The sequence below is a fragment of the Mangifera indica genome, chromosome 13 (assembly GCF_011075055.1).
Source record: "Mangifera indica cultivar Alphonso chromosome 13, CATAS_Mindica_2.1, whole genome shotgun sequence".
NCBI classification, from domain to species: domain Eukaryota; kingdom Viridiplantae; phylum Streptophyta; class Magnoliopsida; order Sapindales; family Anacardiaceae; genus Mangifera; species Mangifera indica.
The window spans coordinates 10,112,333-10,174,802 of NC_058149.1; the positions used below are offsets into that span (position 1 = coordinate 10,112,333).

Sequence of the window (62,470 nt, forward strand, 5' to 3'; positions counted from 1 at the left end):
ACAGATCTTGCATAGGTTTTAAAAAAACCAAAAATTGTCGAAAGCTTCAAAGAAAACTAGGGTATAGAAACATGTATGTGGTTCTTTTGAATTTTTATAGGCAAACTGACATAGGACGGGAAGCAATCTTGATCGTTTGAGTTAAAACTACAAACATGTCATCAATCTAACAATACACATGAAACATGCTCATCCAGACATCTTGGTGATGTGAATCAATGTGATAGACATTAGTTGTGAGCATACTACATATTAAATGCAAGGCACAAACATTATCATCACAATGCGTTGTATGCCTACCTTAAGTCTACACTTGTTGTCCATTTATGCAGATTGGTGAAAAGTTTTTGAAGTATTACTTACATTCTAGAAACCATGGATAATTTTTGTATGGTAAAACTCATTATTGACTAAATTCACAAACAAGACACTCAAGAAATAATTAGCCAACAACAAGTTATGTGGTCAGTGTCTAGACATGTCACTTGTTTGTATATTAGCTTTGAATACATGTAAAAATCCCATTAACTATGGACAACATAAGAACTCCACTTGGCAATTAAACTCCTTAACGTGTACGATATTATCTTCTAATTCCACCTTGTATCTATAAAGGAAAACTATCTTCTTCCACCAAATCCAAATTATGTAATTTTCCTATTTTCATACAATTATAATAAAAATAAATCTTTAAATTCACACTTATATTAGGAATATTATAATACTGTATCTACTTCTAACACTGCCTTTTTGTCCTATAAATATAAAGGATGAAAAAGAGACAGGGGAGAACTTGAAAACCTTATCAAAGATTTTAGAGACATACAAATTTCTTTTGATGACACTTGTTTTTATAATAGCTATCAATATTTAGTTGGAAATTCTTTTAAAGAGATATAAATAATATATCTATGGATGTAATCTCTTGAACAATGAGTCAAATCACATTAAAAAAACTCATTATGTGTACTACTTACATAGAATTCATACACTTTAATTATTTCCAGAAATTATCATATATAATGAATTTCAATTATTATTATTATTATTTTCTTGTACTTACCCTATTTTCACGTATTTTTTATTGTTGTAAGTACTCATACAAATGAGTATACACTTTATCTGTATTAATTGTATAATTTTAAATTCAAAATAAAATAATATTTAATTATATAATAATATATTATATGTATGTTAAAAAGTGCATACAGATAATATTGCAACAACCCATCATCTAGAGTTGTCAAATTAAGAAGATTAATGAGTAAACATTTTAATTATTGCAAGACTACCCAAATGAGTGTTTCTTTTCAGCTCATTATTTATCGCCACATGAATTACATATGTCAAATTTTAATTCCAAGTAGTGTAATCTATCGTGAGCCATCTATACATATCTTTAGTGGATAAGCCTTTTCATGCCGGAATTGCCCACACGCTTATTTAGTAAGCTTTGTCCACTCTAGAGGCACTTCGTCATCCATGGCACTATCCATTTCTTCCACTGCTCTGTCAGCCCTCCCAATAAGGTCATTCACAACTGTTTCTTAAACATTTTCTTTTCTCTGCAAAGCATCAATGTTCATTGTTTGTTGTGCTTGCTTCTACAGATGTTCTTCTTTGTTGATTTCTTAATTTCAGTGTGTTTTTTTATGAACAGGGAATTGTCTCAAAAGTTTTCGCCACTGAAACTTTCAACATGCTCAGCAGCAAGAACTCGTGTAAATGCAACAAAAGGAGTTTCAAGTGTATGTGAGCCACTCCCTCCGGATAGACCTCTGTGGTTCCCTGGTAGTACGGCACCCGAGTGGCTTGATGGCAGGTAGCTTTTGTTTTCATCTAATCCACTTGGAAAAATAGGTACCCCACGAGTCTGAAAGAAGGGAAAGCTAGCAATGATTTTAACAAATTTATTTTAATGGATAGTATGAAGCAGAAAGGTTATCCAATGTTGTCGCAGAAGCCGTTTCTAGGAGTAGATTTTGCTTGAATTGTTGGTGTTTATTAGTATGAGTCTATGAGACTAGAATAGGCTGGTTTTTGTTGGATCATGGAATATGACTTTTCTCTTTACCGTTGACAGCATTCCTGGAGATTACGGCTTCGATCCCCTTGGATTAGGTAACATGTTTGCAAGCACCTTCCTAGAGGAATATCCTGAAACTTAACGAAAAAACTGTGATTTTCAGAACTTGTTCATTGTTATGAAATGAGACAGCCGTGAGCTTAATTTTCATGGTCTAGGATTTTGACGGCCAAAATTAACTTTTAATTATCCTTCACAAGTAGCTCTTTCTTCAAAGTTGTGGTAATCACTGGTATCATTCATTCATAACGTTTCTGTGGGCCATCTTCCAGGCTCTGATCCAGAGTCGCTTAAATGGTTTGCACAAGCTGAGCTGATGCATGCCAGGTGGGCAATGCTGGCTGTGGCAGGAATTCTCATACCGGAATGGCTTGAAAGCCTAGAGTTAATTGAGAATTACTCGTGGTATGATGCTGGAGCCCGTGAATATTTTGCAGATCCCACAACTTTGTTTGTAGTGCAGTTGGCATTGATGGGTTGGGTTGAAGGCAGAAGATGGGCTGATATGCTCAAACCAGGGTGCGTCGACATTGAGCCAAATTTACCACACAAGAAGAAGCCAAAGCCAGATGTTGGTTACCCAGGAGGGTTGTGGTTTGATCCCTTGATGTGGGGAAGAGGGTCCCCGGAGCCTGTGATGGTTTTGAGAACCAAGGAAATTAAGCACGGGCGTCTTGCTATGCTAGCTTTTGTTGGCTTCTGCTTCCAAGCCATATATACAGGGGAAGGTCCCCTAGAAAACTTGGCAGCCCATATTGCAGATCCTGGTCACCGCAACATATTTTCGGTAATGCTTCCAAGACTCACTAAAACTAATGAATCACATATTCATGTGGTAGAAGATGCATTAAGCATTAGTTTCTGAACTCACAAGAATTAATGTGTAATTACACAAATTTGTTTGCAGGCTTTCACAGCACGTTGATGCCAGAGTACCAATCAAAGAAGAATTCCACATAGCTATTGAGCCAACAGCCAGGATCCCTGTAAGTTACATTGTATAACAAGAGCACAAAAATCCCAAGAGAGCTCTAGAGTTACAATTTTTTCAGTTTGGCTATTTTCTCTGGTGACTAAACATGTTGATGATAAGCTAATTATGTCTAATTAATGATTTTTTGGGACAACTGATGGCAAAATTTGCAAGTGCACGAAATTGCTCAAGTAATATAGTAGTGATTTAAAAATCGTTCTACGATGATTGTTCACTAAATACTAAAATTATTTTATTTTTATTATTATTTAAACTAATAAGAATCTGAATTTTTTATTCTATTAAATCTAAATAGATTGAAACTAAAATTAAATATGTGTTAATGAACAATAATTTAAAAAATTAACACAGAAGATTGTATAACTACAAATAAACCAACATTAATATATTTTAGGGTATTTTGATTTCACTTGCACCAATTCTATACACATTATTTCATTGATAATCCCACTTCTCTCTTTTAGGTCATATCAAATATATTAATCAAAATATATTATTTTATTTTCTAATAATAATATTAAACTTTGATTAATTCATTAACTTTTATGGTTATTCAATTTGATCCACACAAGTCAAGTTATTTGACTTCTCCCAAACTATTTTCTTATAAAGTTTAATGCTTAGGTCTAATTATAAAATTTTCCTTTCGGTTCTTTTTTAACGATCACAAATAAATTGAATAGTGATCAAATATTCAAAAACATTAACATCAATATCAAACTCTTGATATACATAAAAAAATTAATTAAAATAATCTCAAATATTTAAAGTAATAGACTATATCAAAATACCCTAAAAAAATAAATTTAGTTCATATTGAATTTTAAAATAATTAAATGATAAATAAAATTGTTCATAAGTGAAAAGAGAAAAGAATAAAAACTCTTGATTAAATCTTCGTTCCAACCTTGATCCCTTCTCCCAAAAGTTACACTGAAATTTTCATTGCTCTCTCTCGCTTTAATATTCCTCTATGTATACTTGACAAGAATTGGACTTCAAATTGGAGACAATTATGATATTTATTTGAAATAATGAATTTTTTCCTATTTAAATGCATAACACAATGCTTAAATGTAATAATTCAATCTTAATTTTCCTCCTCTTCACATATTAATCTCTTAAGTTACACATTATTTAATTTCGTTGATTCACCTAACACAATTACGGTAAAACTAAATTAAACAAAATAATTTTTGAAAATAAAGCTATAATTTAAATAAAATCGCATTAAAATTATATATAAAAATTCACTACATCAACCATCAAAGGTAATTTAAAGGGCAAAGACTTCATTCCCAAATGACTATCTTGATCACCAATCTGAAATTTGAAGGTTGTTGCACTTGATCTTTTTCTTAGACTTCTCGACAGATACTACTCTCAATGAAACCTGGATGGATCCTTAAAATTTTGTAGTGATAAAAATCCTGAAATTGTGGGTGACAAGGTCAACGCAGTTATGGAGCACTAGCCTCCTCTCTTTCTCAATCCAATTCTATTTCTGGTAAAGCGTGTAGACCTGCCAGTTCCTTCTCCAATTGTTTCCGATGCAAACAATGAAACATCCTGAGCAAAAGAAAAAGGAACCTAAGCAAAAATTCAATCCAACTTCTCCGAGCAGTCCCATTTCTGGCTAAAGAATGATCGCGGTTCGCCTCCTCCTCATCGTTCTTTTTGTTGACACCCTTACCTTCTCCATAACCGACAACGAGGCTCTGCTAAAACTCAAAGATTCTTTTGAATTAAATGGTGTCTTAAATTCCTGGGTTCCAGGCACCAATGCTTGTAAGAATAAGTGGGTTGGTGTCATTTGTTCCAATGGAGCAATTTCAGGCCTTAATCTTCCAAATATGGCTCTCGCTGGAACTATTGATATTGATGCCTTGAAAGAGATTTCCGGCCTTAGAACCATTGGTTTTCAGAACAATTCTTTTTCTGGTAGCATCCCGGAATTCAATAAACTTGGTGCGTTGGAGGCTCTTTACCTGTCCGGGAATCAGTTTTCGGGTGAAATTTCCAATGAATATTTTTCCCGGATGACATCTTTGAAAAAACTTTGGCTTGATAATAACAAATTTTCTGGAAAAATACCCACTTCCGTGATGAATCTACCTAATCTCCGAGAACTCCATCTTGAAGGCAACAAATTCTCAGGTCCAATTCCAGCACCCAAAAAAACCACAGCAATAACTTCTCTGGACCTCTCATACAACAAACTGGAAGGAGAAATTCCGGAAAGCTTTTCAAAATTCACCGCTGCTTCATTTCGAGTAAATGCTAAACTTTGTGGAAAACCGCTAAATGATAACTGCATTTCGACTCACGGGCATGGACCGCCACCCGGCCACTTGGTGGTGGCCGCCGTAATGCTAGCGTTTCTGATATTTTTCATAGTGATGTTTGTGTTCTATTCCAAATATAATAAACACGATGATTTTCACATGTTGGGAAAGGAAGACCTGAACGATGCAATGGAACCTAGTAGCAAAAGCAGCATGGGAAAGCTTAAGGGGAAATCAATGGATACTGAGATGGTAATGGTAAATGATGAGAAAGGTGTTTTCAGGTCATCGGATTTGATGAGGGCGGCTGCTGAGGTGCTGGGGAATAGTAATTTGGGATCTTCTTATAAGGCTGAAGTGATTAATGGATTGACTGTTGTGGTGAAGAGGATAGGATGTATGAATAGAATTGAATCAAGGGATGATTTTCATGCTGAAATGGAAAGAATGGCGACATTAAAACACCCTAATATATTGACTCCTTTGGCCTACCAATACAGCGGTAAAGACAAGCTCATTATATCTGAATACATTCCTGAAGGAAGCTTGTTAAGCAGCCTCCATGGTGATCGTGGGAGTAGCCATGCCAAGCTAAATTGGCCTACCCGTCTGAAGATAATCAAAGGAATTGCAAATGGAATGGGTTTCGTTCATTCAGAGTTTTCATCATATCAACTCCCCCATGGAAATCTCAAGTCCAGTAATGTTCTTTTAAAAGAAAATTATCAGCCATTACTGACAGACTATGCCTTTCATCCGCTAATCAATCCAGATATTTCAACACGATCATTGTTTGCTTACAAAACCCCGGAGTATATCGAAAAGCAGCAAGTTTGCCCCAAGTCTGACGTTTTCTGTTTGGGAATTGTCATTCTTGAAATTCTGACAGGAAAATACCCAAGTCTATATCAGAACAATGGGGAAACAGATGTCTTGGAATGGGTCCGTTCGGCTATATCTCAGGGGAGAGAACAAGACTTCCTCGATCCAGATTTAGCAACCGATGCAAGTGCATCATCGCTTGGTATGATGGTGCGGCTCCTCCAGATTGGAGCTGCTTGCACTGATGGTAAACCTGAGCATCGACCGGAGATGGGTGAAGTCATAAGGAAGATAGAAGAAATACAAGTTTGAAGAATGTATCAGGGATTAGGACAAGTTTAGAAAGTAAAGCTTCAGAGGAAGATTAGTTTGGGCTATAGAATTAATGACGCCCAAATATAGTAAGGGGTTGTAATTGTTCATGGCATTGGTTTGTATGAGGAATTTTATAGTTTCATTTCTTCATATTAGGGAAAGAAAATGGTAAGGTAATGTATTCATTTTGTAAAACCTTCTTGCTTGATCGAAAGAGTTTATTTTGAAAAATTTTTATTTTGATATTTCAACTTAAAAATATATTTTTTAAATTCTTTATTTGAAACCCTAAAGTATAGTGACTGAACTTATAACTATTATATCGAATAAAGTGTATTTTGTTGTGGTATATTGTTAATCAACTTCAAACTATTGGTACTCTAACCTTTCACATATGGGAGCTTATGTTTGTTCTTTTATCTTCAATAATATTTACTTAAATCTTCCATGCAATGATAAAAATAAGAGTGATTAAATTTATCCACCCATGCTTAATTCTGAAAACATTTTCTATCCATTGAATGTGCAAATTACATTTAACTAAATCTAACTCCATTGACATATAAAGATCTATTTAAAAAGTTAAATTATTACATTATCTCTAACTATTTCTATATATAAAATTATCATCACCCCAAATTAACAAAACTTTAAAATAAACCTTCTGCATATCAGATTTGTCCTCAACATTGTCTTCTTCCCTTCTCACTTTTACCCTTTTCTTTTTTGTATATTTTGCAATTCCATTAAGTTTGTGATGGGTTTAAGTTTTACTAGGTATGAGTGGCAATTATAGCAACTAAAATTTCCAAACTTGACTTATTGGCTTCCAAATCTATAAAATGGTCAAATTGTCAAGATTGGGGTTCTTGTGTGTTTGGGTTGGGTGGTGGTGATTTATATAATGAGTTTGCATTTAGATGAGTGACAATTGTGGTGACTAAGGCTTTTAACTTGAATTGTAAAAACTAAATTACAAGTTTTTAAACAAGTAATTTTACATACGAAAATATTTTTTACTAGCTTATCTATACTAATTTATGGGATAGCATTTGATTGTAATTTTGAAATGAGAAAATATATATATATATATATATATATATATATATATATACAATCACATCATCTAATTATATATTGCTTTATTAGTTAGTATGTATAAGTTTGTAATACATGTAAATTTATTTATTTTTAAACGTATAAAAAGGCCAATTTGTTATGTATAGGGTTGTAATGAGTTTGGGTTTGGGTTGGTGATTCTTCTGGTAAATTTGAGTTTGGATAGATGACGATTCTGATGAGTTTTGGTTCAGATGGATGATGGCTATGGTAATTAGGGTTCATTAAATAATAGAGATTGAATTGTAAGTTTTTAAATTTACGAAAAACCAAATTGTTATGCTTTAAGCGCTAAGGTGAGATATGAAAAAATTGTATAAGAATCATTCTTTGTATTTTTGTTTTTATAAAATTAGAGTTCATTTCTTCATAATGAAGTCAAATTTTGAATGTGAAAATGTGATGTGTATATATATTTTTTAGTTGTAAATGATCATGTGTTACATACTAACTAAATCCAAAATTTGATTAAATATAAGGCAAAAGGACTTATTTCCACAAAAAAATTACTCTTTTTTCAAAATTTCACTATTTATCTTTAAAAAACTCAAATACCCACTATTCGTTAAAATTTATTATTAGAATTAAAGGTAAAAATATCATTTAACTAAAAATATTTAAAAAAATTGATCACATTCCCTCCCTCTTATTTAGTTTAAAAATCTAACAATTTTCTCTACTTAAAGTTTGAAAAGTGACAAATCTCCTCTAGAGTTTTGAAATTGTCACCAGAGACAACAAAATTTGTCATCTCTGACCACATTCTCTTTCTTTCCATCATTGATCATCTTCATCAGAAATAAAAAACGTTTTGTCTTTGTCTTCGATGAAAGTGATTTAAAAGGAAGGAAGAGAGATTAGTAAGTTCGTAAAAAGAGAGGAAAAGAGACCAAAGACAAAGACAACCATAGATAGAGAAGTTTGTTGTCTCCAATGATAGTTTCAAAATTCTAAGGGAAAATTTGTCACTTTTCAAATTTTGAATGAAAATAAATTATTAAATTTTTAAACTAAAGAGGATAAATAGAATAAATTTTTGTTTTTTAATATTTTTAACTAAATAATATTTTTTATCCATAATCCTAATAATAAATTTTAACAGAATAATAATTATTTAAATTTTTCAAAAACAAATGATAGATACTTAGAAATAAGGTTTCATCCTAAATATAATTTAGATTTCATAAATAATGATTAAACACTAAAAATTATTTTATTATTAAAAGTTAAAATAAGTAAAACTAGGTGCACAGGGGACGTTAACTTTTAGTGTAACAGGCAATGACAACATAACAGATCATACTGGGTATATAACCATCCACGTTCCCAGAAACTGTTTAGATTTTCCTGGCCGGTCCCAACCAAGAACTCTGCTCCTCACTTTCACTATCGGCAAACTAGCGGGAAAAAAATGTACAGAACGGCGGCGAAGCGCTTCCTCTATGGTGCGACCTCTGGTAATATTAGCGCCGCCCGTATCGGATCACTCCCTAATCTTCAGAATATCATTAGCTTTTACCCATTCTCAACTTCTTCACCTGATCCTCATTCAGTCTCTAATCAACCTCCAAACCTCGAAATTCCTCATGTTTCAAATTCTTCATCTTCGTCTTCGTCTACGGCTGGGGAGTCTCGGCGCTTTAAGAGACAGAGGCCGGGTGTCGACTACCAAGACGAGCAGGCCCGAGTACTTAAGGCCTCCCTCCGACACGTCGTCTGTGTTTCGAATGTTTCAAATTTAATTTTCTAAATAGTAATTTGAAATTCGTTTTAATTTTCTGATTCTGTGTAACGTACAGGCAAGGCTGGGATGGACTGAAGGGGCTATGATTGCAGGTGCAAGAGAGATCGGTGTGTCTCCTGCCATCGTTGGATCTTTCCCTAGAAAAGAAGCCTCTCTCGTTGAGGTTTGTTTTCATCTATTCTGCCACCATTTATGAAAATTTACAAAATTAGCTGAGTAATTACAGATAGTGATTGTCAATATAATAGAATTTGGTGATCAACTGATTATCATCCATTTAGTGGGCATAAAAGTGGGAAGGGGATGGCGCTTTGGGTTGGAATTATAATTCTTAAGCGTTGGCCTTAATTGGAATTTAGTGGTTTCACATCTGTGGGCTACTTTCGACCATGTTCTTAGCTGTCTCGTTGACACGTTATGAAACTCTAGTTTCTAATGCATTCAGGTTGTTTTGATCTTGAAGTCACTTAGTTTCATTGTTCAGTCAGTTTGTTAATTATATGTTCTAATGTTCTGTGAACATTGACCTATTATTAGTTCGATGCAAAACAAGCTCTTCAGACTGTGCCTTGATTGTGATTTTAATTTCCTTCCTCCTGTGTACTTGTGTTACATACTGTTTTTGTGTTTTAATTTTCTTTCATCTTGGAAGAAAAGTAAAATACCTTTGACTTTATGCCTTTTTCTTTAATTTTCCTTCATTTAGGATTTGGAATGCTGCATGTGCAATTATTTCTCTGAAACATTCTTAGTTGCACTGCTGGTTTCAGCTCAAAAAGCCATTTTATTTATGGTGACTTCTTTTGATTTGTCTTGATCTGTTCAGTTTTTCATGGATGATTGCCTACAAAGGCTTATTGATATAATTGATTCGGGGGAGGATTTACAGAATTTGATACCAAGTGAGCGCATCTCCAAGCTCGTCAAAGTTCGTCTAGAAATGCAAGCACCCTACATATCCAAGTGGCCACAAGCTCTTAGCATCCAGGTACCATTTATTTTGCCCTTCCTTATTGTAAAAGTGGTATCTTTTAGGCAGAGTTTTGACTAAAAAATCTGCTGTTTATACCCCTTCCCCAGGCACAACCATCAAATGTTCCCACAAGTTTTAAGCAGCGAGCAATGCTGGTTGATGAGATTTGGCATGCTGCTGGTGATGAGGCCTCTGACATAGATTGGTATGTGAAGCGCACAATCCTTGGAGGAATATACTCAACAACTGAGATTTACATGCTGACTGATAGTTCCCCAGGTTTGTTCCTTTTTTTGGTCGTAAATGTGCTTGAAACTTTGATGAAATCACATATTTCCTTGATTTTTGTTTCTGAGATGGACTTGGATATTTTACATGAATTGATCTTTGCTAGGTTTTTGTTCTTCGCGCTAAACATGGATCTGAGTCATAATTATTTATTTTCAATTAATGAACATCTAGAGGATGATTGCTTAAACCACCCCCCAAAAAAAAAAAAAAAAAAAGACACATCTAGAGGATGATTTTGATATAATTGTAGTATCCATTTTCTCAGGTTTTACTTGGTGGGGTAGTTTAAGTCATTTTTAATTGATTTCCAACACTGCCTCTTTTCCATTGCTGTCCATTGAAGAGAGACTTCAACTGTGGCATCCATAAATTAAAAATTGTTGCCTAATTAAAACCCTGATGGTTTCTCATTTTGCAATTTGTCATTTCCTGCCAGATTTTCGTGACACATGGACATTTTTGGATGGTAGAGTGAGAGATGCGTTTGATCTAAAGAAGACCATTCAGGAGGTAATGTTCCAAGTCTTCCTTTCTGTTCCAGGTTCCATATATTTCCCCCATTAATGGGTTTTTAATTGATTAGTAAGTTTCAATAATTTGGGTTAAATATTTTGCAGGCAAAGTATTTGGCAGAAGCCGTTGGTGCTGGAATGGGGGGTTCTATCCAAGGATTTGTGAACAAAATTTTTCAGAGATGAACAACGTTGATGATTTATATGATTAAAATTATTTCACATGCATCAGACTGCTCAATTCTGGTGAAACTATCGTGCCTTCTAGATATAGTTTCTTCTGACGGGGAGTTCAAACTGGGAGATGCTTTGTTTCTGTTGTTAGTATTTTGATTATCACCAAACTGCCTTGAATATTTCCTTTGTCCATGTTCAGTCATTTGCCGCTTGAAGTTCAGGCTGTGGTCGAAGCCCGAGAAGCTCTGTAGATGTTGCATGGTTGAACCTATTGCTTTCTGGCCGATCTACTCCTTGGAGTAATGTTCATATTCTTTATAGACCATATCACTGGTTAAATGATAATAATTGAGCCTCGAGGAAGGTAAAAGTTGGATTCATGTTCGCATCATTGTCGCATTATTTATTTATCTCGCTAAATCCGAATCTGCAATGCTTTTGATTGATAATTGCAAAAATGCAGCCAAGTTTATTTTTGACGTGCTGGGAAAATCCATTATTCTTAGCTATTGTCGTTAGTATTCTATAATATATTATACGTATTTTATAATACAATATAAATAAAAGATAATTTATATTATGAGATGTTTTAAATTAATTCGATATAATAGATATCTCATTCAATATGATATAGATTAATACATTTTTTAAAAATAATAATAATATAATAAAAATATATAAAAAAAATATGAAAATTTTAAATGTGTTTTTAATATTTTTTTTAAATGGATATATGTTAATTAGATTATTTTATTTTTTAAAAATTGTGTTATATAATATGATATGATATTTAATATAAAAATTTAGATTTTTAATATATGATATAATATATAATTTGTTCTGCGTAAATTTCTTTTAAACATTAGAAAGTTAAATCATCCCAAACTTGGTAATTCTAAAATTTCAGTTGAAAGTTAAATCTTGCCGCTCTTGCTTGTGTGTTTTCTCCTTTTTTCCTCCATTTTCCACCGTCCAACTGCTCTTCCTTCTCGATCAACTCCACCAAGTTTTCCCGAGCATGACCATGGATTTTTTTTGACTGCCCCATTGTTTGCAACAAAGGTTCACGCTCCCCAAAGGTAAAATGGTTTTTTTTTTTAATGTGAAAATCAAATTTTATTATTTTTTATTAAATGAATCAACTTTTTTATTTTTCTATTAAATCCATCCAACCTTTGATTTTAAAATTGAAGAGACCAAAGTTGCACTATTTTCTAATTGAAAAATATCAAACTATCATCCAACTTAGAAATGATTGTGGTCCTTTTTTTACTGTTAAAAATATTGACAGGAGCATTTTATGCAATGATAAAAATAATGTATGTGTTAAGGTAGACATTTATAACTCGCAAAAACCTCAAATTTACTTTTACAAAAATCACAAAGAACATCTAAAATAAACAAAACATACAAATAAGCAAAACCCAATAAAAATTAATTTGTCATTTTTTTTTTAAAAGTAGGGATTTTTTTAGTTGAAGTTTAGAGTTTCTTTATTATTTGGCTTTGTAAAGAACTAATGAACAATGACAAAAATAATTGATTCATTTAACATGAAAACCAAAAAAGAGAAAAAAAAATCCATTCAATAAAAAACAAAAAACAAAATTCAATCAATTAATTTAAAAAACATGATAGTTTGTCACCTCCAACTTTTATTCTCTCTTAGATAAATCACAAGACAGCCAAATCCTCGTCTATTCAACTTTCATGCACCATCTTGTTCAAAACATTTTGCAAGACTCTAAAAAGAAGTAAACGGATTTTTTTCAAAAAGTGTGCATGAACATCCATAGTTGAGATACCAAGGCTGTAAGCACTGGGAAACAGTATCTTAAAATGAGCTTAACAATTACCAAAAGAAATCTTGAATGTAATTTTAAATTAACGTAAACACATTACAAATGAATAGAAAGAGACCTTGCCATTACAAAATGCGGCATCGAAGCAGCGACCCAAAGCAATTTCAATAAATTTGTTCAACTACGATGCACAAACTGGAAGAATAGAACGAGAATAACTTAGGAAATCAAACAGCATTCTTAAAAAACTGGGAAAAGAATCCAAAAGCGTAGCTAAAACTAAGAACCAGTTCTGTGTACTGCACACTTCAATTTAGCCCCCATGATACAGTGGTCTAAGGAAAATGCCATCATGGCTCTAAGGGTCCAGATGCGGAAACCCAACATCCTCCCCCGGAACTTTGGCAAATTAGGTCTTCAGATTTGTTACTGGCTTTTTTCTACAAACCTCCAGCACGACAAGAAGCAAGTTCTGTTTTTTCCCACCATCTCTTTTTTTCTTTTTTGGGGGTTACCACCGCACTAATATTTGCAAACAAGATATGAACTTGTAATAAAAACGACAGGATCTATCAATCAAAATCAAGGAACTCCATTCTTTTTCTCATGGAGCCCTTTAACACAGTAGCATCCTTTTCTGCTTTCTGCGCCTGAAGAGAGGAGAAAATGGATTTCAGTAACCCACAACATGCAAAACAAAATATATTATGCATTCACTTGATTGTATTAATGCAGCGAGCATATTTCCTTCTTTAAGACAACCCCAAGGGAAAATATATCACAACAGTAAATTAGAGTATCTAATATGAGCATAATAACAGAAATCTTTCATGAGGTTTCTAACAATATCAGTCTGATAAAAAGAGAAACTTTGGGACATGATTTAATTCTCCAGATATCTAACTCAATAGAATATCTCTGAACGCCAACCAATATATAATGGACAGTGTTTAGAAATCCATTTCAGAAGATCAGAACAATAAATCTGTTTACAAAAAAGAGAGGCAGTTCTCAAATATAATCTCTAGCAGTATGTTGATTCTTTTATAAATATTGCTGCTGCTCCAAGGTAACCAAACTAATTTCATTTCAGACACCATTGCCTGTTTTGCTTTTCTGGAATAAATCATATACACAGATATATATAGCCTATGTTTCAGCCCATACCTAACATATTACTCGATGTCATTAAGAAGCTTCTTGCCACTAACCCACCCTGAGGTGGGATCCTAGAAAACAACCCATAGTTGTCAAAGATGCACCTGAGGCATGCCTATGCGAGGTTTTACTAAAGGCGTTGTTGCCATCGCCTTTCAATGTTCAAGGGGACCAGTGGTTCAAATTTGGAAAAGCTTTAGGTGTTGGAAAAGTGTACTTTATTATCATCCTAGGCTATCTCAAACTAGATATGAGGGTTACCAACAATTTTTGGGTCGTTTTCGACTCATTCTACTTCTCAAGCTTTTTGGCAACTTCCAGGCTATTTCCGACATGATCTTAGTCTTTTTTGACAACTTCTGGGCTATTTCCTACCAAATCTAACGGTTATCAACAACTTTTGGGTTGTAACTAGCACGGTCTCAGGCTTTCAGGTAGCTTTTAGCCACTGTCTTTGCAAGTTTGAACTTTTTGACTTCTTGTATTTTATTACTAGAGAAAATAATGTTGAAACACAAAAATGGTAAGACCGTGATAATGGTGGAGACAATGACAGAGGTGCAACAATGACTAGTATAAGGAAGATTCGTACATGTCAATCTTTTGGTGGAAACAATAGAGAAACACTTATTTAGTTTGATACTTAATTTCACACCTTATTTGTATTTGGTCCTTCCTTTTATTATTTAATTTTAATAAAATATTACATGTAAACTTAATACTAGATTTTGATACCACCTCAAAATCATGTGGTGGTATGTTAGTAGTATTCTAGATTTCTAATATTATATTAACTAATTAATTAATCAAATTATTATTGACTTTATCTCTACTAAAGTTCCTCTAGCCTAGGGCATTGCCACAATTAAAAGAGACAACAACATTAAAAGGCCCAGCATTGGGGTTGATTATATGTAATTCCCAATAAATATAACTTGCTTTAGTCCAAATATTAATTTTGGTCTTCCTATATTTAATTATAGCTTAAATTACCTGCTTTGCTTAACTAAGCCTAACATTTTGACCCAAATTTTACTATCTCTAAGCTTTTAAGATTTCTTCTATTATAGCATCCAATGTGTTGTAAGAATCATACAATATAATTAGCTTATGATATTGGCACAACAAAAACAAAAAGGGCCAAAATTTCATCATTTTGTTAATCCTAAGTCTAAGTGTAAGGATTAGGAGAATTTAGAACACAAATCTTCTAATGAAGAAGAATGCAATTCTTCTAATGAAGAAATGGATGAAATCAGAGATGAGAAATTTGATGATGAGGAAGAAATGTTCCACATCGTAAATTGTGATTCATCATGATTAGAATACAATTTTGAATCATCTTGGGTAAAGAGGCAACACCTTTGCCTAGCCTTTTTAGCCTAGGCAATAAGACCCCTCATCGCCATTTGACGGATTTCACCATTAACAACTATGAGGTAACCACAATATAAACATTCCAAAATACAAAAATATAGAATAAGCATAGACCAACACTAGTGTCGAGGTACTTACCCTTTTTATTTCTTCTGTTGATACATGAGTCATATGTGGGGGAAGCTCCTCTTTTTCTAAATCCTACATGATGAGTAGCGAAAACTAAGATACATATAATTCTATAGTGGAAATTGGAAATAATCAAGTCTATAAAAGCTATAGACAAAGTATATACCAGCTCTCCAATTAAAACAACATTCTCCCCACGGATTACATATAAACCCAAAGGGATGTCACAATAAAGATCTCCAACAATAATCCGTTCACAAGCACCTTCAAGAACAACATTTGCTGTACATGGTAAGAAGAATTTTCATCAGTAACAGAAGTTCAAAAAGGCAAAGGCCATGTAAAATTTGCAACTGGTGAGCAATGGATATACTACCAAATTGATCAAAGGAACGAAGAAGACCCAAGAGCTTTCGATTGTCACGCAGCAAGACAAGAATTTTTTCTGTAAAGCATATAAAAGGATAAGGAGCGAACAATTTGCAAGGAACTGAGTCTGCTACAGTCACTTAACATATATGTCAACATAATTCTTAATTATATATTGGTTAGCATGAGTGTGAGATGAAGATTTAAAGAAATTTGCATGCACTAGGAAAAAAGAGATGCTCATACAACAAACTGCACTTCTACTTCTGAGAGAATAACAATGCAATATACAAAGACCACCAAAAATTTACAAGTTCCCAAGGAAACAATAAATGCATCCGATACCATGCATGTTGCCTAATGCTCTTGATTTTCTTTTTCTAATGAAAGTAATGAATTCAGAGAATGATATACTGTATCAGGCTTCATTTATGACAATTGAAACACTTCCCTTGAGCAGTTTCAATTTGCAATCAGGCACGCTACAAAACAAACTTTCTCATTTAAAGAAAAACCTCTGAATTCACTTAGTGAACTCTAGTGCTAAAATAGGTTCCAAGGAAATACACACTTTATACGGTAGGAAACTCTTGGTTTTACACCAGGCAGGCCCTTTGATAAATTGAATACCTGACCTTTGCGGAAGCAAACTACCAGCCTAAACAGTCAGGTAACCCTCAAGCTTAAATCCCAAAACTATTATAATGTTGAGATTCAAAAGGAAAACCAAATTTAAATCAGATCCAAATGACAGAAAAAGGTAATATAACTCCTATTAATCATTTCCATTCTAATCCACATCAACCTTAATTAGCAGCAAATCAGATTTGATTATTTAAAGAAAAAAAATTACACCAATTTCCTTCTAGTTTTACTTGCTTCTAAGTTAAAAACGCAGTAAAAACAGCTAACTTCACCAGTTTTTTTTTTTTTTTTTCATTTTAAGAAAAGAAAAGTAAATCAAACAGTAAAATAAACAGAATAGTACATCCAGAAACTGAAAAAGAATCTAATGTGCAACCAAAATTCCCCACATAAACGAAATCAGTACTAAACATCAAACAACCCGGATTGCATGAATTGGCATCCCACTTCAATCTGAACAAATAAAAAAAGAAACATATAGAGCGCGAGAGAGATTACTGTCAAGATAGGTGGCGAGTGAAGTGGATAGGGAAATATCTTCTGGGCTAGCCCACGACATTGAATTGAGAGATTTGTGATGCCAATACTACAACTTTCTCCCAAACTAATACCAATGGCATTGGCGTTCAATCAACCCTCCCAGAAAATTAAAAAAAAAAAAAAAGAAAACACCCACCAAATCTAAATCTTTCTTAAAAACAAGTTCCACAAAAATACGAGCAAAAAACAAACCCTAATTTTACCGCACACCCCTCAACTTCATTTCATGATAAAAGAGGAAAACTTGCGAGCTAGTTATGGCAACATATAATGGAGTTAGGTTTAGACCTTTTTGACAAAACTAAAGCCATCGCCAAACAAAACTCTGTACTTTTTTTTTTTATACAATAATTTTTACCGGAGTTATAATGACAGAGTTACAACAATTTTAAACTTACAACGAAGCTTTGACCCTTCACATAAAATATTATTGTTTTCAATAATTCTTCCTTTTTTTCGGGTCTCTCATAAAATATTGATATTATAATTTATGGGTAATTAATTAAATTTACAAAAAATGAGGGTTTATATGATAGTAGCCAAGATTCTTAAGATTATAAAATATAATTTATTAATAACGAAAAGTGTGGTCATTTTTTAAATGATGTATTTTAAAAAAGTTATAATCGACAATTTTTATCATCTGTACTTGTCATTGATATTGCTCATGTAAACGTTTGATCTTCCACTAAGACTTAGTAGATTAAAAAACTTTATATGGATAATCACTTTTTAAACCATATAGTTAAAGTCACTTTCTAAAGCATGTATTTAAAATACATTTTATAGCGCTTCTTTATCATAAAAAAATATTATGTACTGTGAATTCACATCACGTTATGTAGCAATATTACCAATATCTTGATTATGAATATACATGAAAAGTGACAAAACCCAATACAATGAATCAGGATCGTGAACATTTACTAATGTTGCTCTATTATGAATTGAACTTTCATGTCCACCACTACACTCAACTCTCCCATCAGATTCATCCCTGCATTATAAAAATTTATTGGTACTATCGCTTATATCATTACTATAACTAAATTTATTGGTAATTTCGAAAACAATATAGTCTTCTGTTTTTCAACATTTCAATCACAAAAACTTGACATACATTCAATCTAATGTAAATTTCATGTACTTATATCATTACTATAACTAAATTAACTTCAAAACAATAACTTATAAATTAAAAAAGAAAGATTCATTATTACATAAAGAAATCTTCAATTATTTGATTTCAAATGTTCAAACAAAATAACAAACAATACAATAAAAAGCTACTTACTTGAATTAAAATGATTTTATTATAATTTTTAAATGAAAATATAGATGCATATATGTTTGAGAGACAAAAGTTCTTAAGGCTAAGGAGGGTAAAACAAAAAATGAATTGGGTCTTGTCATATTTATATAATAAAAAAAAGGAAATATGTATAATGATTAAAAAATGGCTAATTTAATTAATTTAAAAAAGAAAGTAAGTCATTGGTGTATGCCTATTAATTTGTTAGGATCTAAAATTTTGTAATCCTATTAATTTTTAATTAATAATGAATTTAGATTAAATTGTTATAATTGAAATTTATAAGTAAAATATTATAAGAATTTCACTTTTAACTTCAATAGATAAAAATACAAAATTACAACATACGTCTTGTTACCATAACCTTGTTTGGTTGTTAATCAACCAACACAAGGGGGGTGTATAATTCGATTTATTATGATTTAAAAGTTTTTTTTAATTAAATTGAAAAAATAATATGAAGAATTTTCAAATTGAACTATTTTATTTTTTAAACTAAATTAAACTAAACTAAAAAATACGATTACTCTGGTTTGAGTTACAGTTTAAACAAATTAAAATTTTTTATTTTTAAATATATATTATTTAATAAAATTAATAAAATTAAGATTTTTTAAAATATAATATAAATATGTAAAATAAAAATATAACAAATATATATATAAATATAAAGAAGATGACAAAATAAATATAAAAAATAAGTTGGAAACCTAATTATTTATTGAAATATAGTTATATATATGTATTAAAAAAATACGGTTTATGAGTTGGTTTTGTTTGCTTTAAAAATCACTCAAACAACAATTTAAACTAAAAAAACGGTTTGGGATATTTTCAAATCAAAGTAAACTATTTTACAAACTAAAATAAACCAAATCATAATTTTTAAGCGGCTCAATTCAATTTTACGATTTGAATCAAATTACCCACACCCTTAACAGATATTATTTCAAGCATCAACAATAACGTAAATAGAATATAAAGATTATAAATAATATATACTTAAAAAATATATCTATAAGTAATGTTGTGCACACCTATTTTTTAGTATAAAAATACATACATATATGATGTGTCATTATGTGATTGAGTGTTATTTTATCTTTAATTTAACATTATTCAACTACTTGATAGAATACATTAAATATATATTTATTTGTGTATATAAAATATGTACATATAATTTTATCGAAAAAATATTATCTGAACAAATTAAAAGACTGCAACGTGTCATAATCTCAACAAGTAAGTTAACTATAATTGAATGTGTCGACCTCGTATTCAAACATGTATAAACTAACTCCTCAGAATCAACCGAGGTGGCACTCTTTTTCTCATCCACCCACAATCCAAATCCTAATTGCATTTAATTTTTTAATTAAATTCATGTAAAATATTATAAATTTCCTGGTTTAGTTTATTTTCTGCATGGAATCAAATAATAATGAAGAATGGTGATATGTTTTATATTTGGAGTGTTGGGTTAAGAGCAGTAGAAGATGGCAACAGGGAATGTTGTATCAGTGTATGAAGAAAACGTTTACAGGAATCTTCACCAACCGGCTGTTGTAATTGGTGGATGTTTTTCTCTTGCAGCTGTTCTTCTCTCTCTTTTTCTCATTCTTCAACATCTCAGATCATACACCAATCCTGCTGTTAGTGTTTATATTATATGCTTCTTTGCATCAAATGTGTTTACTGGGTTTTGAATGGTTAATTCACAAGTTTTGAGGAAATTTTGGGATATTCGTATTTATTTCTAGTATTGATAATTGCCCAGATATTAAGGTGATGCAGCATTCTGCGAATATGCAGTTATACCGATCGATCTATTTCTTTTGACAGGAACAAAAATGGATAGTGGCGGTTTTGTTCATCGTTCCTGTCTATGCTAGTGAATCAGTAAGTTCCTTCTGAAAACCTTTTTGTAACTTCTTTTGATGGTTGTTTTTCATGTAATCCAAAGGAAAGATTATCTTTCCAGGATCAAGGCCTTTTAAATTGCAAACAGTTTAGCAAACTACACATTACACAATTTCACCTACATCAAATCTTGCATTGTGACATGTTCCAAAACAATTCTGCTGTCTTGTTATTCGATAAAATGTGAGGTGGAACAATGGGTACCCTCGTGTACCTTCTTATGCCTTGAGCTGCCTTAATTGTTTAGAAGAAATTGTAAACTATATAGTTTGCTGTAAGAGTCTTAACAAAAGCTTAGTATACGGCATTATATAATCTGGACCAACAGAAATGGAACCTTGAGTTTGCAAGTTCTACCCTTGAATTATCATCTGTGGTCTCTTGTACTGAATTAGCACAACATCTTGTCACAGACAAAGGAAAATGATAGCAGATGCTTGACTGCATGGCCTGTTCTTGTTACAAATTTTAATGACTTTATGTTCATATCTAAAAGATAATGATATTTCTTTATTGGCTTCCCCAGATTTTCTCATTGTGGAAACAGAGGTTCTATGTTGCATGTGACATTTTAAGAAATTGCTATGAAGCATTTGCCCTGTATTCTTTTGGAAGCTATTTAATTGCTTGTCTAGGTAATCAACATTCTTTCAGTTTGTCTTGAAGAATTTTTACTTATTCTCTCCACTTATATGTGACAGTGCAAAACTGGCTAATATAGCCTTATAATGTATTTTTACAAATAAGAAAATTTTAAGCGCTTTTAATGGAATTTGATGGATGAAGAAGGATGAGAATTACTGAACTTGATAAACTCTTTGCTCATCAAATGGAATTAATATTTCTTGCTGTATATGGCTCAAAGTATACCTACAAACCTGTCAGAAAATTAACTTCTATGACACTTCTTAACCAAGATTGACTTCATGAACTTATTTTACATCTGAAATATTAATCTAGGTGGGGAAAGAAGAACCATAGATTTCCTAGAAAGTAAATCAAGAAAGCAGCTCAGAAAGCCATTGCTAGAAGGAGATGATGAAAATCAAGTTTCACGGAAAGGGTGGCTCAGGAACTTCTTCTTCCAACCATGTGTTCTAGGAAAAGATCTACTCTCAATAGAAAAGTTTGGTCTTGTACAGTATGTAAGCCACTAACTTGTTTTGTTTTAGCATTTGATTTTGGTCTGGTTGAGCCCTGATATCTTGTCGTTAACTCAGATGATTCTGAAGACACTTTGTGCATTCTTGGCATTAGTTTTGGAGCTCTTTGGTGTTTATGGTGATGGGGAATTCGAGTGGTACTATGGGTATGTGCAACCCAATCTTGCTTAAACATAATAAAAACATGTGGCACATGGTTTGGAATCAGAAATTTGTCTTCATTTTATAGTTTTTCTATCATGAACGGAATCTGTTACAATACAGAAAAATGTTCTTCTGTCTAATTCTTCTCTCCAACCGTTAAACTGTCATCTCTTGCAGGTATCCATACATTGCAGTAGTACTGAACTTCAGCCAGATGTGGGCATTATATTGCCTTATAAACTTCTATAATGTAACTCATGAAAGACTTCAACCAATAAAGCCACTAGCAAAGTTCATAAGCTTCAAGGCTATTGTGTTTGCAACTTGGTGGCAGGGTGTGGGCATTGCCCTATTATATGCATTAGGAGTTCTTCCCAAGAAAGGAAAACTGAAACATGGATTGCAGGATTTTTTTATTTGCATTGAAGTAAGTTGCATAGTTATCTTAAGTTTGAAAATTACTTTTCTTTGAGATGTCTTATGTGATAGTGCCTTATATTTCAAGTAGCTGACATATTACATTTGCCCCAATATCCTAAAAATGATCTTTTTTGAATTATAGCTATACATGGATGTGATTCTTCTTTTTATCTTTAAATTTGGTTGGATTTTTCTATCATCTATGGCATTGCAGATGGCCATTGCGGCAGTTGCTCACATGTTTGTCTTTTCGGCCGACCCCTATCGTTTTCGTCCAGCTCCTGAGCCTGGGAAATTAACCACCAGAAGTACTGAAGAAAGACTGAAGTTAGAGGAGGAAAACAAGGAACGAGCTGTGCTCGAAAAAACAAAAATTCAAATTGAGGCACCTGGAACAAGCATCACTGAAAGTGTTCAAGATATTGTCATTGAAGGTGGCCAGCGGGTAAGTTTTCAGTAATATATTAATTGATATTCAACATAAGTTCTTAAAGATTTTACCTTTATATATAATTGATTAATCAGGTTGTCAACGACGTTGTATTGACCATAAATCAAGCAATGGGCCCTGTGGAGAAAGGTGTGACAAAGATCCAAAAGAAGTTCCATTCAAGATCATCGAGCTCAGAAGGCAAGGAAGAAGAGACTGAGTTAAATGTTGAGGAACATGTGGAAGAAAATCCAAGTGGAATCCAAAATTCTGCTAATGTTTAGAAAAAAAATTTAGTCAAGATTGTCGATAACTCTGAAGACTTGATCATATTTGTTTTACTGAATTGGTTTTGAAGACATGATTGTTTATACAAATATTTAGCTATGCTTAATAGCACATAACTGCATTACTCATCTGAGAGGTAAGACAAACGATGAAACCCAGTTGCCATCAAACCAAAATGTAGCAGAACTAGCCAAAAAGCTCATATCATTGAAATGCTATAGATTTTTAACATCATGAAGTTCTCAGCTACATCTCTGTTTGTAAGTTAGATAGTGTACACATGATTTTGTATATAATCGACATTTATGCACCATCAAAGAACTAGCATACAGTTGATCAAGGGCAAACTTTTTGGTTCAGTTTCAGCTTCCTTCGCTTCCAGAGCAACATATGGTTGAACAACAGTCAAGACAGCCAAAACATGCTAGGGCTGTGCAGATTTGTGTCAAAAGATTTCCACATTGGTCATTTAGTTTAGAACAGCATTGGATGCAACACATGCAACAGCACTTGTTGCACATATTGCTGCAACAGTTGGATGCCGCCATCGCAAATATCTCCGCAACATCAGGCCCTTTTGGTTCTTCTGCCCCTGGAGGAATGTTTTTGGTTGTCGCAATCAAGTTGCCAAAGCCGATGCCAAGGTTCTGTAAATATATTGTTTTTGAGACTCCAGAATCTACTATTTTTTTACTGCCACTTCTCTCTGATCCCTGTAGAAGTTTATTTCCAGTGTTATTAGAACAATGTGGTTGACAAGGATAAAAAGCACTTGTATTATCATGAAACCAGGCACAAGGAGAAAGGCCGGTCAATGCAACGCATATTAGAATCGTTTTTCAAATGTTTCATTCAACAATAAATACGAAAAACGGAATTTGTATTTCGTGATTCAAAAACAAGTTTAATGTCATCTTCTGATAAAAAAACACTGGTCTAATATAGTATTTAGAAACAGAAATAACAATGATCTTTGTTTTCTCAGTAAAAGTTGAAATTTTCCAAAACCATCTTCAGAAGACTCACCACTAAACAAACTTTTGCTAGTTTTTGGATTCCAAATGAACCAAAAAAAGATCCAAAAATTGTACCACATGGCTCCTAAAAATTCCAATGATTTGATTCAAACAAGAAGAACAATATGTAGCAGCAATTTATCCAGCTAGGATCCAAGTGCCCTTTTAGCATTCAGAAGGAAAGTGATTTAGAGAAATAATGATTCAAAAAGTTACCCAAAAAGTTATATACTACGGCCAATTATTTTCAACAACCATCCTTAAATAATTAGATTGGTTCATGTAAGAATTATACAAGTTCTTTCTATTTTTATACTTGGATGAATACTACAAAATCAGAGCCAAAGAAAACAGAACTACAAAGTTAAATTAACATGAAGTAGAATGAATTTAGAATGTCAGTCAAGAGGATATGGCTTCAGTTAATAAGAAACGCACACAGCAATATCTTAGCAAAATTTAACATCAATGTTTACCTTCTTTATGCTTTGTGATTCAGTACTCTTTCCATTATCAGTCTCCAGTATGATCATAGAGGTATACTCTGAAATAACGCCAGTCTGTACACTCATTTTAGCAACCTGCCAATAGCAAGGGAATAACATAAACTCCTTTTTGCAAGATCTACACAGGTATAATATGTGGAAGTAGACTTCCAGTTAATGCAGCTAGTAGAGAGTATCATGCAGCCAGGTCCACAATCCTCCAGATGGTCCACTTACTCATAGCAAAGAATTTTTCAAATAAATTCCAGGAACATTGGACCAGAAATCAATAACTAACAAGATTTTGGAAAAAAAGTTGATTTCTGCTTAGGATAGAACGTTGATATAAGTTCCTTTTGGAACCTAAGAATACAGATTTGATTTTTTTTTCATTCCATAAACTTTTCCTACATTCAATTGATCCACAGAAAGAGGAAAATATAAACATAGTGAAATAAGAAATTGGAATGCAATGGACCTTCCCCTCCAGCTGTTTATCTTCTGAAAACCATGCTTGAGCCGTTAGTAAATCAATTTGTTGCTTTGCAGAAACCTGAGATATTTTGTACAGGCATTTAAGCATAACTTAATAGAGGGATCATTGTAAAAAGATAAACTAAGCCTTGATAGCTTTCAGAAAATGTATATTATGCATATAAAATGCACACAATTGAAAAGAGCATAGACAAATATATATGTATACACACACACAAAAGGAAAAAAGATATATAAAATTTGATGGAGACCCCCCTCCTACTAGGAAAGAAGATAGGAGTAAATTCGGTAAGCACTCCAATAGATTCTAGGATTCTAATTATTTTCACATTTTATTTTATTTTATTATATATTTAAATTAGGCTTTCTTAGTCTATATGAGGACAGTAATTTCTTATTCAAGCAAGAATATGATTTCAAGCCTACAAAAAGGCTTTAGATCTAATTTGTTATCCATACTTTGATGATTAATAAATATTATTAAAATTCCCCTCTCCTATATTCTTTATATAATCTCCTAAAGTTACTTCTATCTTATCTCTCTTCTCTTTCTCTCTCTTATTTCTCTCTTACATCAAAGTTTGTTTGAAATAAAGACAACACATTGAATCATAATCCAGGAGTTAATATATATAAGATATGATAATATAAAGATGTACTCTCTGACATGGATCGCAACCATACAGTAAGCCATAGTTTGATACCCATAGCAGGTAAAGGACCTTTTAGCAGAATTAAAGATAGGTATCAAGATCATGTTACATTAATCTCGCAGCCACAAAAGAAGAAGAAATAATAAAAAAATGAGAGAAAAAAGATACTCTAGAGGGGCACCCCAGATGTAATATCAACAACTTGGACAAAATGTAACCAGTGCCTTACTCTGTCAAGAGATATGTCCTTTGCTTGTTGTGTCTTCAATTCTATAACAAAATCACTCAAATCTCCCAAGAGACCTTTAGCTTTAAGATTATCAGGAAAATTTCCCTGGTACCTCCCAGATATAGTCAGTGGGGTTTCTAATGGACAGTCTGGAATACAAGAAGGGTACATCTATAACAAAAATTGCAAAAAAGCCCATAAGTATGGAATGCGCCAAATAACAAAACTAAATTCAATGAAACATTAGGATAAAACCTTGCATACAGACCAACCTGGTTTAGAAATAGTAAAGGACCTCCTTACCAGAGATGTTTTGGACTAGTTTTATGAAACTGTTGGAAAAAGTCCAAAAGTTTTAAGAGGATATATGATGATTTTTATCATTTTGGATGAGGTTTTAAAATATTTAGATGTTTTGCTTAACATGATCAATATGCCAAGATGATCAACTCCACTATAAGCAAGTGAAAGTAACTGGAATCACCAAATTACATGGCAGAGTCTATACAGAAGTGTACCTCAACCTCGTCAAGATCTTTCGGGATGTCAATGGTTATACTGGCAAGAACTGTTGATAAACCTTTGGTGAATAATTTTTCCAAACCAAGCTCCATTGAATCTGACCATCAGAAAAAATCATAAAAGCAGATGATCAGCAATATTAAAGAACAGCAAAAATTTTCATGAAATTTTTGTCATCTAAGGCCAGTTAGTTGTAAAAATAACTGATTATGTAATTTTAGAATGTTAATAATAAAAGGCAACAGCATAGCTGTAAGCTTAAGGGGAAAAGCTCAATTACTCATTTGCTAAATGAATCTACATCAATGTATAGCAGCGCCAAGTTTAACATCCTTAAAGATTCTTTAGTTAAAACCATAGTGTAGCCATGATATATTGTAAAAATGGATTCAAAAAAAGGAAAGACATCTAACAATCGAAAGTGACCCACTCAAGATTCTGAAGACCTGTAACATGCTCTAAAACATAAGCAGGCATCTCATAAGGTTCAAATGATTACATGAAAATTTGATCAGGAATATGTATGACAATAAACTTTCATATCACTCAAAAAACCTGGCAGGCTGCTGACAGCTCAGAGGGTAAACCAAAATCCCATTAATAGAAAAGAACACATTCCAACCAATTCTCAATAAATGTAAATTTGTCCATTTTTTAATATTTTTTTACAACTTTGAATTGCAGAACTGACCTAAATCATATGCTGTGCCATAGTGTCCCTTGCTAATCTTTGCAAGCGTACGTAGGAAATAATGGTTACAGTATAAACCTGAAAATTTTCACACAATAAGTTAACTTTAGGTGCTCTATACTTATCATGTAATGCAAACATACAAGTCAAGATACAAAGACAAGTATACATCATTACACAAATGTCCTTCAAAGCTAGCAACTAACGTCATGGAAAAATAGCAACGGAGAGCATATGTTTCAAACGATATGAATTTGTTAAAAATAATTAAAAAAACCACCAATGGCATAAAGCTCGCTGTTTGACTCCTTCATGGAGTAGAAAAAAGAAAGGTGTTGGTGAAATTAACATGCCAATAAAAAGGAAGAAATTAGTAGAAAGCATTACCAATTCCAAAAGTGTATATCCGTGGACAAATTTGCTTTCCATTTTTTAGGCGACTTTTCATTACATCACAAATGTGTCTCTCATTTTCGACAGCCCCATCAGTAACAAGGAAGATGGTAGGAATTGAACCATGACTATTAGATAGCATATCTACAGCCTGAAAGGAAAATAGAACTGCAAACCCATAACTTTGAATGGAAGTTAATACCAAAATATTATATGTACTGGGAACAATATAAGCAATCAAAAAATATATTCAAAACATACAAATAATCAATACACCATGGGGAGTGGAATTATCTCAGCATGTAGATAGTCAGTGCCAAATATCTATCAATTTTTTGTCAAATCAAGTAACAAAATAACTTCTTTACAACGCTATAACTACTTTTTTTCCTAATATTTCAGTGAGTTTATGTAGTACATCAACAAATGAAGAAGGTACAACATGAATTACACGAGGGTCTAAAAGATCAGAAGTTAAAAATGACAAAAACTAAAATAAAATGTGATAGAAAAAAGACCTTAGTTAGGGGGAGAAGTATATCTGTACTCCCCTCTGCGATCAAGGTTACTCCAATCCATTGAGTTGCCCTTTCAACTGCCCCCTTCGTAGCCAACTCCATTGATGTTGAAAATAGATATGTCTCTCCATTAAAAGCTATAATGTTAAACGAATCTTTTGGATCAAGCTTAGAGAGAGCAGCTAATAATGCATTCTTTGTATCCTCAAGGGGTTTTCCTCGCATGCTTCCACTAATATCAACCATAAATATTATATCCTTTCTGAACACCTAATGAATTGAGTAAGATAAGGAAAAGTGTAAAAGAAACATATCATAAAAAACATATGAATAGAGTAAGCACTTATCAGACTCTAAAAGTTCTAAAACTTACCTTTCTACTTTGCTGGCTTCCTGGATAAAAATAGATGCAGAACATCTCTCTTTGATCAACATCGTGCACAGGTGGAGATTGCAGAAGGATGCCGCCAATCATTTGACTGGGAGAAACCTAATATATCAAGTAGACGTGATACAGTGATTAAGATCTCATATGTATAAATATATAAGGTAATCTCATCTCTCAAAGTTGTCCATCTAACTCTAGTACACTATACATTCACTACCACTAAACAATACTTAAATGAGGATTTGTAAACTTATAAATTTTACAATGAGAGTAAAAATGGTTGAGTCTTACAGTGTATGAGAAACTGAAGTCAGTACTTGACCATTTCAGAACTTCTGATTCATAAGAAAAACCAAGCTTTCCTGCTTCGCGCCTTAATTGCTGTAAAGTTGAATGGCAAAAATAAACTCTCATGAAGGTAGTAAAAATCCAAATAAATCCAGGACAACACTAAACATACATGTACCTTCAAAGGATGACTAATTGTCTTGCACAAAACCTCAGATCCAGTACCAGCATTTACATTCAACAGTATCTTTTCTTTTTTTGGAATCTTCTTTATAGCAGGAGTGACATACTCAGGAAATTTAAACGGTACATTTAAGAAAAATTCTCCATTACAATAAGACAATTTCTGGGACCATTGAAGTTTTACCGAAAGAAAGGAACCCCCATCAATCTGAAAATGAAACAAACGAATCAAAGTTAGAAAAACAAAACTAAATAAGTAAGATTTAGCTAGGCAAACCGTGCAGTAATTACCTGTGGTATTGTTAAGGTAAAAATATGAGGCTTCAAAAAGCCTCCATTCTCAGGCATGGCTGCCTTTTCCACACCATCTTTCTCTTCCAATGCAATCAAACGAGCACAATATAATTTCCTAGAAACCTCTACCTCAACACCTAAAATCGAACCCTAATTACCAAATAATATATTAATTGTCTTCTTGACAATATGAAAAAACAAAAATTAAACAAATCCAAATCCAAATTCATTTTCTTAATTCTCATAAAGTCTACCTCCTCGCCCATAGGGATAGCAATGCGACAATCGCAGCTCTCACTGCCCATAACACAATGTACTCTCCAGGATCCAGAAACGCGAACAAAGGCAGTATCCAGATGACAATCCACATCCAACTCGACGCCGTTCATTTGTAGCGGAATCAATGCCGGAGGCTCGCACCTGCCGTGCACGTGCGGCTGGTAGCTTGGTATATCTGGATTATCTACGACCTTCGGATCGGGAATCACGGCGTATAACATCGGCGCCTTCGGCATGTACATTTCCACCGACCCTGGTTTCTCCATAAACGTCGGCACCCTCGGCGGAGACACCGCTCGGTCCCTCCCGTAGTATAATCGCCTCGAGAGTTTAAGCCCATCCTCCACGGCCCTCGCAAATACATCGGCCATAGAAATCAAATCAAATCAAAAGTACTTTCCAAAATGTGAATTATTATATAAATTTTCAGGCTTTTAGATACATCAAAAGAAAAGAAGGAGAGGAATCACTCTGACTTGGGATTTCTACAGCTACAAAACAGGCCACCTTTTCTTTTTTTTTGTTAATATATATAACATATATATTTTTGAAAAGTGAGCCATCGGGAGAAAGCGACAAGATGTCCAAAGCCGTTAGGATACAGCTGAGTCATAAGAGTCACGAAGAGGTCCAAGTAAAGTATGAGTTTTTGGCTATAATTATGAACTGCCGGCTTTGACAGTTGAAATCAGTTGGGTGACGGACGGTCGTAATCTAAAGTTGTCGGTAGATTACGGTTCAGGTGTTTTGTTCTTGCTCAACGGATTGTTATTTTAACGTTACCGATGATGCCACGTGCTCTTGGCTTGATTGAAGAAAGAAAGGATTTGAATTTGATAGAAACTATCCGTTGGAAAGGAAAAGCGACTGCAACAGTTGAAAATTAGAATGGCGCTATTTTTAAGTTAATTAATTAAATTAACTAATTTGGGAAGGGTTTATATAGGATTTTAATTAACACTCCATGGATTTTAATTAACACTTCATGTGATGTTTGGTTTGAATATTTGAAAATTATTTTAATAATCTATATTTTATTATTATATTGTTTTATTTATTTGTTTTGTAATGAAATATTTCAATAATTTACTAAAAAATGTGGTAAAAAATGAATAATTTTATTATTATCTCACTTTAGATATTAAAATCGTATAGATTTATGTAATAGGTTCGGTCATTTTGCTCATATTTTTAATGATTTTTGTATTAAAAAACCATTATAGAGAGAGAGAAAGAGAAGGCATCGATAGTGGGTTTAAAAACTCATCAGAGTAAATGATTAGAAAAAGAGAATGTAATTTTGAGAGTGTAAATGTAATATTTTTAAACTTTGATGAGATAACTGTTAATCCTAAAATATAAAAAACTTAAATAGTAAAAATGAAAAAATAATTTTTCAAAACTAAGTTAAAAAAAAAATTATTAGTTTTTAAAATTAAGGTAAAAAAATGAGATAAATTATTTTTTCTTTAAATAAAATCTCTAAATGATATTTTTATCCCTAACAATAATATTGAAATTTAACAGAGAGGTATATATTTAAATTTTCGAAACTTAATGGGTAAAAGTTAGTAATGCACTAAACCTTAGGTGGGAGGAAGTCCTTTGGCCTTTATTTTATTCCTATTTTATTCTTATTTAATAATTTTTTTAGAATAAAAATATCCTCTTTTTTAATTAATATAATAAGTAATATACAATTTTTTGAAAAAATTATATCTAAAAATATTTAAATAAAATAATATTACAACTTTTTTTTATATCAAATACAATAATTATTTATATTTACTAATTTTTATCAAACATAATAATAATTTATACTCAGTAATTTTTTTAGTAATATATTTTTTATAATATTTTATTTTTTATCATAATTAAAACTTTATCCAAACCAAACATACTCTTGAAAAAATAATATAATGTTCATTATACCCTTAATCTAACCTCATGAAATTCCTAGTTTCTTCATCTCATTTTAATCATGATTTTAAGCAAATTTCCACTTAAAAATCGTGACATTCGACAATAATTTTATCTTAATCCAAGAAACCTTGCCTTATGCGGTTTCTTGTTTTATTAAAAATTATTGTGAATTTGAGTTAAAATTTGTATGAAATATCAAAAAATCACAAGTATGCATGATCTAGCGTAGTAGGCTTGTTTACGTTTTGTATAACTAAGTTTAACTTTTAATCATGTTTTTGGTAGGTGCGTTTATGTCAATTCTCCATTTGGTAAGTGCAATCCGTCTTCGTTTGGAGTTGATTCGATGGAAAACAATGGAAGCCTCAATTTGACGAATCGAAATTTTGTTTTTATTTGATGAATCAAAGCTTCATCTTTGATTTGACAATTCCTCCTTCGTCGACATTTTTCATCATTGGATCATCATCTTCCACTGGTGGTTTTGTTTGTTCCATCTTCATCTTCGTGCACCATTGATTCACAACTAGAATCCGATGGTTAAAGAAGTAAGAGAGAAAAATGTAAGTCTTAACAATGAGAAAAATATAACTTTTTAAAATTTAAGTGAAAAAGAGTTATTAATTTTTAAAATTAAAGTAAGAAAATAAGATAAAAATTTAATACTAATGAATTTTGTTAACTTTAACAACTGATGAGTGATTACTTAGATTTTTAAAACTTATAAGGTGAGCATTTAACAATGGACTAAACTTGGATAGGAAAATGTCTTTTGGCAAATTTAAAAGGTGAAAATGTCATTTTGCCGAACCTTTGGTGGGAAATGGTTATTCGGCCTAATAACAATGGCAAAATTGGTAGTCACTCATACGGTAACAACGCAGAATAAGAATAATAGAACAGGAATAGCAGTATCACCACTGCAACTACAATCTACAAACAACTTCAAGTCTCATCCCTTGCCCATCAATTGCAAATTCAGATGGACAATACTCTCCAGTCCATCCGCTACCAGCGTGGTTCGCTCCAGCTTCTCGACCAGAGAAAGCTTCCTCTCGAAACTGATTACTTAAATATTCGCGACGCTACAGACGGTTGGTCCGCCGTACGAGATATGGTGGTGCGAGGAGCGCCTGCTATTGCAATCGCCGCCGCTCTCTCTGTCGCTGTTGAGGTCTTTAATTTTGATGCTTTTGCTGGAACAGCTGCTGATGCCGCTTCTTTCCTTGAAAACAGATTGGATTATCTCGTTTCTAGGTACGCTTTATTCTTCAATTTTATGCTTATCTCGCTACTGCTACGATTAATTTGTATCTTAATATTTTATCTTCAGTCGACCAACTGCAGTGAATCTTTCTGATGCTGCTATAAAACTTAAACAAATTATTTCAAAGGCGGCTGCTGTTGCTCCTGATGCCAATAGTGTTTTTCAGGTAGTTCTAGCGCCTTATTGTTCGATTTATAGATTTTGGAGATTATTGATTAATCCTCTATCAACCCTTTAGGCTTACATAAAAGCTGCTGAAATTATGCTTGAGGATGATGTTGCTTCCAATAAAGCAATTGGGTCTCATGGAGCAAGTTTTCTTCAGCACCAGCTGAAAAACTCCAACAAACTTTCTGTTCTCACCCATTGCAACACTGGCAGGTTTTTCTTTGTTTCTTTTATTAAGAATATAATTCATGTATTCCACTACCTTTGATCGGCAATAATGTAAGGAAATGTTTTGATGGAGACAAAGGGACAGAGGCTGATGTACTATAAGATATTGTTAAAAGTCAAAGTGCTATTGTATTGTTTTGGCAGTCTTGCAACAGCTGGATATGGTACTGCACTTGGTGTAATCCGTGCTCTGCATGCTGAGGGAGTGTTAGAGAGGGCTTACTGCACTGAAACACGTCCATTCAACCAAGTGAGTATTCGGCTTCACTAATGTAGTAAATCCTATTCTGCAACTCCTGCTTCAACAGGCACAAGAGATCCACACGATATGTAGAAATATAATGAGGCAGTCTTTATATTACCTTTTTTTTTCGAAGGATAAATTAACTTAGTAGATTGCTAATACATTTTAGAGAATTTTGTTGTATGTCCTGTTGATAACGTGGTGGTGGATCAGTTGGTCAGGACAATCTATTTGACAACTCCATCTTATAATTTTTCAAGATGGGTGCTGGATGGTCAATGAATTTTTGCATCAATCACTGACTGAATGCTTTAGATGCTTGGAGATATTTGTTTTTATTTTTTATTTTTATTGATGGTACTACAAACCCCGGGTTTTATCTTTCTTGTTGTCTGTTGAATAAAACACAATTCTGAAATCCTGGAGGTAATTTATCTCCAATAATAAAGGGAAAGAATGTCCTTGAAAAAATGGTTGACAATGCTTCTAACTGTAGTCAAATTCTGTCCACCGCCAATTTGGGTTCTTATTATCGTGAAAGCATATCTGCCTTGAGATGGCTCCAGGACCATCATAAAATTTTTTGAACCCAAAACTGGTGATATTTGACTGTTGTAACACTCGGTTGTAAAGTGAGAATGTAATTTCCTCTTTGATTTTGCTTTGTGAACATAGCTTAGTTATTCTATACCATATGTTTTGGTTTGATTTTCACATCAGTTGTTTTTGCAGTGCAGCTATCCCTTGTTCCCCCAAAGTGATCTGTGTTTGCAACAATATATGATAGTTCACAGCTCGTCGACATTTTAACTATTAGTTTTGGCATTATTAATTGTTAATATGCCCAATTCTATCTACAGGGATCTAGACTCACAGCTTTTGAGTTGGTGCATGAAAAGATACCAGCTACTCTAATAGCAGACTCTGCAGCAGCGGCGTTAATGAAAGATTGTCGTGTGAGTGCTGTCATTGTTGGTGCAGATAGAGTGGCTGCAAATGGTATTTATTGCAGTTAATAATGCATCTACTTTGTATCTTCATCGAGAAAGGATATCTAAACTTTTATGTGTGCAAACAAATTGCAGGTGATACTGCCAATAAGATTGGAACCTACAGCCTTGCATTATGTGCAAAGCATCATGATATTCCATTTTATGTTGCTGCACCGCTAACTTCTATTGATTTATCCATTTTGTCTGGACAAGAAATTGTTATTGAGGAAAGATCTCCGAAGGAATTGTTGCATTCTCGGGGAGGACTTGGGGAACAAGTTGCTGCATCTGGAATCTCTGTGTGGAACCCTGCTTTTGACGTTACGCCTGCTAATCTGATTGCTGGCATCATAACAGAAAAGGTATATCTCCCATCTTACTTGGCTTGCGAGCTCATATGAATTTTATGTTTGATTGTATGATTTTATTCAAGTCTGAAAACTGTGTTAATTGAGCAGGGTGTCATCACAAAACTGGTCAGCAACACTTTTGACGTAAAGGATTTCGTACAGAAAGCAGAGAACAAAGTGTGCCCCTGTGGTAAATGAAGGAATTTACTGTTAACCTGTTTGTTAATTTAAGTTTTGTTGCATGATGTCAACTGTGCCAAAACAATTTTAAGCCGGTCACTCTTCTACATTTCTGAAGAATGTTTTATGAGTTTCATAAGGATGTGGGAAAATGATCAATAAGAAGCTTCTGCAATGAATGATGAATTTGTAATGGTTTGGGGATCTGATTAGTTATACCTCTAGGCTTCTAGAATAACAGTTGGTGAGAGACTGAAACATAAGGATGTCTCAGATGACTTAGTGGCATCACACAGGCATGGGCATCTAACTCAAGGGCTAAAGCCCTAATAGCCTTACTGTGATAGAAGAGGAAACTATTCACTCACTGACTCACTCAGGCAGAACTCTTATGGGCTGCAAACCTGCTCTTTTCAAGGACAGATACATATACTTTAGTTGATCTGATGAAAACAGTATCCTAAGACAGATTTCTAATATGCAAGATCCTAGAGCATACTTTTTCACAAGGATGATGAATAAATAGACACTATCAAAGTAAACAAATAGTTAAAAAAAAGTTTTAAGAGGTTTATAGGAGCATGGGAAAAATATTTTATAGATTTTCTTGAAATTTCTTAATGATTTACAGACAAGAACATTTTTCCTTTATATAGGAGAAAAGAAAAAAGCACAAAATAGGAAACAATCATAATTACAATATAGACTGTGGGAGTGTTGGCAGAAAGGATTAATTAGTCTACAAGCATCGATAGAGGAAACTTTTTACCATGGTGCGCGAGACCTGCCTAAGTCCTCGTCTTTGTAGCTTTGAGATTCGCACAAATTGAGTGCTTGGTTATCCAAGTCTCTTGAATTATTTGTCTTGGGAATCTTGGTATGTTGTTGATGTGGGGTTTGTGTTTTCTAAAATTTGTGGTTGTATGTGGCCATAATTGTAATTGCAGTATGTCTAGAGTACCATGTCGCTACTTGCCAGTTTCGAACAGGGCACATGACTGTCCAGTGCACACAATCCCTACATAGCAGTTCAAGTGCAACAGCATACAACCTATGTTCAGCCCACATGGTGACAATAATAATAGTCCAAAGCCAACCCAGGTTCTAGAGACAGATTTTTCTAGAGAAATATCTGAAATTGCTTGATTGGCTTGTTGATATTTTGGGTGTGTAACGAGTTTTCTAGCATCTGATATATTTTTGTGTACATTTTAATGTGTAGAGGATTCCAGGATATTTAGGGGCTTTTGTCTAGATTTTTTAGTTAGATATTTTCTTTTGTTAATGTTTATATGTATAAATAGACACAATTGTATAACTTTAAGCACATGTGACACAACACATAAGCAATATAGCTTAGTTTCCAATATACACTTTTTCTTCAGCCTTTCGAAGTGTGTTCTTTGGGTGTTATTTTTCCCTCACATTTTGCCCTAGTTGTGCCCCTGAGTTGAGGACGCTGACTTAGCCTTGAGTTTAGCTAAGAATCGCATAGGAGCACTGTAGGAGCGATCAACCTATAACAACTAGTATTGACATTGCTCTGTTCTAGTCTGACAAGTGTTATTATTATTATTATTTTGTTACTGATAATAGGCATTGCACCTTTGTGTGTTTCGATGTCTTAAAACTAAGCAAAATGATTGTGTAAGGACCTAACAAAGTTTAAGGTGTGATTTATGTAACGACCAAAATGAAATTGTTGAAAAGTGCAGAAGAACATCCATTCCAGGAAATAGAAACACTCATCTACTTCCCAGCTTGCTCATTCAACAAGGACAGATCTCACTTCATTGGCCATTCTCTATTTTGTCTAAAATTGGACAATACTGAAGGTTGACAAAACGAACACCCATTTAAGATATGGGACGCTTGTTATATACAATTTCAAGTCAAGAATGAGACCATTTGCTTGCCTGTTCAAACCTCCATCTGAAGTAGAAAAAAGTTGAAGCTTGACAGTTGGAACACTTCTTCCATGAGATTTTGAGTCAACAACATGTTGTTTAAGCAAGTCGTTCACCTTTTTGGACAGTTTGAACAGAATATGAAGTGTAAAGGTAGAATGTTTGTTCCAAGTTTGGAATATTTGTCACTCAAGCGATTCTCAAGTCATTCTACAAAGAATGAGCATGTTCCATAAAGTAGTTACCTATATGGCCTAAAGTTCGACAAGTTTGATAAAAAATAAAACACACCCCGTTATAAGAAGTTGAATGTCTGCTCCAAGAAGAAAATGACGAAAATGTATATTTGTAGAAATTCCTACTGATCAACATTATTTTCAAAAAATCAAAGATTTTGGTCAGGAACGCCCATTCCAAAACAAGTAATGTTCATCCTTTGGATTCTGTAGTAAAATTTAAGATCTTTTCTAGAGTCAACAACCATAATTTTAGTCTCAAAATGGATACTTGCTCCAAGATTGAAATTTCTCTATGAAAACAAGTCTTGGGAGCATATTAACAGAAAGTTAAGGGAAGTGAAAGGAAGAGAAAAGAAAGAATCTATGCTCATTTTAAGCTTGACTCATACGGTAAAGAGTTGGTTTTTGCCAACTTTTTACTGTCTTAGCACTTCAACTTAAAGATCTTCTGGGAAATAATTTAAATAGCACTTCGATTTAAAAATCTTTAGAGAGATGGTTTACACACTTGTGCAATCAGTCTAATTAAGAGATACATCATATGCATCTTTGTATTTCTCATCTTATTCACGAAATTTAGTACCATTAAGGTGAAATTTGGAATAACTATTGTAAAGATGAAATCTTGACAATGCTAATGTACTTGACGCAACCATTGGGCAAATCTCGTATCATTAGGACAAAACCTTAGAGAACTATGATAAAGATGAAATCTTGATAAAACTAGGATGAAACCTTAGAAAAAAAAAATTGTATTTGACTTAATCTATATCTAGTGAATTACTATAAATCCCTAATCACTTTCTGTCCTTTACTCTTTGTTTTTTCACTAGCACTTATATTGGTTAATTGTTAGTTAGATTCTTCAACTGAATTTGATTGCTTGTAAAAATTTTTATTCGCCAATAACTTTTGATTACTTCCATTCACCCTCTTTAGGAGTATTTGTCGAATAGGGTTTTACAATAGCAATGCCCATATATCCTTTTCTATTTGTGGGCTACAAGCTGAAAGAGGCATCTTCTTTTGGTTTTTGCCAAATCTCTTAAGGGATGATGGCATTGCATTCAGAGATCTTTCTTTGGAAGTGTCTATAATATTTAACTGTATAGTTGCTTTTTTTCAGTATTAGTTTGTTCAGTGGCACTTAGGCTACGCCTTCTGGATTAAAACCTGCCCCATCTCTTATGGAAAGCCATGATTAAAAAATTCAAGCGACTCCTGAGTCCTGCCCCAGATGCTGATTAACATGGACGACCTACTACATTTTTTCAAAAGAACACTCATGAATAATTGCTATAATGGTTCAACAATATAGTCGAACATGGTCATCCCACTCATCATATTGAGTTATTGGGAACGATCATCAAAGATGGATCGACAGTATGTGCCGCAACCTCAAACTGCAAAAGAGCTACACCAATTCTCAATCCATAACCTAACCCAGAAAAGAAGTCCAGCAGTTGTTAGGACACGAAAGACTTACATTTCAAAACTCAATCTGAATTCTCTACCAGTTATCCTAATCATCTCAACGATGGATCACATTGACTCAACCACAAAGCCACCAGAGCTACAAGTCATCCAAGACAGGATGCTCCGGTTAAAGTTCAAAGATCTAAAGTTCTTGCATAAGTCCAAAATTATCACAAGAAAAGGGTCAACAACTTTAGGAGATATCACATTTTCTCAAATGATTTTTTGATAGATCTCATTGAAACAAAAAGCAATATTACTACAACATAACAATGTCAAGCATGAGACTTTGATAATGTAAACAATGATATAATATTACATTATAATGACATTTTCATTTCTCCTAATATAAACAATGACGAGTTATTACATTATAATGATATTTTCTTCTCTCCTATATATATAAAGGTGAAATGTTCTTGTGTATACCCATTAGTCATTGAAGATATTCAAGAAAATCTATAAAATATTTTCTCCAGGATTCTCTAAACCTTGGTTTTCTTTTACTAGATGTTTAATCCGATCATTTAAGTGGCTCTCTATTCATCTTTAGCAGATAGCATGTTTCATGTTTGCCTATACACATAAGATCCTGCATATCAGAAATCTCTCTTAGGATAGTATTTGAACAGAGCCAGTCTGCAGTCCATAAGAAAGTTCTGGTTGAGTAAGCATATAGTTCCTCTTCTATGAGGAATCTTGAACCCTGAGAATTCAAGTGAGAATGTAATCCAGCTTTGCTGGTCAATTAATTTGCAAGATCTCTCACACAACAAAATATTAGAATTTACAAGAGTTACTCAAATGGAAATAGAATTGTAAACAGTTTACTAGTTTGGATTTTTAATGCTGAACAAGAAATAGTTTCTACTGACAATTTAAAGCAAAATTTGGAAACTGAAATAAACTAGACAAAAAGGACAAATTCTCCATTTGGCTTCCATCCTATGCTTAGGAAGCTTGGCAGTAAGGCCTGTTCTCAACGATACTGGAAAATGCAAAAATGAATAAACAGACAAATTGTCAGTTCTGCATGTCACCAGTTCTAATCCAAAATTGACTGTAACATGCTATCTCAAAACATATTATATATCAAAAGATGCAATTTCAATGAGCCATCAATAAATGACACAACTAATTCCAATAAGCAACTTTTTCCAGAATTGTATGTTGCTAGTATTAGCCCACTAAACTAGAAAAGGATTCTCCAAAAAGAATTTGTGCCTCAACCTCCAAGAAAAAAAACTGTTGTGATTGCCTGAATGCACAACTTAAAAATTATTTTCTTTTCTTTTTTTGGGTTGGAATAAGAAAAAACTTTACTCTGTAGGTTCTTTCAGGCAAAAAAAAAATTCAATAAAACTATGCACATCACTTTCAATACACAAATGTGTATACACTTGATATGTGTCACCATGTGATTGAGTGATTTTAAATTAAGAATAAAACAACATTCAATCACATAATGACACACATAAAAGTGTACCCATTTTTATACTCAAACAGGGTATGCATAGTATTACTCAAAAAAATTATAATTTCTTAAAAAGGGCTAGCTTAAAAACCTTAATTTAATTTTTTTTTAAAATCAATATATCAAAAGGGATATCCAATTTCTCAGAATTTTGAAAAATACTTTTCCCAAAGTTTTTCAAAATAAAGGTTTTGTTGACATATATAATTTTTTTCAATCAAACTAAAGCAAAAGTGGTTTAAAATACTCGTTAGGTTAAGGGGTTCTAATTTGCTGTATTGTTAAATATGATAAAGTGTGCAAGATGTAGAAAAATATGTCCCCTACAACATTTTGTAATCACATGGATAACACTTTTCTATTTTAGATTCTGTAAAAACTCTGTACATCACAATATAACATGCGCATCATACAACACTAGAGATATAAATGACACACAATGTGATATGCTCATTTGACTCAAATAGTGACAAAACCATTTTTCTATTTACTTTAAAAAAAAAAAAAAACTTGTGAACTCATCTATACCCTTATGACCAAACAAAAGTATCAAGGACCTTTCAAGCGTAGGATGCAACTATCAACGGCAAAAATGAAACCACAAAAAGACAATTCATATCAATATGACCTGAACAAGGGCCAAGATAAAGCTTGAGGTATGTTTAAATAAAATTAAAAATGAAAAAGTGCAGGAGTCAACAAAAAGAGAGAATAAAAGTTTGAGATATAAGAAAAACGAAAACATGATCAGTTCCAGAGTTTCTGAATGAATATGATCAAACTCTAGAATTAATGGACTATGTAGCATAGAAGAAAATAAAAATATTTTCACTACCACAGGCGTGCAATCGGCCCTATCTTATACCATGCTCACAATAAGATCTTCAAAGTTAATATATTCAGCAAATTAATGGGCTATGTAGCATAGAAGAAAATAAAAATATTTTTACTACCACAGGCATGCAATCGGCCCTATCTTATACCATGCTCACAATAAGATCTTCAAAGTTAATATATTCAGCAAATTAACTCACAAGAACGGAACTGACCTTAATGAAACCGATTTCCTTAGCATTGCTGCGGAAGCACTGCCTGCAACACATTAGCCCATACTTCCTGATCAACCCATGCGGGTTTCCACATACGCGGCTGATAAACAAAACATACGTACATCAGTTAAAGTAAACAATTACCAAGAAAAAAACAAACAAACAACAGATCACCAGATTCAGTAACTTCAACACCCTCATGTTTTTTTTTTTTTAAATATGAATAGAATACAAAGAAGAATAAGGTAAAACAACTATCACCTCAAGACAAATAAACATTATAAACACCATCAACGAGAGAAGTAAAACCAAAAGAAAGTTAAAAGACAAATAAATTCCACATCTAATCACTTCAACGATAAAGCCTTTCAGATAATATATAATTAACTTCCGAGGCGAGTTCTTCACTTGTTTAAGAAAAGAAAACTAAAAACATAAGAAACAGACCAGGTGCGTGATCCAGGGCCGTAGTTCTTAGGATGTGAGTTCCACACGTTCGAATGACCCATCTTTCTTTCTCCTTCCTTCTCTACAAATGCAGATCAAACTCAATGGTCGAGACGGGAAGTTAAGAAACCCTAAGCTGAGGAACACTCCCTTTAGGCCTAGCAAATGGATGGATCGGGTTCGATACGGGTTTAAAAAGTGTACGGATTGATATGCTGATTTATCACTAATATTAATATTTTTATTAACAAAATATTTAATATACATACTATTTAAATTTATTTTTAATACAACAAATCCTTTTGTTAATTTCATGTTAAGAAAAAGGTACATATTTAAATTTATATTAAATATATTATAAGTTTAATATTAAAAAATAAATAATAAATAATAAATATGTACTCGACTTAATTATGCAAATTTTATATCAATAAATATAGGTCTAAAATATATATAAATTTAAAAAATTAAGACTCATACATATTTCTACTTGAATTACATGTGAATCTTATAGGTGAATTGTTTATTTTACCAAATTTACTTTTGGCTATTTATAACAATATCGTTCTTATATTATTATTCTTTTGATGGAGTTTTTTTTTTTAAATAAAACAAATATGAATATATATTTTAAATGCATAAATAATAATATATTATATAAATAAATTTATTTTAACTAATATAATAAAAATTAATTACCTTCTTACATGGTTTAAAAAATAATAATTATATATATAATTTTATTAATATATATTATTATATAATTAAATATTATTTTATTTTTGATTTTTTTTCAAGTTCATAAATAAAAGGGGTTGTCTTGGAGGAAAAGCTTTCGTCTTCTTCGCTATAAACACAAATCTGCAGGCCCAAACCAAACAGAAACTAAGAAAACAAAGCCGCAATATGAGCCGAGGAAGTGGAGCCGGTTATGATCGCCACATCACCATCTTCTCTCCGGAGGGTCGTCTCTTCCAAGTGGGTAAGTGTCCACTTTCGCATTTACTTCCATTATGTTTTTTTTCTTTTACTCATTTTATTTTTATCTCTTATATTATTCAATTGAGCAGAATATGCTTTCAAGGCTGTAAAGTCCGCTTCCATCACTTCCATTGGTGTCCGTGGCAAAGACTCCGTCTGTGTTGTTACGCAGAAGAAAGTCCCGGTTAGTAGTTTTTATTGTTTTTCTTATTTATTTATCCGGAATTCGAGTCGAATTTTTTTTTCTGTAAAATTTAGGGTTATCGTTGATTTTTTTTCTTTTTAAATAATGGGCAGGACAAGCTTTTGGATCAGACATCTGTCAGTCATCTGTTCCCCATTACCAAGTACCTCGGTTTAGTAGCCACTGGCCTTACAGGTTTGACCTTCAAAATTTTGATGTAGAGTTGTGGTTAGTTATTGATTTGAAGCAATGAATTATATTTGGTTATTTTATATGTATGTCTCTTGAATGGTGTGCAATTAAAATTCAATGACTGAAAATGCTGAATCTGCAGTGTGTGATAGTTGGATTGTTAGGGGTTGTTTGGTTCTAGGAAACAAAGATTACTTTGGTAATTTATTTTTTATTACTTGTATTAATTTGTTTGGTTTATTAGTAATAAAAGATTTCCATAATCTTTTATTACCAACGATAATGTGGCAGGTAATGTTGGGGGTTATCTGATTACCAATTTCACCTTAGGTATTATTTTGTATTGTTGTGGAAATTAGTGATTTGATAAGCTATTAACGTATCACCATTTATCCATCACCTGATTGTTATGTGCTGGGATTTATGCAATTTCTCTGCACAATTTGCTTCTTTTGAATAATTTGGATCTTCATTGGTTTGATCAGGGTCTTTGGATTACATGTGCTAGAAAAGATTTTCTTGGAAATTGTGGAAGTATTTTGGGAGGTATTTTTTGCTAATCTTGTCTCTGTCCATTTCTAGCTGATGCAAGGTCCTTGGTCCAACAAGCAAGGAATGAAGCAGCTGAGTTTCGTTTCAGATATGGATATGAAATGCCTGTGGATGTATTGGCAAGATGGTATGGTCTCTTGATATTATACAGAATAAGTTTGTTCTTTTTAATTTTACTTGGAGAGTGATTACTAAATTTTCAATGAATTTAATTTCCATGGTTAGTCATTTACTTTTAAGTTGTTCTAATCTTATATATAGTTTGAAAAGTTCAAGTGTTTAGAGACTATCAAGTCAGATAGAAGCAAACAATTGTAAGTTTGATTTGAAAAGTTAGTGCTACGGATGAGTCTATTTTTCTTATTTTACTTAAACTTGAGATGGTAAAATCTTGATTGTAGTTGTTTTTTTTGTGATATCACAACAAGCTGGGCCTAATTTTGTGTCATTTATGAAATAAGTTGAACTTGAACATTCTAAAGACTGTCAGGCCTAGTAAAGGCAGGGTACTACTGGCCAAGCTTGCTGGCTAATGTTGCTAAGAATGAGTGCCTTGACATCTTAATTGGACAAAAGTAGAGTGTTATATATTTCTAGGATTTGATTTGTATAGGCTTGTGAGCTTTACTCTTGTATAGAAGTCATCAATGATTAATTTCTAAGAAAGAAAAGAAAAAAAAATCTAATCATGTATACAAGATGGAGCACAACTTGTTTGTTTAACTAACCTGAACCCTACCGCATCAAATATTTCCTTTATTTAGCTTGAATATTTGTTAGAGCTTCACCTATAGCTTGAATGTGTACTGACCCAAGCCTGAGTAGCCCAAAGTTTGGTTCATTTCAGTTTTATCATATAGTTAGCTGGCTGCTCCACTGTTAACTCTTACAATGAGATATAATAACTTGAAGGTTCATAAGGCAACTGACCTGACCAGAATTTTTTGTATGCTTATTTCCTTTGTACTATCATAATCAAATTGTAGTTTTTTCTTCCATTCTCTGACAATTAAATCTTGCTGCTTACTCCCAACATTATCCTTTGTGAATATAGGATTGCAGACAAGTCACAAGTTTATACACAGCATGCTTATATGAGACCTCTTGGTGTCAGTAAGTTTAGAGTCCTTTTCGCATTTGATAAAAATTCTTTTAATCTTTATTTTTAATTTTTTTATTATTTGTATTTGTTTCAAGGATTTTGTGTATACACTTGTCTGCTCAGATTGATTGTTACTAATATTAATTTTTCTTTCTTGAATGTTTTCCTTGTCTTCTATGGCAAAGTCTCTATGGTCTTGGGCATTGATGAAGAGAAAGGACCTCAACTTTACAAGTGTGATCCAGCTGGACATTTTTATGGCCACAAGGTAGTTAGGAAATTGTTTACTTAACCATCATCACTGATCCTTAATATTTGGTTGAAGCACTGAAATGCATTTCGTAAGGACTACAATTTCTCATTCTCAAAATTCTGCCTAAAACTAGTCCTGAACTGTTTGGTTTCATTATGCTAGTTTACATGTGTTAAATTTGAATATGAGTTATCATCAAAGGTATTAAAGTGGTTATCATGGACTAAAAGTAGATAACTTGCCTGATAAGATGGTCAAGGCTATAATCTGCAGGGGATTATGATCCATTGTTTTTCTAATGCAGTACTGCCATGCATTATATTCTAACTTGAGACCTAATTTCAGTTTTTCTTGGAGCTTCTTTGTTTAAACATAAATTTCATAGCACTGACTCTGCAGATCATTGACTCAGGATTTTTTAACATTTATTGCATCAAATTTTATTGAGGATGTCCTGTTATGCACTTTGGTAATGCCTTTTCTCAAGTTAAAAAAAAAAAAGCTTAAGTTTGGCTATATGTTGCAGGCCACAAGTGCTGGACTGAAAGAACAAGAGGCAATCAATTTCTTGGAAAAGAAAATGAAAAATGATCCTGCTTTTTCATATGATGAAACAGTGCAGGTACATGTCTTCTCTTGCCAATGTGTTTCCGGAATGCCAGATGTTAGTGGCAGAAAAAGCATTGCATAATTCCTGTCAATTTTTTGTGAGAAAAGAAAGGGATGGAGAATGGGGGGTAGGTTGGGTGACTTTACAAATGATAGATGGCTAATATTATGAAATAAATAGTAGAGAAATGTTATAGTGAAAAGTGAGAGGTTGCTTTGTGTCCTTGGCATATTGGCAATGGCCTCAAGTTAGTTATATTTTAGCAACAAACTTGATAAAGATTCTTTTAGTGAAAAAAAAAAAAAAGGGGATAAACTAACAAGTAGTACTTGTCTTATGATAAGTATTCTTACTCATGCTTTGTGGTGCTTGTCAATCAGTAAGTTCTTTTCAGTTTCCTTTTATCTTAGTCTTGGGAGCTGTTGAGATTGTTGAATATGAGAAGAATAGAATTGCAAATTTCATCTGAGATTAGTTGAAATAAGCATCTAGGTTTACAGCTGTAAATGGAAGATGATGAGATTAATTTAATGCTCTTGAAGTAAAATCTGAATATGGCTGGTATAATAACTGCCTGATTGTGGGTTCTGTTTGATTGGCATAGAGCGTTAATGATCTTAGGCACGTAAGTGGGAGGGAAATCTCTTATTATTTGGTTTTATTTTCTGATAGTTTTGCAGATGGTATTAAATGAATTCAGATGGAGCTTTTGCTTTTTTTGATTGTAAATTGTTAGCTTTCAGATTATGTTGAGGGCCTAATGTTGCAAATTTTGACTATTATGTAGATTGCTATCTCTGCTCTGCAATCTGTTCTCCAAGAAGATTTCAAGGCTACTGAGATTGAGGTGTGGATAATTATCTTATGTTATTTCTACAGATAGTAATAAATATGGTGGACTAGTATGCCATCTGGGTCCTTAAATTGTTGGGATTGTTCAACTTTTTGCTCAATTAATTAGTTGCATGATGAAATGGTTTTAGTGGTTGTTGATGAGAATTTTTATTTTATGGCAGGTTGGAGTTGTGAGATCAGATGATCGAGTTTTCCGGACATTGTCAACTGAAGAAATCGAAGAACACCTAACTGCCATTAGTGAACGTGATTAGGTAAAATGGAATAGCTGTTGCTCAAAGAAAATTTCTGCTAGCATTTGATTTCACTTTGTTGACTTGTGCTACCTGGAAATCTGTTGTTGAAGTTGTGCTGTTTCAGACTAATGCTATTTCATGTAACTGTGTTGAACATTCGGAATTATTTAGTCATGTTACAACCGTTCCAAGTTCTGATGGTATTATGTACTTATTTTGTAAGAGCTCTTATTTGCCCCCATTACGTTGAATTTCCGCCACAAATCTGGGGTGCCATGAGTCCGTCACATAATGCAGTCAATCTTCAACCATATTATCCACCTAATTCTTTTTAAGGGATTCATTATGAATAGAGTTCATCACCTTTCCATTAGGATCGTCAAACTTCTTGGTTATCTTGCCATTGGCCGCCACATTTACAGCTGATGCCTTCTTGTGTTCAGTCAGTTTGAGAAAATGTTTGGATTCCTTGAAAGTGTGCACAAATTTCAGCATCTGTGAATGTAACTGTACCATTCAAGACTGCAGATTGTACATTAATCAAAGATCTTGAGCATCATGCTTCATAGAATTGAAACTTGATTGGAAATCGGATTCAGATATCTGAAGCAAAGCGAACAAGAAAGAGCCATCTGGGGCAAGGTTGATCTTCTCAGGTCCTTCTGGAAGGTTTTCAATCAAAGTTTCAGTTTCTCCTTGATAATGCAAGAACGTATCAGCAAGGCCAAGCTCTATTTGGGAATTTTTTTTTTTTTTACAGAAAAAATAAAAACTCTCTTATTTCCATGTTTCACAGAACACCAAATGGTCATCATCTCTTGAGAGCTCTGCCCCATTGTGAACGGCCAAACCATTAAGCATCAATATTGGGTCAAACTTGAGCATCAACCCTCAAATTATCTTTGAAGTCACCTATTAAAGCCCCTGCTTCTTGAGAATCCGTCGATGTTTTGGGCTACCATAGTACAAACCGGTCGAATTACCACTAATATTCATGCAGAGTTCCCGTCTACTTTAGCTTACAGAGTATCGCATCCTTCTAGTCCTCCCAAGTTTTTTTTCTTTTTTTTAATAACTGAGGATCCGTCCGTATTTATTAGACAGATAAATTCAGGACACAATGACCGAATTCACAACTATTACATCAAGTAATTTAAAGTTTCACAAACGTGATAGAAGTTAAATGACAATGTTTTTAAAACTGGATCGGTGATCAAACCAGTTATCTAACTGATTCATGGTTTGACCGATTCAACTTATTATCAAATTATAATAAATAGATTTTGCTTAAAAATTTGTAAAAAATAAAATCAACCAAGATATTTACACCTATGGAAATTAAAATATATATTTTTTAAAGAGTAACAATTATTCATTTGATTTTAATGAAACAATTAAAATAAAAAAAGTCTCAATTTTATGATACAGAAAAAATATAATTCTACAAATTATTGCCTATAAAAAACATTTCCATGAATATGAGATTTTTTTTTTCTTTTTTACTTTATTTTTGAACTTATTTTTCTTTACAAACCTTTAGAAATTCATGCAATTTAATAAAAAATAATCAAATTACTCAAAATAATTAAAATTTAAAAAATACTCTAAATTTCAATCAAACCCGGTTTTGATCAAGTTTGATCGAGTCAATAAAAAAACTGTTTTTTAATGTTAATCAGACCAGACTTGAAGTCGGTTTCTGGTTCAACTGGTTAAACCGGCCGGTCCAATCTGGTTTTAAAATCATTAAGGTTGGATTGCCTTTCTGGTTGAAACCACACTTGCATGTCGCCCTCAACATGGCAAGCTGCTAGGCATAGTTGGTCTTTAGGTGTCATATCCTGGGATTCGAAAAACTTATCAGCGTGGCAAATCCAGGAGACATGATCTTTTGAGCCATTGTTTTTCAAAAAATAAAGCTTTTCTAACTCAGGGGTGACACTTTCTGCTCATTCTTTCCCCTTTTGTATTCCTACAAACAGGCCACGACCTATTGGTAGACTCCTCTTTGACATGCGATAACTTTGAAAGTTGCTTCTGGACTTGTTCCAAACCAGCACTCAAATCTATAATTTCCTGTTCGAGCTGATAGAAGTTGGTCACATTGATCCTCGACCATACCTAGGTTTGATACTAAATTGTTACGGTCACGATTGGATTGATAGATGGACCTTCATCTTGAATCTATGCAGACCGCCAAAGAGCAAGGGAAACAAGAGAAGTATGCAATGTGCAATACTGAAGCATTATAGTGAAAAATGAGATGATTTTATTCAACCAACATTGGCCTATATATAGGTCAAGCTACAATGGAAAAAGCAAGCTTAAAATTTTTTTGTGCATGCAACTCTTTACCTGTAAATAGCCTATTTGTGGAGAAATGAGAAGCTGAAGAAGCTGGGGGAAGTTCAAGCAAGTCAGAAAAATTTGGAGTGCAGAAGCAAGCCAACAGGCAAGTAGAAAGCCTGAGCATGCTGGCAAGCATTTTCTTGAGGTCTTGGAGAAGGAGAGTGGATCAAATTTTAGAGCCATAAGCTTGGAATCAGATTCACAGTTAGTTGTGTCTGTGGGGGGCGATATCTAAACGAAGTTGCAGATGTCAGCACTATGAACACCGATAACACCCATCATTGAAATACACGTTGGAAAATTCAAACACACTGATTGTTCAAAGTACAGCCAATCTATGTAATTGGGTGTTGTTATTTACATTTATAACGACTATTAATTTGAGTATGAATTATAATAAATTATTATATAGTTGAATATTATTTTAGAAATGTTAAAGAACTATTTTTCACCTAAAGTATGTTGTAATCTCAACTTTTCATCCGTTAACTATGAAAATCTCATTTACTCACCTATGAGCTGCTAAAATTAATGGTTTAAACGGTAAAATAGTCATTTTATCTATAATATTAAAATTAAATTAAAATTTAATCTAGTTTTCTCTCTAACCCCTAAAAACTAATCATTTTCTCCTAGGCCAAGTTTTAAAAAATAACATTCCCCCCCTCAGGGTTTAGCTTTTAATCCCCGGCGTCAAATCTAACGTCATTACCGACGACGAAGCTTTCCAGAGGTATCACCATACTCTGACCGTCTCTCTTTTTTCCTCTGAAATGCCAATCGGTCGAGATCTCACCTAGAAAGTCGAGACAAAGACGACGGTCTCGTCTTTGTCTGGAAAGATGATCGTCTTCCTAGACGAAGACGAGGTCATCGTCTTCGTCTCTGAAGATGAAGAGCTTCGTCTCCTAACGAAGCTCTTCGACTTTTCAAGTCAGATCTCGGTCGACCAATATTTCAGAGGAGAAAAGAGAGAAGACCGGAGCATGGTGATGCCTCTGGAAAGCTTCGTTATCGGTGATGATATCGGGGATTGAAAGCTAAACTCTAAGGGGAGAATACTATTTTTTAAAACTTGATTTAAGAGAAAATTATTAGTTTTTAGGGGTTTAAGGGAAAAGAGATAAAATTTTAAGGGGTTAAAATTATGTTAATTTTAACCATTTATGAATGAATAAATAAAATTTTTAAAATTAACAAAAAAAACGTTAAAATAATAGCATACTTTGGATGGAAAATAATCCTTTGGCCTTTTAGAAATACTAACTGCCCCATTTAACTTGTTTTGAGAATAGTTGTAAATTGTACATTAACTCAAGATGTTGAACATTGTTTTTCGGTAAATAAGAAAATCAATATTTCGAGGACAAAATAGTTCAAGATATTATTGCTTAATGATTAGTGGCCAACCGCTAAGTGATTTTAAATTTGATGATCCTTTAGCAATTATAAAAAATAAAAGTTACGGATTGAATCTTATGTCACATCAGTCACCCAATATTGATGTGAACCGTAACATAAACATACGTATCATCAATATAAACATATGTCAATCCATATAAATTCAAACTTGTGATTTAAATTCAAGGGAGAAAGAGAGAGAAAAATGGGGGAGACATTTTTGTAACTAAAAATTTGTACATGAAGAAAGGAGGAAGAGAGAGAGAGGGCCGAGGAGAGTGCTAATTCATGAAAATTTAGAGAAAATGTACTAAATTATAAACTAGTGAGAATATCATTAATAAAGACAATCTAATTATTATGTCGAACTATGTAAAAATTTTAGTGTCAGTCTTTTTTCTCTACACAACATATTTTTTTAAAATAATTTTTAAATACTTATAACAAAGATAATTAGTCTTTTCAGACTTCTATCGTTGTTACTTAAACTTATCTAGCGTGCCATTTAAAATTGTGCACAACTCACATTAACAAACATCATGCTCCCCATATTGAAAATTGATTGAGAATTCAGATAGAAATACCAGAAGCAAAGCAACCCAGAAAGAGCCATCTGCGGCGAGATTGATGTTATCAGGTCCACCTGGAAGGTTTTCTATGAGCCCATACTTAAGGTGCCTGAATCTGATCCTACCGAAAGAGAATTCACATGCTGATAAATGTAATTAGCAATCTAACATACATCTTTTTGGAAATTTTATTTTTCTTCATCTTGTGGGTGTGCTACCCCCTTCAGTAAAGTACAAACCATCAAGCACCCGTGTCGTCATATTCAAAACAGGGCCATGCTTGTGCAGTTGCCCATGAGGCATTGCCTCAGGCATGTGTTTATTGTTTGCACCAACAAAGAATTGTATCTCTTTAACCTGTAAACTTTTTCAGACGACAAACGACAAGTTGCACTGTCTTGTGTGTTGGGAGGTTGACGCGATGAATGCGACAGATGCTTGTGAGAGCGACATCCAAATTCCAAACAATAAAATATAAAAAATTTATCCTGCACAGACTCTTATATAAATTTTATATCAATCAAATATGAAAAATATATCGAATATATTTGTATATCCTACATCATCAATTAGAAGATGTATTCATTAGTTAAGAATAAAAATGAGAAGATTTGACTAATTAAATAACATGTGAATTTCTTTGTCAGAATATATTGACTTATAAGTATAAAGATTGAAACTCATATTACACAAATCTAATTAGTTTGTGTTAAAGTTCAATCTACTATATTTCTATACCACTCACGTTTATTAGATATGAGACTCTTTTTTCATTTTAACATCCTTTCTCAAGTGAAACCATTATAAACTGTTAAACTTGTCATTTTTTATTAAGTCTATTTAGAGGGGTGTATTGTCATTTGTATTCAAGAACATTTTAGGTTATTAGACTCATCGTTTGGTTTGTACTTTGATGTCATGTTAAAATATATTACGCTATAAATGTGAAGATTAAAACTGTTAAGAGGTGTTTTAGATTATAAAACCCAAAAGTAAAAATATGATCAATTGTGTATCCAAAATTGACAATATCTAGAGAATGAGTCATAGTATTAGACCAGGGATAATACATTATTATAGCAGTCGTCCATTCATTTTGATAAACCACAAAACTGTCGGTCTCAGAATGAAAAATAAAGATTCCCTTGCAGTAGCTATGGACTTGAGGCTCCCCATTTGGTGCTGCATCCATCTCCATGCCAAGACAGGCCTAACAAATTTCCCTGTCGCGTAAGAAGAAATAGCTTATCTTGCACATGCCTCATTCTTTAATGATTATTCACGCTTGTTTCATGTCATTTTCTGAAGCCACTAGCCATAATAGCATCAAGATTCGCCATTACGCAATCTTCATTAACCTCAAGCAAAGCCTGAAGAATGTGCACATGGGGGATTCGTCATAAGCATGGAGATAGCATAATTATAGACTTTTGATGTGACACTTCTGAGGTAAAGGATGAGAAAGATGTTGAGTTTATGTGTGTATGTATCTTATATTATTTGAGCATGCTAAGATATAACTAATTATATAACGTGTCAACTGTCAAAAACAAAAGAAAAACGAACTATGTGAATAAAAACTAGATAGTAAACATAATCGGCGAGAGTTATCTCAAGTTTTCAGCCTCGCAAACAAGGTGGTCCTTTTCCCATTGTTGTGATTCCAAGTAAAGCATCACTGTCTATCTTCTTCCAGCCTTGCCTTGTTCCATTTTTCTGCAATTTTTTTTATCCAACCATCTCTAGTTGCAGTATATACCATTCCCTTTGGCTCATCAAACCAATCCCTATGATTATAATATCAACATAAACTCATATTCCATAGGCCAGTGTAGTGAATCACACTCTCTTGAGGTGAGAATGAGGAGGAATAGTAACAATTCTCATCTCTAATCTTTTCATTAACCAATTTTCAGAATTTCTCTATTTTATCAATCAAAAGTTATGAATGATTCAAATTTTTGGGTTTTCAAAAACTTTTTATCACAACAGATTTGATTATATGGAATTGATTAGATTTTATACTATTCACGAATATTGTTTTTGGGTATTAGAAACTCTATTTGAGTCTAATAATTAGTTTTTAAACCTAATTAATTATATTAAATAGGATAAACTTTGAATCCAATGACCTTCTTCACCGTTATTAAACTAAATAAATTAAAAATTTAATCTTAATATATTATCATTTTATATTTTTTTATATATAAAATCTCATTTTTTATTATCCGAAATACTACTTAGGGTTTAGATGAGTTATATTTGAACATGAGAAAATTACAGTGCGAAACTGGTTCCCACTACTGAATAATTCTTTGAACAATTACCCAGTAATGATCACATATTAAGTAAATGTATTCAGGGTGCCAAAAACAACGCTCCATGACTGCATCTTATTTTACCATTATAAAACTAAAAGACAAAAACAAATTGGAATACATAGCAATATAAAATGAGCCAACAGAAAAATACAGTTGATTCTAAAAGACAAAAACCAAAGAAGATATAGTGTTTTGAATCATTAGATACAAAATCAAAGTTGGAGAAAACAGGGATTTGTAGTTGGATACTGTAAATTAAAAATAAAATAATATTAAATTATATAATAATATATTATAATTTATATGTAACACAAAAATTTGTATATAAGTTGATTGATGGGACAATTAAAAGGGTTGGCTAGCTAACTTGTCCCATGCAGTCATATCACTTATCAGCCTCTTTGCCTCTTCAACTGCCTGCACTATTAAGCAAAAGTTCCTCCATTATTCTCACTTCCCGTCTCACACAACCCCCCATGCACTCACTGCCACGTCACTTTTTTTAAATTATTGCCCTTTTCACCCATGTAGTTTATAAAATTGATAAGGCACCCGATATTTTAACACAATCGTTTGTAAATAAACCGTGACAGACAATTATTTGTTAAAATACTATTTTTCATTTTACTCTGCCATACCCAAAAGATTATAACTTTCAGAATTAACCCATGTTTAGAGTGCAACACATCATTCAATACTATTCTAATTTACATTAAATTAAAATTAAAAATCTTTAATATAAAATTTAAATTAATATAATATAAATACGATACAATGATATTAGTCATCAGACAGAAGCAAAAATATAAAAAAATTTGGTTAAACGGTAAGTTCTCAAATAAAAAATGCAAATGGCATGACAAAACCGCCAACACGGAGACCATTTTTTTTTTTGGATAAGTACACGTCACTCACCACCAATCAGCTATGTAAAATTATAAATCTCTCTTCTTCATTCTTCTTCTCATAATACGTCAAATTTTGGCCACATGCCAGATAACAAACAATAAATACAATAAGAAAGGCGGAGAAAGTTCAATCTCAATTCATCAATGCTCTCTTTCAAGCAATGGCAATTTCACAGTCAGTAGCAACCAAAAACACTTCCGAAGTGCCACCGCTCGAAGTCGAGTTAATCAACTGCGACTCCTGTGGCTTCACAGAGGACTGCACGCCTGCGTACATTTCGCGCGTGCGTGAGCGCTACAAGGGGCGCTGGTTGTGCGGGCTCTGCGCCGAGGCTGTGGAGGACGAGGTTCTCAGATCAGATGGACTCATCTCCACCGAAGAGGCGGTGGACCGCCTCATCAGGTTCTGCAAAGAGTTTAGATCTTCATCTCCTCCGAGTGAAACCGAGCACCCGATCTCTGTTATGGGAAGAATCCTAAGAAGAAGCTTAGATTCCCCCCGCGCTCTTCGCTCTAATGCCAGCAGTATTTTGCCTGCCGGATATTGAAACGGTTAAGGGCGCTTCACTGGTTCCATCAGGAAGTTGCTTTTCGGCTGTGTCTCGTTGAGGTAACTATGACATAAGGAAACAGAGTAAATCCCTATTGCTATTAGAGATTGAGAATTGGTGCTGAATTTGATGATAATTAGGCTTATTTATCTTCATTATGTAAATAATTTAATCAATGACCCCATGAAAAATTTTCTGCAAATTTTCATTAATGGCGGTTTAAGAAGTTGATGTTTTGGCTCCATTTATGGGAAGAATGATTGATCAAGGAATCTAGCAACGAATGATGCTTCATATGAAACCCGTGTCCTATCAAGATTTTCAGCCTGGCCAGCTGTTTGATTGGACTTTTATGGAAGGTATTAAGTGATAAGGAAACTATCAATAATATTAAAATTTAAAGAAATTGTACAAATATACAGAAAATACAAGAATAAAATTACATCTACATGCTTTTTGTAAATCAATATTTATACAGTTATATTATTATATAATTAGATAATTTTAAATTAATAATAAAATAATATTTAAATATATAATAATATATTTATATGTATATTTATTTATTTATTAAATATATATATACATAATATTATTAAAAATATAAATGTTTGCTTGAAACACGGGGTGTGGGCAGCTATATTGGTGATGGTAGCGGTGTCAATCGAATTCAGTTTCGAAGAAGACTTTGAATTTTTTAAAAAGTAATAAAATTACATATATTTTTTATTTAAATTAAAAATAAAATAATAGTAATATAAGGGCAATTTTGACCTCTAGGCAAATTGGCCGATTGTCAGAGATATTTTTTAAAATCCATCCTCAACAAACCGAGACGACATCGTTGCTTCCAAAGTGATATGATTGGATGCTTAACAAAAAAACACAGCACAAAACTCAGTCAAGTAGGTTTGACTGTAGTGGCCCGTGCTATGATATTCCTACCACTTACTGAGTGATAAAGAAAGAGAGGCCATATGCAAATATAACAAGAAAGACAAGGGTTGAGCAGGATAAAATTTGGCATTTTGGTAGAAGTTGCTGGATCTGAATGGTGTAGTTTACTGTTTGTTGCAAAAATATCTAATCTCATTCTAACAAAAAGTTGGATGGGACTAATCTGTTTGTCTCTTTTTGATTTGGTATTTGTTAGAAGGCAATGTCAATGTTATACGTGTTAGGTTTAAATTGAATTAAATTTAAATTTATCAGAAATCAAACTCAATTTGATTTACATAAAATTAAGTTTGAGTTCGAGTTAATTTCAAATAAGTTCGAGTTAACTTTGTTTCAAAAGATTTGAATTTGAGCTTGATTCAATCTTTTAGTTTAGTTTGTTATTAAATGACGTTGTTTTAATACATATTATTTAAAACGATATCATTTTATATCAAAATTTTTAATTTCGTGCACTTGACAAGTTAAACATCTCAAAGCTTAAGCTTGAAAATATTGAACTTTTAAACTTGAACTCGAGCTCACTTACACTAAACTAGTTTTAGGCACGTTCGAATTGAATTCTAATTTAAACTCGATCCGAATCTAACCTTACATAAGTATTCATTTTGAGTATATAAATGAATATATATTTATGTATGTTATTATGTGATTAAGTGCTATTTAATCTTTAGTTCAAAATTATCCAACTATTTGATAACATATATTAAGTATTTATTCATTTGTATACTCAAAATAGATACATATAATTTTATTGTTATTAAATAATATTATACATATCAACTTTAAATATATAAATAGATACATATTTATATATATTATCATATAATTATATATCACTTAATTTTTAATTTAAAATTACTTAATTATTTAATGACATATATTATACATGTCGCGTTTGTATTCAATTTCTCCATGTGTTTCATTCATTACGTTGTAACTTGTAATTAGCACTTCGCCCACACACAAATAATTATCAGATTGGATAGTTTCGTTAGATTACACGTGCATCACGTAGATAAAGACGTAATAATTATTTTTAATTATTGATAATATAGAGCTTTCGCATTCCTTACAACTCAATCTTTACAAGATAAAGGATCGAATGTCAACTTCACTGTTTCACATCATTTTTATGGACAAGGATCGAATGTCAACTTTACAAAATTTAAATACTTATTTATCATTTAATTTTTGTTAAAATTAAATATAATATTATTATTTTATCAATAATATTAATTAGGAGATTCCTGATATTATGATAAGAAATTTATGGTGAAGTGAATTAATATCAAATATATTATAAATCAATTTAATAAATTCTTTAATAGAATTTATTTTATGAGTAATATTTGTGAGGTAATTTACATTTGAATAATACGGTCATTGGTGACTCATGTTTTTTTACAAGGATGGAGTATGAATTTGGGCTTAAGCAACACAAGCTAGGCTCAGTATGTTTATAAGCTTATTGAATTTCAATTCATAGGCTGTTGAGGAATTGAGAAGAGAATTACTAAATGTGAAGTTGTTTGAAGGATAATGTGCCATTTGGTATCGCGTTTGCCTTTGACAAAGTACGAAGGAGATTCGTGACATAAGGATAGTTTACGAACAAAATTACAATCTAAGTTGTGAGTATCATAATCAATAAAAAGAGTTAATTGATTGTGAAACAAGTTTGAAACCTTACCATGTATTGTGATAGTTTGATAGTAAGATTCACGATATAATTAGGCAAAGAGAATGTCATGTTTGGCTTAAGCGTAAGTTTGTGTAAGACCTAGTTTATCAATCCAAAGACTTGACCCAAAAACTCCAAAGAATAGGCCGAAGGACTTATTCCCACTTAGAGTATGTTGTATTCCCAAATTTTTATCTCTTAACTTTAAAAATCTCATTTGTCTACTCATAAGCAGTTATGTCTGTTAATTTTAAGGATAAAATCGTTATTTTATATTAATATTAAAAATAAATTGAAATTTTATCTAATTTTTCTCCTAAATTTAAAAAACTAATAATTTCTCCTCTAAACTAAGTTTGAAAAAAATCACATTTTCCCCATAGAGTTTAGTTTCAATACATGGTCACTCTCTCTGGCATCATCGCCTACCGTCTTTTCCTCCCGAAAATTCCCTTTCCTCTGATGGTTTGCCTTAACATGACTCTGGTGTCGTGTGGTGTCATATGGGAAGATGAGTCATCTTGTCTTCGTCGTCTGGAAAAGCTATTCATCTTTCCAAATGATGTCGCATGATATCGACGTCTCGTTGAAGCAAACTGTCAGAGGAAGAAAAACCATCGGGAGGGAGAGAAAGTTGGCAATGGTGCCAAAGAGAGTGGTCTGATATTGACACTAAACCCTATGGGGGTAATGTGATTTTTTAAAACATAAGTTAGAGAGAAAATTGTTAGTTTTTAAAATTTAAAGGGAAAATGAAATAAAATTTCAAAAAATTAAAGTTTCGTTAACTTTAACCATTTATGAGTAGAAAAATGAAAATTTCAAAGTTATGAGATAGAAACTTGAGATTACAACATATTTTGGATGGGAATAAATCCTTTGGCCGAAAGAATATGATAAAGAATCTTGCTAGAAGATTCCAAAATATTTCCACCCAAATAGGAAGATAGAATTGTAATCATACTTAAAAAGGAAAATAGACTTGAATTAGGATTTTGTTCTTGTAAGGTTATTCGCCCACCTAAATAGATGTGTATAGATTTGGAGTGTTGCATCTATTTGTAAAAATGTATAAATAACTAGTTTTGATTATTATTTTTGACATTCATTCTAATGATGGAAACCATTACAATGAAGTTTTCTCTTCATCGTGGTATTATTTTGTGCTTTTAAGTGTTCTTTAAGAGTTTTTTCTTTCCATTCTTAAGCATTTTTTAAGACTTGTATGTTTTGACTGCCCCATTTTATATTCAATCTTTTTATTTGAGCATTTGTTTTGGAGCAACGTTGTGCATGCCCAAATGGATATACAAATAAGTATATATATGATATATCATCATATGATTGAGTGTTATTTTATTATTAATTTAAAACTATTCAATTATTTGATAACACATATTAAATATATACTTATTTATGTATTCAAAATAGATACATATAATTTTATTGTTTTTTTTTAACTTGTGGATACATTTAAAAAGAAATTTTAGTAAGAAAATTGCAGTGTTCTTAAAACTAGATTAGACTGGCTGATTTAACCGGTTATACCATAAAACTCTACACTCTAATCTAATTTTATAATTTGATCTGATATATATATATATATATATATATATATATATATATATATATATATATATATATATATATATATATATATATATATAAATTGATTTATTTAAAATTAAATCAAACCCAATAAATTTGTTTAATCAAAAAATTATTTAAAATTAATATTTTATAATTGATTTTTATAAAAAAAATAATAATTTGATAATAAATAATATTGATGGATTGTTTGATTAAATCAGTTTAAATAGTAAATTAGTGAAATGATCGTACTGATAACCGACCGGATTTAAAAACACTGGAAAATTATTAAACAAAATAGTGTCATTAATGAGATCAATGAGCCTATCTTCAAATATGGCAAGGATAGTGGCATAATGGTGATTAAAGAAGAGTTGAAGGGTATAATGGAAGACAAATTATAGCTGAGGGACATATAATTATAAAACGCCGCGTTGTGTGTTGTTCTGTCCAAACTGAAAGGAAGGAAGTTTCTTCTTCCTCTTTTATCTCCGCCCACCCAATCCTAGGAATTCTGCTAAAATGATGCACATGACTCTCTACTGGGGGATTGAGGTCACCCTTCTCTTCGACTTCTGGAAGACCGATTCATGGCTTAGTTACCTCCTCACTTTACTCGCCTGCTTCCTATTTGCCTCCTTCTATCAATACATGGAAGATCGACGCCTCCGATTTAAAACCCTCTCCTCCGCAAATCCCGCAGCCCCTTCCGTCCCCGGAACCACGGCGACTCCTCTCCTTGTTAAACCTCGCAGAGTCAGCGCAGCCAGGGTTTCCGCGGCGATGTTATTCGGCGTGAATTCGGCTCTGGGATATCTCTTGATGTTGGCGATCATGTCGTTTAACGGAGGCGTTTTCTTGGCTATCGTATTGGGGTCTTCTGTTGGATACTTTTTATTTAGACATGGAGATGAAATTGAGGAGGCTGTGGTTGTGGATAGCCCTTGCGGCTGCTCTTGAACATTATTATTAATTTTGTTTTATAAATCTGTACCAATTTCGAGTACTAATTGTTAGATCAACATGAATTACGACTTTTATGTAATGATTCAGATTTTACTTTACCTTTTTTATGAGAAATTTGTATATGATTGATTCAAGAAAGGCGGCGGCGGTGTTCGTTGCGTCAAAGGCACGCAATATTGTGGGTTGAAATGGATAACTGCAGAAGCGGCGATTTAATTTGGAATTATCGGTTGCAACAGTAAATAAAATTTAAGTTTGTTTAATAAAATTCTAATTACATATTTAGTTGGATATTAGTTATTAATTTAAAAAATATTATAAATATTATTAAAATTTTAAAATTTTATATATATATTTTTTGTTATTTAATCAGTATTTTTTAAAAATATCTTAATTCATATTAATAATATATATATTATTTATACGCTACTAATACTATGATTTGAATTGGAATCATACTTCGAATAAGGGAAGATTTGCTTTAGGCGCGTCAGCCAAATACAAACACATATAAGGCAATCAAATTCTAAGCAATTGGTAAGTCATTTTGAAAGCCAATCGAAATTTTCCGCCCAGTGTTTGATGAAACGACAGCATTACATCCTTTAGGAAATCATTTTTGTATTTTATTAATTAAATTTAAAAAAAATAAACGTTAAAATTATTTTATCAATTTATTAAAAAAGAAAAAAACTCTTAAATTAAATAACTCTTTTTTTAATTTTATTAAATATTTTTTTATATTTTTAATTTATTTTACTTTTATTTAAAAATAAAAAAATATTAGTATAATTATAGATAAATTTGATAATGATACATAATACTACGTTTAAAGGGAAGGGAGCTAAACAACGTTTATTTAAAATGTTAGAGGTGTTAAAAATTTTGTTGGGGGTTTTGGTAATTCACAAAAAGTTTGTGGGTTTTTTAAAATAGTTATGTTAATATATTCTTTAATAGTTTAAAAAATAACAATTACAATTCAAAGAATAAATTGTAACAAAACTATATAAAGATATAAATATCATATTACAAATTATTAGAATTATAATATATATTCTAAATATGGGTAAATATAATAACTGTTGAACTCCTACAATAGTGTTTATTTTTAAGTCCAATAAGGGTGTTATAGTAATATTTTAAAAGTTAGGGGTAAAATAAAGTTCATTATATCTCTATTATAATATATGGATAAAATTAATTATATACCCTTCAAATGTTAAAAGTAACCATTGACTTTGTAGGATGGGTGGCAAAATGATTTTTTTTTTTTTAAATTGAAAGAGTAGGTATAATCGTTTTATCAAACATTGGGTGGTAAATAGTCATTTGTCCTTTCAAAAAGAAGCAATTGCACGAGTACAACTTGAACGAGTAGGTTTGGCTCGAGCTTAACTCGATCACATATATAGATAGCTCAAACTCCCCAAATTGATGGAATCTCACTCAAAATTGAGTTTGAGGTAGAAATAATTATTTTGAGTTCAGTTTAAAAAATTATATTTTAACCTTTTAATTAAAAATAAATAAATTATTATAATTTATATATTTATTAATGGTCAAATGACTTATTCCCACCCAAGGTTTGCATTAATCTTCAAAAACTCACTTTTCTGTTAAAATTCACTATTATGATTTAGGGCAATAATGTTATTTAACTAAAAGTATTTAAAAAACTAAAAATTTATCACATTTCTTTCCTAGGTTTAAAAATATAACAAATTCTCTCACCCAAATTTTGAAATATGTATGTCACACATATTTGCGCTAACAATTCTTTCTTGTCTTGGAGATGGGCGAAGCGTTGGTGTGGAGATTGGTCGGCTTCAATCATCGGAGAAGCAACAAGGGAAAAATGCAAAGCATAAGGGAGAAATTATCATTTTTCAAACTTTGAGTGGGAAAAAAATGTTGGATTTTTAAATCTAGAAGGAAATATAATAAATTTTTATTTTTTTAAATATTTTTAACTAAATAACATTTTTACCTTTAACCCTAACAGTGAATTTTAATAGAATGGTAGGTATTTGAACTTTTTAAAGTTAATGAGTGAGAGTTTGAGATTTCACCAAATCTTGGGTGGAAATAAGTTTTTTGACCTTTTTAATTACCTATATATTTACTCCCAAAAAAGAAAATTAAAGGTATAAATATAAGATTAAAACTTTTAAAGGGCTTGTGATTTTTATTTGAGTTGAGTTGTGAGCTCTTGCATTCACTAAACCAACTAACATCAAGCTCGAGCATGGCTCAAGAGCTAAACGCAAACGCTCAAACTGGTCTCAAGAGTCAAACTCTAACAAGTTATACTTGAGTGTTTCAAACTCAAGTAGCTCAATTCATTTGCAACCTTTGCACAATTCAAGTGTCGTAATAAGAGTTTAACTTAAAAGGCTTAAACTTGGCTCAAGAGTCAATGTCTAGCAGCTTAAACTAAAGTGGTTCAGCTCATTTGCAACCTTTACATAATTAAGGTGTTGTAATATGTCTCTTCTATAGGTGTTATTAGACAATTTCTTAGGATTAGCGAATCCTATTATCAAAAACAAATATACACAATTATGAGTCTTATGCAAGAAAAGCTACAATAGCAATTATTAGAATTTGAAGAGACTCAAGAACTTCTGCTACAATATATCAAAAGATAAATGGAAAAAAAAAAATAAATGAAACACATGATTTTCAATGTGGTTTGACTTGATGATTGGAATGTCAATGTTTATGGTATTGTTACTAATATGAGCGTATCACAAGAGAACATCAAAGATTGCTCAATAATCAGTATTTGCCTAGTATCTAGTTTTTTTCCT

At 32.4% G+C, this 62,470-nt stretch overlaps 10 protein-coding genes and 1 pseudogene across 10 annotated transcripts; 8 read left to right on the top strand and 3 right to left on the bottom strand.

Moving 5' to 3' along the window:
- The first annotated feature begins 1,377 nt into the window (after nucleotides 1–1,377).
- On the top strand, nucleotides 1,378–3,213 carry LOC123194821 (photosystem I chlorophyll a/b-binding protein 6, chloroplastic). The gene is made up of 5 exons (XM_044608255.1): nucleotides 1,378–1,529; nucleotides 1,661–1,822; nucleotides 2,084–2,121; nucleotides 2,359–2,873; nucleotides 2,994–3,213. Exons 1-5 carry the CDS (start codon nucleotides 1,483–1,485, stop codon nucleotides 3,009–3,011), a joined length of 780 nt encoding a protein of 259 aa, XP_044464190.1. The 5' UTR covers nucleotides 1,378–1,482; the 3' UTR covers nucleotides 3,012–3,213.
- A 1,510-nt stretch (nucleotides 3,214–4,723) lies between these two features.
- On the top strand, nucleotides 4,724–6,499 carry LOC123194171 (pollen receptor-like kinase 3). The gene has a single exon (XM_044607331.1). The coding sequence runs from the start codon at nucleotides 4,724–4,726 to the stop codon at nucleotides 6,497–6,499; it is 1,776 nt and encodes a 591-aa protein (XP_044463266.1).
- Nucleotides 6,500–8,950: 2,451 nt separating this feature from the next.
- Nucleotides 8,951–11,698, top strand: LOC123194823 (ubiquinone biosynthesis protein COQ9, mitochondrial). Its single transcript, XM_044608256.1, has 6 exons — nucleotides 8,951–9,335; nucleotides 9,421–9,528; nucleotides 10,192–10,353; nucleotides 10,446–10,617; nucleotides 11,066–11,139; nucleotides 11,247–11,698. The coding sequence occupies exons 1-6, from the start codon at nucleotides 9,033–9,035 to the stop codon at nucleotides 11,325–11,327; spliced, it is 900 nt and encodes a 299-aa protein (XP_044464191.1). The 5' UTR covers nucleotides 8,951–9,032; the 3' UTR covers nucleotides 11,328–11,698.
- Nucleotides 11,699–13,170: 1,472 nt separating this feature from the next.
- LOC123193859 (sm-like protein LSM1B) lies at nucleotides 13,171–17,665 on the bottom strand. The gene is made up of 5 exons (XM_044606929.1): nucleotides 17,297–17,665; nucleotides 16,161–16,229; nucleotides 15,951–16,066; nucleotides 15,794–15,856; nucleotides 13,171–13,770 (listed from the first exon to the last, which is right to left on the bottom strand). The coding sequence occupies exons 1-5, from the start codon at nucleotides 17,355–17,357 to the stop codon at nucleotides 13,693–13,695; spliced, it is 387 nt and encodes a 128-aa protein (XP_044462864.1). The 5' UTR covers nucleotides 17,358–17,665; the 3' UTR covers nucleotides 13,171–13,692.
- Nucleotides 17,666–19,976: 2,311 nt separating this feature from the next.
- Nucleotides 19,977–23,146, top strand: LOC123194086 (protein LAZ1 homolog 2). The gene is made up of 8 exons (XM_044607232.1): nucleotides 19,977–20,305; nucleotides 20,496–20,552; nucleotides 21,100–21,208; nucleotides 21,534–21,718; nucleotides 21,794–21,882; nucleotides 22,058–22,307; nucleotides 22,515–22,745; nucleotides 22,826–23,146. Exons 1-8 carry the CDS (start codon nucleotides 20,150–20,152, stop codon nucleotides 23,012–23,014), a joined length of 1,266 nt encoding a protein of 421 aa, XP_044463167.1. The 5' UTR covers nucleotides 19,977–20,149; the 3' UTR covers nucleotides 23,015–23,146.
- A 59-nt stretch (nucleotides 23,147–23,205) lies between these two features.
- LOC123194085 (inter-alpha-trypsin inhibitor heavy chain H3-like) lies at nucleotides 23,206–29,983 on the bottom strand. Its single transcript, XM_044607231.1, has 13 exons — nucleotides 29,428–29,983; nucleotides 29,171–29,323; nucleotides 28,875–29,087; nucleotides 28,700–28,789; nucleotides 28,394–28,510; nucleotides 28,021–28,290; nucleotides 27,497–27,653; nucleotides 27,110–27,187; nucleotides 26,415–26,515; nucleotides 25,897–26,067; nucleotides 24,998–25,072; nucleotides 24,511–24,615; nucleotides 23,206–23,731 (listed from the first exon to the last, which is right to left on the bottom strand). The coding sequence occupies exons 1-13, from the start codon at nucleotides 29,821–29,823 to the stop codon at nucleotides 23,381–23,383; spliced, it is 2,277 nt and encodes a 758-aa protein (XP_044463166.1). The 5' UTR covers nucleotides 29,824–29,983; the 3' UTR covers nucleotides 23,206–23,380.
- A 2,274-nt stretch (nucleotides 29,984–32,257) lies between these two features.
- Nucleotides 32,258–34,983, top strand: LOC123195300 (methylthioribose-1-phosphate isomerase). The gene is made up of 7 exons (XM_044608977.1): nucleotides 32,258–32,632; nucleotides 32,709–32,808; nucleotides 32,881–33,023; nucleotides 33,183–33,288; nucleotides 34,143–34,281; nucleotides 34,368–34,636; nucleotides 34,733–34,983. The coding sequence occupies exons 1-7, from the start codon at nucleotides 32,358–32,360 to the stop codon at nucleotides 34,820–34,822; spliced, it is 1,122 nt and encodes a 373-aa protein (XP_044464912.1). The 5' UTR covers nucleotides 32,258–32,357; the 3' UTR covers nucleotides 34,823–34,983.
- Nucleotides 34,984–39,139: 4,156 nt separating this feature from the next.
- LOC123194327 (40S ribosomal protein S29-like) lies at nucleotides 39,140–41,592 on the bottom strand. The gene is made up of 3 exons (XM_044607507.1): nucleotides 41,397–41,592; nucleotides 40,950–41,049; nucleotides 39,140–39,414 (listed from the first exon to the last, which is right to left on the bottom strand). Exons 1-3 carry the CDS (start codon nucleotides 41,456–41,458, stop codon nucleotides 39,406–39,408), a joined length of 171 nt encoding a protein of 56 aa, XP_044463442.1. The 5' UTR covers nucleotides 41,459–41,592; the 3' UTR covers nucleotides 39,140–39,405.
- Nucleotides 41,593–42,217: 625 nt separating this feature from the next.
- LOC123193982 (proteasome subunit alpha type-6) lies at nucleotides 42,218–46,552 on the top strand. Its single transcript, XM_044607082.1, has 9 exons — nucleotides 42,218–42,378; nucleotides 42,467–42,561; nucleotides 42,675–42,756; nucleotides 43,336–43,432; nucleotides 44,360–44,418; nucleotides 44,593–44,675; nucleotides 45,187–45,282; nucleotides 46,058–46,117; nucleotides 46,287–46,552. The coding sequence occupies exons 1-9, from the start codon at nucleotides 42,303–42,305 to the stop codon at nucleotides 46,377–46,379; spliced, it is 741 nt and encodes a 246-aa protein (XP_044463017.1). The 5' UTR covers nucleotides 42,218–42,302; the 3' UTR covers nucleotides 46,380–46,552.
- A 7,340-nt stretch (nucleotides 46,553–53,892) lies between these two features.
- Nucleotides 53,893–54,728, top strand: LOC123194450 (annotated as a pseudogene).
- A 4,321-nt stretch (nucleotides 54,729–59,049) lies between these two features.
- On the top strand, nucleotides 59,050–59,755 carry LOC123194097 (copper transporter 5). The gene has a single exon (XM_044607247.1). It carries the CDS (start codon nucleotides 59,214–59,216, stop codon nucleotides 59,649–59,651), a length of 438 nt encoding a protein of 145 aa, XP_044463182.1. The 5' UTR covers nucleotides 59,050–59,213; the 3' UTR covers nucleotides 59,652–59,755.
- The last annotated feature ends 2,715 nt before the right edge of the window (nucleotides 59,756–62,470 follow it).

Bases quoted from the DNA above. Each gene is read 5' to 3' on its own strand.
- LOC123194821 (XM_044608255.1), top strand. From the start codon at position 1,483: ATGGCACTATCCATTTCTTCCACTGCTCTGTCAGCCCTCCCAATAAG. The intron at 1,530-1,660 runs GTCATTCACAAC...TTTTATGAACAG, and splicing joins CTGTCAGCCCTCCCAATAAG to GGAATTGTCTCAAAAGTTTT. The intron at 2,122-2,358 runs GTAACATGTTTG...GCCATCTTCCAG, and splicing joins CTTCGATCCCCTTGGATTAG to GCTCTGATCCAGAGTCGCTT.
- LOC123194171 (XM_044607331.1), top strand. From the start codon at position 4,724: ATGATCGCGGTTCGCCTCCTCCTCATCGTTCTTTTTGTTGACACCCTT.
- LOC123194823 (XM_044608256.1), top strand. From the start codon at position 9,033: ATGTACAGAACGGCGGCGAAGCGCTTCCTCTATGGTGCGACCTCTGGT. The intron at 10,354-10,445 runs GTACCATTTATT...CCCCTTCCCCAG, and splicing joins CACAAGCTCTTAGCATCCAG to GCACAACCATCAAATGTTCC. The intron at 10,618-11,065 runs GTTTGTTCCTTT...ATTTCCTGCCAG, and splicing joins GCTGACTGATAGTTCCCCAG to ATTTTCGTGACACATGGACA.
- LOC123193859 (XM_044606929.1), bottom strand. From the start codon at position 17,357: ATGTCGTGGGCTAGCCCAGAAGATATTTCCCTATCCACTTCACTCGCC. The intron at 16,067-16,160 runs GTAGTATATCCA...TACCATGTACAG, and splicing joins TCGTTCCTTTGATCAATTTG to CAAATGTTGTTCTTGAAGGT. The intron at 13,771-15,793 runs GTAAGTACCTCG...TCCTCTCTTCAG, and splicing joins CAACAGAAGAAATAAAAAGG to GCGCAGAAAGCAGAAAAGGA.
- LOC123194086 (XM_044607232.1), top strand. From the start codon at position 20,150: ATGGCAACAGGGAATGTTGTATCAGTGTATGAAGAAAACGTTTACAGG. The intron at 21,209-21,533 runs GTAATCAACATT...ATATTAATCTAG, and splicing joins CTATTTAATTGCTTGTCTAG to GTGGGGAAAGAAGAACCATA. The intron at 21,719-21,793 runs GTAAGCCACTAA...TCGTTAACTCAG, and splicing joins AGTTTGGTCTTGTACAGTAT to ATGATTCTGAAGACACTTTG.
- LOC123194085 (XM_044607231.1), bottom strand. From the start codon at position 29,823: ATGGCCGATGTATTTGCGAGGGCCGTGGAGGATGGGCTTAAACTCTCG. The intron at 26,516-27,109 runs GTCAGTTCTGCA...TCTGATGGTCAG, and splicing joins TGGCACAGCATATGATTTAG to ATTCAATGGAGCTTGGTTTG. The intron at 24,616-24,997 runs GTCCATTGCATT...TGCTATTGGCAG, and splicing joins ATAAACAGCTGGAGGGGAAG to GTTGCTAAAATGAGTGTACA.
- LOC123195300 (XM_044608977.1), top strand. From the start codon at position 32,358: ATGGACAATACTCTCCAGTCCATCCGCTACCAGCGTGGTTCGCTCCAG. The intron at 32,809-32,880 runs GTAGTTCTAGCG...TCAACCCTTTAG, and splicing joins ATGCCAATAGTGTTTTTCAG to GCTTACATAAAAGCTGCTGA. The intron at 34,282-34,367 runs GTATTTATTGCA...AACAAATTGCAG, and splicing joins AGATAGAGTGGCTGCAAATG to GTGATACTGCCAATAAGATT.
- LOC123194327 (XM_044607507.1), bottom strand. From the start codon at position 41,458: ATGGGTCATTCGAACGTGTGGAACTCACATCCTAAGAACTACGGCCCT. The intron at 41,050-41,396 runs GTCTGTTTCTTA...TTTGTTTATCAG, and splicing joins GGCCCTGGATCACGCACCTG to CCGCGTATGTGGAAACCCGC.
- LOC123193982 (XM_044607082.1), top strand. From the start codon at position 42,303: ATGAGCCGAGGAAGTGGAGCCGGTTATGATCGCCACATCACCATCTTC. The intron at 42,757-43,335 runs GTTTGACCTTCA...GTCCATTTCTAG, and splicing joins AGTAGCCACTGGCCTTACAG to CTGATGCAAGGTCCTTGGTC. The intron at 45,283-46,057 runs GTACATGTCTTC...ACTATTATGTAG, and splicing joins CATATGATGAAACAGTGCAG to ATTGCTATCTCTGCTCTGCA.
- LOC123194097 (XM_044607247.1), top strand. From the start codon at position 59,214: ATGATGCACATGACTCTCTACTGGGGGATTGAGGTCACCCTTCTCTTC.